The sequence below is a fragment of the Strongylocentrotus purpuratus genome, unplaced genomic scaffold (assembly GCF_000002235.5).
Source record: "Strongylocentrotus purpuratus isolate Spur 01 unplaced genomic scaffold, Spur_5.0 spur5_scaffold_8, whole genome shotgun sequence".
NCBI lineage: Eukaryota > Metazoa > Echinodermata > Echinoidea > Camarodonta > Strongylocentrotidae > Strongylocentrotus > Strongylocentrotus purpuratus.
Genome location: NW_022145614.1, coordinates 10,976,795 through 11,048,883, shown reverse-complemented (window position 1 = coordinate 11,048,883; position 72,089 = coordinate 10,976,795). Strand labels below are relative to the sequence as shown.

General features: G+C 38.7%; 2 protein-coding genes across 7 annotated transcripts; one reads left to right on the top strand and one right to left on the bottom strand.

Annotated features, from left to right (window-relative positions):
- Positions 1-25,577: 25,577 nt before the first annotated feature.
- LOC581357 (cystine/glutamate transporter) lies at positions 25,578-53,333 on the top strand. Its single transcript, XM_030975790.1, has 11 exons — positions 25,578-25,732; positions 41,657-41,804; positions 42,796-43,159; positions 43,769-43,894; positions 44,777-44,876; positions 45,300-45,344; positions 45,977-46,100; positions 46,562-46,668; positions 47,438-47,681; positions 49,354-49,531; positions 53,046-53,333. The coding sequence occupies exons 2-11, from the start codon at positions 41,691-41,693 to the stop codon at positions 53,108-53,110; spliced, it is 1,467 nt and encodes a 488-aa protein (XP_030831650.1). The 5' UTR covers positions 25,578-25,732; positions 41,657-41,690; the 3' UTR covers positions 53,111-53,333.
- A 1,096-nt stretch (positions 53,334-54,429) lies between these two features.
- Positions 54,430-66,770, bottom strand: LOC582728 (proton-coupled folate transporter). Of its 6 annotated transcripts, none has more exons than XM_030975681.1 (8): positions 66,498-66,768; positions 63,637-63,732; positions 62,982-63,080; positions 59,506-60,446; positions 56,856-56,990; positions 56,362-56,445; positions 55,580-55,739; positions 54,430-54,816 (listed from the first exon to the last, which is right to left on the bottom strand). In XM_030975681.1, exons 4-8 carry the CDS (start codon positions 60,443-60,445, stop codon positions 54,696-54,698), a joined length of 1,440 nt encoding a protein of 479 aa, XP_030831541.1. In that variant the 5' UTR covers position 60,446; positions 62,982-63,080; positions 63,637-63,732; positions 66,498-66,768; the 3' UTR covers positions 54,430-54,695. The 6 variants fall into 6 exon arrangements, with proteins under 6 accessions (XP_030831541.1, XP_030831543.1, XP_030831542.1 ...); XM_030975683.1 differs by lacking the exon at positions 66,498-66,768 and adding an exon at positions 64,789-65,012; XM_030975682.1 differs by lacking the exon at positions 66,498-66,768 and adding an exon at positions 64,403-64,767.
- Between the last annotated feature and the right edge of the window lie 5,319 nt (positions 66,771-72,089).

Sequence of the window (72,089 nt, the reverse complement as noted above, 5' to 3'; positions counted from 1 at the left end):
ATTACAGCAGATGAATATAACCATGTTTGTAATACTTGCAGTGTTGCCATTTCCCAGCACAAGTATAACGTGGCAACAACTACCTTTATGACTACTGAGACCCATTACAGAAGATGAGTGTAACCATGTTTGTATTATTTGCAATGTTGCCATGTCCCAGCATAAGTATAACGTGGCAACAACTACCCTCATGACTACTGAGACCCATTACAGCAGATGAATGTAACCATGTTTGTAATACTTGCAGTGTTGCCATGTCCCAGCACAAGTATAACGTGGCAACAACTACCTTTATGACTACTGAGACACATTACAGCAGATGAATGTAACCATGTTTGTAATATATACTTGCAGTGTTGCCATGTCCCAGCACAAGTATAACGTGGCAACAACTACCTTTATGACTACTGAGACACATTACAGCAGATGAATGTAACCATGTTTGTAATACTTGCAGTGTTGCCATGTCCCAGCACAAGTATAACGTGGCAACAACTACCTTTATGACTACTGAGACACATAACAGCAGATGAATGTAACCATGTTTGTAATACTTGCAGTGTTGCCATTTCCCAGCACAAGTATAACGTGGCAACAACTACCTTTATGACTACTGAGACCCATTACAGAAGATGAGTGTAACCATGTTTGTATTATTTGCAATGTTGCCATGTCCCAGCACAAGTATAACGTGGCAACAACTACCTTTATGACTACTGAGACACATTACAGCAGATGAATGTAACCATGTTTGTAATACTTGCAGTGTTGCCATGTCCCAGCACAAGTATAACGTGGCAACAACTACCTTTATGACTACTGAGACACATTACAGCAGATGAATGTAACCATGTTTGTAATACTTGCAGTGTTGCCATGTCCCAGCACAAGTATAACGTGGCAACAACTACCTTTATGACTACTGAGACACATAACAGCAGATGAATGTAACCATGTTTGTAATACTTGCAGTGTTGCCATGTCCCAGCACAAGTATAACGTGGCAACAACTACCTTTATGACTACTGAGACCCATTACAGAAGATGAGTGTAACCATGTTTGTATTATTTGCAATGTTGCCATGTCCCAGCATAAGTATAACGTGGCAACAACTACCCTCATGACTACTGAGACCCATTACAGCAGATGAATGTAACCATGTTTGTAATACTTGCAGTGTTGCCATGTCCCAGCACAAGTATAACGTGGCAACAACTACCTTTATGACTACTGAGACACATTACAGCAGATGAATGTAACCATGTTTGTAATATATACTTGCAGTGTTGCCATGTCCCAGCACAAGTATAACGTGGCAACAACTACCTTAATGACTACTGAGACACATTACAGCAGATGAATGTAACCATGTTTGTAATACTTGCAGTGTTGCCATGTCCCAGCACAAGTATAACGTGGCAACAACTACCTTTATGACTACTGAGACACATAACAGCAGATGAATGTAACCATGTTTGTAATACTTGCAGTGTTGCCATTTCCCAGCACAAGTATAACGTGGCAACAACTACCTTTATGACTACTGAGACCCATTACAGAAGATGAGTGTAACCATGTTTGTATTATTTGCAATGTTGCCATGTCCCAGCATAAGTATAACGTGGCAACAACTACCCTCATGACTACTGAGACCCATTACAGCAGATGAATGTAACCATGTTTGTAATACTTGCAGTGTTGCCATGTCCCAGCACAAGTATAAGGTGGCAACAACTACCTTTATGACTACTGAGACACATTACAGCAGATGAATGTAACCATCAGAATGATATCACAAAACGGCATGTGAGAATTGACCAACATTACCCTAAAATCAACAAGTTTTAATAATGACCGACACTAATGCCTATTGTTGCCTTCCCTTCACCAAAGAGTATTAGCGAAGATTGGTCAGTCCTGAAATAAAACAAGAGAGCATATTGTAGTACAGAAATCATAGCTACAGTTTTCTATATCAAAATTTTATAGATATCAATTCATGTTCCCTCCGTCTAGGAATAAGACTTACCTGTTGAGCTGCCACTATTCCAAAATTGCCAAAGGGCAAGATAAATTACAGTACTAGCACCGATGAGTACAAAGAAAGCAGTTATGATTATGTTTTGTTTCAAGAACTTGCAGCCACATGATCCCGTGGATTTGACTCCTGGAGTCGGCATTTTGATTTAATTTCTTGTTTCTTCTTCTCCGGCTACTTACAAATATATATTTATCTGGCAATCATCGGTGACTGAATGAGCTGAACCAGCGAGTTGAAAATCACTTTACTACAATCGGCCGCACGCCGCACGCACAGCCTATTTGAATATTTTACATGGATCGATACCGGTGTGACAGGAATAATAATTGTCCATGTGTCCGGTGCAAATTATCCCTAGATAAATCAAGGGATATCTGTCCGCAATACTCCGTTGGATAATTATCACTGGTGCGCCTCTAGGGATAAATGTCCAAGCACAGGGATAAGTGTCCATCTTGTGAGTCGATTTCCAATGTGGATTATTTGGTCATAAAAATCATTTGGCGAATGATATAAAATAATCTTTAGTTTGGTGATATAAAGCGTGACGAATATGTTTTTTTTCTTCTTTTCTTTGTTTTAGAGCTAATTTGTCTTATAAGTTATATATATATATATATATATATATATCATGTTTATGGGCCCATCATCGGGGGACACCCTCCAACCTCAAGATTTTGACAAAATAAATCTCATCGAAAAAATATGGAAAGTGGAAATATGGAAAGTAGATACAATCTGAGCATGCGCGGATTGATCTGGGCATGCGCAGATAAAGGTCACTTGAAGAAGATTGTAAAACCCGAGAGTCTGAAACTAATACTGGATACATGCTCACGAAAATTATGTAATAATTATTCATGCATTCACCTATGATGCATTCTATTGAACACAGGTGGAAGTAATCTTTCAAGAGGGCAAACAAAGAATCACCTCCATGACTTTAGATGTGATTATTCTAAAAGGCATAAAGTTGGATTTATCTATGTTCAAACATATGTGGATATTTGAAGTCATATGACCCATGTGCTTACTACGAACTGGTCTATTGCAACCGCACTGTATGTGAGGCGCATCGCGTCAGAATCGCAGGGCACCTACGCATTATATAGTTTGTGTGGACGAGGACGCCGTTCCCGTCCTCTAGCTATGCGAATTTGCTGCATTCAACCCGTGCTGTTCAGTTTATAACCATTTTCATTTTTAGTCGACGCCTGTTCTCTACACGATGACGTAATGGCCCCCGCGCGCTTTTACTCTATTTCTCCTTATTTCACTTATTATGTTATCCTTCGTTTATTATTATATCATTTTTATAATCATTCGTCATTTATTCTTTGGTTTCCTTTTTTTCATTTTCTCTTTCTGTTTTTTTCTTTTTCCATCTTTCATCTTCTCTTCTATTTGTGCATTATCTATTCTTTATCGTTTTTTCTTTCAGTCTTTCCTTATATGCTATGATATTCTTTGTTTCTTCCTTCTAGTCTTATGTCATTTTTTCATTATTATTCTTTGTTTTTTCCTTCTATCACCTTTTCTCATATAATTCTTTGTTTTTATCGTTCTATCAGTTTTGTCCTACAATTCCTTATGTTATTTTTTGTTTTTCCATCTTTCATCTTCTCTTCTATCTTTCCATTATCTATTCTTTATTTTTTTCTTATCCTGTTTTAAGTTATTCTTTGTTTCTTCCTTCTTTTTCCTTCTTTTATGATATTGTTTGTTTTTATCATTTTTGCCTTTTCCTTCTATCACCTTCTTCAATGTAATTCTTTGTTTTTATCATTCTATCACCTTCTCTTTCTGTCTTTCCTTATTTTATTCTTTGTTTCTTCCTTCTATCAGCGCCTTCCCTTATGTTATTCGTTGTTTTAATCATTCTATCACTTTCTCTTTCTGTCTTTCCTTATGTTATTCTTTGTATTAATCATTCTATCACTTTCTCTTTCTGTCTTTCCTTTTGTTATTCTTTGTTTCTTCCTTCTATCACCTTTTCTTATGTTATTCTGTGTTTTTAATCATTCTATCACTTTCTCTATATGTCTTTGTTTATGTTATTCTGAGTTTTTTCCTTTTATCACCTTCTCTTTCTGTCTTTTCTTATGTTATTCATTGTTTCTTCCTTCTATCACCTTCTCTTATGTTATTCTTTGTTTTTAATTATTCTATCACTTTCTCTTTCTGTCTTTCCTTTCTGATTTACGCGGCGATATAGCAAGATGACGTCATTTTGAAGACGGGGTTCGAGTTTTGTGACGAACCTCAAATCGTGGATGAGCGCGTTCCCAAATTTGGCCTGACGACGTGAGACGACCCAACAAATGCGCAAAACGCCGACATGACGTGACATCTGTGACGTCGTCTATGTGGACGTGACAAACTAAAAAAACCTAGTAGTATACACCCGTTGCGAACCAGAGTAGATGCGGGTGGAGAGCCTGAGGTAGATCGACAAATTAGCGCTTTCATGGCCTCTTTGCACCAGCTGTCAATGCCAATACTGTTCGGTTCATCGGAGAACAATTAGTGTTCACCACTTATTGCCGTATTAACAACATTTGCCAGCCATACGATGTAAAGCTGGCAAATACAAGTTCATCCTAACATCAACATCGTTTTATCACCCATAGCAACCATCACATCCAGATGTCACTCTGACAAACTATAACAAAATATACAATATGTTGGGATTTAGCCTGCCGAGCTACTAGCACGTAGATACGGCATTTATTTCACATAAATTATAAAAACTTTCATTTTCCAAAGTATGAAAACAACTTCTAACAAATTCTGTCTGATAATCATACATAAATAATGTTTTATACCTCTCAACATTAATCATGTGAAATCATAAGAAATTAAACTGTTATGCCCTATAATTATGCCCGGGTTTAAAAAAAAAAAAAAAACAGAGATAAAACTGAATTAGTGCTAAACTCTGAAAAGACCCTATGACCACCGCAATTTAAACTTTGATGAGACAACGTCTCCTGCCAATTATCATTTTTTAGTTTACGTTTTAAAAAGAACTTTATATTAAAAAACGTGCTAGTTGGCGGTCATTGGAAATCTAGAATAAGGACTCTTAGATTTGCGAGGACTTATCCGTGTGACGTCCCTTCAAGGCAGTGCATTAAAAGGACGTCGATCGTAGCCATCCCCATTGTCTTCGTGCAAATCTAAAAGTCCCTATTGACTTCCCCTACACACCACACCCTTATCTCGCATCACCTCTTTTCATATTTAAATGAAACACCTTCGACGCAACGGAATTGAATAATTCCGTCACGCATGCCAGAGAACAATTAGTGTTCACCACTTATTGCCGTATAAACAACATTTGCCAGCCATACGATGTAAGGCTGGCAAATACATGTTCATCCCAACATCAACATCGTTTTATCACCCATAGCAACCATCACATCCAGATGTCACTCTGACAAAATAACAAAATATACAATATGTCAAGGGATATAGCCTGCCGAGCTACTAGAATACTACAAAGAAGGGGAAAAGATTTGACTAAACCTCAATCCGAGATAAAATAAAAAATAAAAAAACAATCTCTATCTTCTCGATCTTATTTACACCATTGTAATTATGCTGACTTGTAATGAATCAGAATCATATTCTTTTTGACACATGCAAATATCGCTGGCAATAGTGTGTTCCTGAAATAATCTCGAAACGTTTAATTTATTTAAAACAATATCACGTATCCTTGTACATAATCTGTTCAAACGTATCTTTACGTCAGTCACTAGTTTTATACTGTATACATCGCTAGTAAAAAATATTACAAATATAAAGCTTGAGATACAGTGAGCCTGTCCTGTACACTATCTACCACATAGCCATCCTTCGCCCTTTCCCCTTTCCATCACTATGAACATGACGGACAAAGAAAGCGGACAAACTAGGGTGAGTCAGAAAGAATGTCCCACTTTTTAAAAGTTGTATAGTTTGAAGTATGAATATTTAATTAGGGATTTCATGATATGTCTTGATAGAGTTATCCTTCCAGTACCATTTTCATTTGAATCCCTTCACGCATGACCGAACATCAGATAATCTTTACAAGACTGGCAGATTTCACTTGCGCCAACTTACTGGGTGATGAATAAAACCGTGCATTGAACAAAGACAGGCAGACAGGCACACACACACACACGCGCACACACACAAACACAGACAACACACACGGTTACAAATGTCTCCGAATTTTTTTTTCTTTTTTCTTTTATGATTAAGCATTGATTTTTATCAAGATCCCTGAATGTTTAAGTGGCATTTCCCTGACAATCTTTCCCTTTAGTACACATTCACTACCACCATATCATCATCATTGTCATCATCCTAATCTTAATCATAATCATCATCATCTTCATCATCATCGTCATCATGAAGTGCACATGAATCCAATGTGCTATCTCAATCTTCACCGTGCACAACTGTGCACCAGGAGGAATGGCGGCCATGTCGAGGATTGATTACGGTGGATGGAGAACTTCGGGGAAAGAGATTCATTGTTGTACCATAAAAAAATACCTCAAAAAATACAATTTTTTAAAAATTTGTTGTATTAACCGACGTTTGCGGTATTTGTGTGTGAGTGTGTGCCAATGTGCGTGTGCGTGTGTGTGCAAGTGCCTGTGTTTGTGTATGTGTGCTTGTGTGTGTGTGTGCGTATGTGTGTGTGTGTTTGTGCGTGTGCGTGTGTGTTTTTGTGTCTGTGTGTCTGTCGGCCTGTCTTTGTTCAATGCACTGTTTTATTCATCACCCAGTAAGTTGGCGCAAGTGAAATCTGGCAGTCCTGTAAAGATTGTCTGATGTTCAGTCATGCGTTAAGGGATTCAAATGAAAATGGTACCTAAATATACTGGGAGGATAACTCTATCAAGACATATCATTAAATCCCTAATTAAATATTCATACTTCAAACAATACAACTTTTAAAAAGTGGGACATTCTTTCTGACTCACCCTGTCCAGTTCCTCAGGTAGACAAAGGAACATCCCTTCACTGCTATTATGTAAAAATGTGTAGAACAGGTGTCACACGCATATTCACCTGTTCTACACATTTTTACATAATAGCAGTGAAGGGATGTTCCTGTGTCTACCTGAGGGACTGTATATTTTGTCCACTTTCTTTGTCCGTCATGTTCATGGTTCATCTACTATGCCTCTTTCCTGCCAATCACTCTTTCCTTTCTTTTCCTTAATTTTTTTTTCTTTTCTTTCCCCTTCCCTCTCGTTTTTTCCTCCCCCTTTTCTCATTTTCCCGACGGCAGCACAATTTTACCGGCAGTATCCTGAGCGTGTGACTCGGACTAATCACTTAGCTTGAGAAAGTCCACAGGAGTAGATGGAAGCTTGCATAGCAAATTTAAGGATGGTACAATGTGTAGAAGCTTAAAAACTACATTTTATCATTATCCTCAACCGATGAAAGTTTTCTGTATCATCAAATACATGTATTATTAACAATATCAATATAATCAATGCATATTAATAATCTTCATATAAAATAAGTTTATATATTAACTCATCCATCAATCTGGGAGGTACTTTATAGAATAGATATCGTCCTAATTTGCACGTTTGCTCGTTTCGTTTCGTTTTCTAATATCACCAACCTTCTTTTCCTTGCTTTCTGTTTTCATGAAAAAAGCTAGAATGGGAGGGACTCCGTACGATAGTGTAGGATTGCGGCTCTAGAACACAATTTCTAGCGCTCTTAAGTACGCAGAGGCAGTCCAGCACAGGCGCGGGGTATATATATATATATATATATATATATATATATATATATATATATATATTTAAATAACGGTATAGTTACAGACCTCCACTGAAACAAGACCCTTATATAGTTATAATGAAAAATGCACCATATCATTATATGTACATATAACAAATTTTGTTATCATGGGTTATGAAGCAGCACCTCAACCTTATACTTTTTGTTTATATAAGAAAATCTTTGTTCAGATTGCTTAATTTATATTGAATTAATTAATTTGCATATTATGTTGTAAAAATTGTTCCTTTTTATAATGTTGTTTTCAAGTATTACCGTCACCTTTTCCTTTTTTGAAGGAATTGGAGCACATTCTGTACACTTGTTTGAATGTGTACTATATTAGTTTGGATACTTATGGAAAATATTTTTAAAATATGTCTGTGTTTATAATGTATGAGACAATGTACTACATGTTTATACTGTAAGAATAATTGTGTTCCTATTCATCATTTTGTATTATTATGAAGATCTGAATAAAGGCAAATAAGCTTTTAATTTTTTTTTTACAATTTTATAACTTAAGACTCGATTTCAACCGCGACAACGATCACGGAATATTATAGGATCGCATAGGCTTCCAATATGTTCATTCGAACCATATTCATGACCCCATACCAAAACTTTGTATTACCTTTATAAACCAATCAGGGCCCCATTTTGTCTCAACAATTAAATTCTTCTTCGGAAGGGGGGGGGGGGTACCTAGAACCCCACCTTTTGAACGGCCCTGCTTTTCTTACATTATGTACTTACATATACATATTAAAATCTTACAACGTGGGGGAAGGGGGGCGTACACAAGCACCCTAGTAAAATTATAATGGTAAGTCGTGTATTTGTCATAAATTTAAAGGTCATATCTTTAAAACTCACAATTATGTCGGGATGTAGGAGAACACTCCTAACAACTACGTTATATCGTAACTATATTAGTCACTATATTTTGAGATACTTTATAATCAAGCATTGATATTACTGGTACTTATTCGCTAAATGTTGATTGACATTGCTTCGAGGCAAAAGTAAATGTTCGTCTTCACTAGGTTCAAGAAGTAGAGATTGGTTACAAGATCCATCGGGTTGGTCGTCGTTTTGTGGCGACTCCATTTCCCTCCGTGTCTTCTGAACGTAATACTGCAGTATTCTAAAATTAACAAATAGATATACATTAAAAAATGAAATAGGAGTCGGGAAAATGTGAGTTTTTTTTGTAAATAATGTTGTAGTTGACGATTTCTCAAGTCATAAAGTAAGCAGAAATATAAATATGCATCCAGCCATGCGGTTTATGTTGCTTACATTGCCTTTCGCCGAATTACCAATAGATTTGAGTATTTATATTTTCATTCAGATCAGCAAGAATTATCATCGTTCATACTTCGAACTAAATGAAATTATTAGGATTATTTCTTCAATCAATACTTTAAACCATGTTTCCCACTCTTCACCCAAATCCTTATTGGGTACCCAGTCATTGCCGATAGGATACGAAAGTCATTGTAGTTTGCTCAGCATTGCGAGTGCCTATTAAATTACAAAAATGAGCAAGGAATAACAAAAAGTGATGCTTGCATTTCCATAATTTGATTTAAAAAGTTCGTTTTAATTGGCTGCCTGCCGTAGCAACAAGCAGATTTGAAAAAAGACTTAACTATGTTTCATTGACAATCAGCCATGCATTAAGTCTTTCGTCTATGTCTGATCGTCAACGAAACGAAGTTAAGTCTTTTGTCAAGTCCGTTTGTTGTTACGGCAGGCAGCCAGTAAAAACGAATTAGTTCAATTAAATTAAGGAAATGCAAGCATCACTCTTAACAAACAGAACTTTGTTATTTCTGGCTCATTTTCCCTGATTGAGGTGTCATATGAAAGAGCAGAAAATGAATTTTCTATAAATGTGAATTTTTCTTCGAAATTCAGATACCGCCTGCCAAATTACTTTTTGGTTTCCTTCCTTCAAATTGCTTTTAATCACTCATGCGTGAAATATGATTTGCATCAAATAAAAAAGGATCTAAGCTTTACAAATATGTGTCATTTATTAATTATGTTTCTGATTAAGTTATGATAAAACATCGATAATTCTCAGTTTCGTTTTTTGGGGTCGCACTGTATAGCCGTAAAGCGCGTATAACACGAAAGCAAATACTTAACCTTAGGCCATTTCAATAGCCTCGTGCGTCACTTATATAAATGTGCGATTTTTGACAATGACGTATTACGTAATGTGAACATGATTTCCACGGGACATATACAGTAGTATATCTAAATTGCGTCTTATTTTAATTATCTTCTAAAAAAATAATGTTTTTGAGACATCGTCGATGTATAAAGTTAGTATACAATTGTTGACTTACCCATTCCAGGCGCGGATCCAGGATTTTCCAATAGGGGGGGCCGGAAATTTGAAAATTGCGCAGACCGTTTTTCAACTCAACATACCAAAACTGACAATGTCATATTAGAAGCACCATATGTAATTTTTTTGACATTTTCATCGGGGGGGGGGGGGGGGGCTGAAGCCTCTCGCCCGAAAAGTAATTTTCTAGTTTCACAATTTGGCTAGTGAGCGAAGCGAGCGAGCAACAATTTGAGGATAATATGTATTTTGTGAAAGTGTTATTTATTAGCAAAATATACGAGAAAAGATATAACAAATTCATATTCGGGCAGCTCGCTGTTCCCCTCCCCCTCCCCCCCCCCCCCATTACGCGCGAAGCGCGGAAGTTTTGACCTTTCATTAATTGATATAAATTATTAGAGAAAGAAGACGATTTGTTGTACCATTCTCGACTCCTATTCCTTTTGTCTGAATTCAGTTTTCCCCCTCCCGCGCGAAGCATTGACCTTTCATAATTTAATGAAATTATTAGAGAAAGAAGATAATTCGTTGTTCCATTCTCGACCCTCAATCTTTCTCTGAATTCAGATTTCCCCCCTCCAGCGCAAAGCGCAGAAGCTTAACGTTTCATTAAATTATTAGAGAAAGAAGACGGATTCGTTGTACCGTTCTCGATTCTTAATCATTGTCTGAATTCAGTTTCCATACCCCCCCCCCCCCCCCCCCGCGCGAAGCGCGGAAGCTTTGACGTTTCATTAAATCATTAGAGAAAGAGTACCGTTCTCGACTCTTAATCCTTGTCTGAATTGAGTTTCCCCCCCCCTCCAGCGCGAAGCGCGGAAGCTTTGACGTTTCATTAAATTATTAGAGAAAGAAGACGATTCGTTGTACCGTTCTCGATTCTTAATCATTGTCTGAATTCGGTTTCCGTACCCCCTCCCCCGCGAAGCGCGGAAGCTTTAACGTTTCATTAAATCATTAGAGAAAGAGTACCGTTCTCGACTCTTAATCCTTGTCTGAATTGAGCTCCCCCCCCCCCCCTCTCCCGCGCGAAGCGCGGAAGCTTTTACATTTAATTAAATTATTAGAGAAAGAAGACGATTCGTTGTACCGTTCTCGGTTGTTAATCATTGTCTGAATTCAGTTTCCCCCCTTCCGCGCTTCGAAGCTTTGACGTTTCATTGAATTATTAGCAGCGCTCAAAATGCACGGGGGCGATGGGCGATTCGCCCCCGTGAGCTCCATAATCGCCCCCGTCAGGTTGCCCACGGGGGCGATTGCAAAATAAAAAATCGCCCCCGTGGAATTATAAAAAAAAAGATTATCTTTTCTTATATAACTTTAACACAATATTGAGTATCAATTTTCAAACCTTAAACCAATGAAATGGAACTTAGATGGCGCTTTCTCTCCCATCTCTATGAGTATTACCGATACAAACAACGGAAGCTCGCAGTGCACAGCTAATGCGGCCGTCATACTGCGCCGGTAGTACGTACCGGTGTGCACGCTGACGCCCAATATCTGCTGGAGCTGGAGACGATCGCGCAAGGACTGAAACATGGAGAAGTTTTTCGTCGTGAAAAGTGTGAATCCTCTGAAATCTGGTTGTTCTAAAAGACCAGCAAATAATGTAACTCGACCAATAAATCAATATTGAGAAGAAGATCAGCAAAGATGTTGCAGGGGTGGATCTATGCGGTTTAGGGGGTTTAATCCCCCGATCCCCCTTGGGCTGCCAAGTGAAAATGTGATGTGCATAGAAAAATGCTCTCATGTGTCCAGACCTACACAGTAGTAGTAGATTTCAGTAGATGCCAGGAAAACATCACTAACGGGGGTTCAAAATAGCACCAAAAAATCGCCTCGCCGCTTCGCGGCTCGTGGACGATGCTCCGCATCGTATGTGGTTTACCCCCCCACCCTTAGCAAAAAGCTAGATCCGCCCCTGTGTTTTGGAAGGATATGGTAAAGACTAAAAGTAAAGAAAGAATGTAAATACGGTTGCTCCGAATAATGAAGAGGACATTATGTGCAAAACGGGAAGAAATGGAGAGAATGTCATCACGGGCAGGCGCGGATCCAGGATTTCTTAGGGGGGGGGGGCAAATTTGAAATTATGTGAGCCAAATATTGGTACGTAATGGTGACCGGCATTGACGTAATGGGGGGGGGGGAGTGCAGGGAGGGGCGATTTTCCCACTCCCTCCTCCGCAAAGCGCCGAAGCTTTGACGTTTCATTAAATCATTAGTGAAAGAAGGCGATTCGTTGCCCGTTCTCGAAAATAATCCTCGTCTGAATTGAGTTTACCCCCCCCCCCTGTTGCACGAAGCGCGGAAGCTTTGACGTTTCATTACAGTATTAGATAAAGAAGACGATTCGTTGTACCGTTCTCGAAAATAATCCTCGTCTGAATTCAGTTTACCTCCTGCCGCGCGAAGCGCGGAAGTTTTTACGTTTCATTAAATCATTAGAGAAAGAAGGCGATTCGTTGCCCATTCTCGACTCATAAACTTCGTCTGAATTCAGTTTCCCCCTCGAGGGCGATATGCGGAAGCTTTGACGTTCCATTGAATTATTAGAGAAATAAGACGTTTCGTTGTACCGTTCTCGAAAATAAAACTCGTCTGAATTCATTTTACCCCCCCCCCGTCCGCGCAAAGCGCGGAAGCTTTGACATTTCATTAAATCATTAGAGAAAGAAGACGATTCGTTGTACCGTTCTCGACTCTTAATCCTTGTCTGAAGCCAGCCCCACCCCCCTCCTCTTGCACGAAGCGCGGAAGCTTTGACGTTACATTAAAGTATTAGAGAAAGAAGACGATTCGTTGTACCATTCTCGATTCTTAATTCTTGTCTGAATTCGGTTCCACCCCCCCCCCCTCCCGCTCGAAGCGAAAGCTTTGACGTTTCATTAAAATTATTAAAGAAAGAAGACGATTCGCTGTACCGTTCTCGACTCGGCTCAAGGGTTTTAGGCACTAAATTACGGACAGCTGGGTATCAAGAGGCCCGACTTAGGGCCCTCGGTTGGGTCCAGGTCCAGAGCCCCGGAAGCTCAGGGATTTTAGGCGTTTAGTTACGGTTAATACCTTATTTTGTTGTGACACTGGCAGTTAACTATTTTTTCTTACTTGCTCTCTTTCTTTCCATTTCTCTTTATATACTATTTCAAAAAAAGTGGAGGGGGGGGGGGGGGAGGGACCTCAAGGCTCCCGATCCCCGCCGTTCCGCGGGCCCTGACGTGTAGGCCCCTAGGCATCTCAAGAAGCATATTTCTTGCCTGGCTGTAAATTAAGGAATGTGTCATTTTACAACAAACGCATAAAAAAGTATAATTTACTAAAAAATCTCGGAAAATTATGTCATTTCAGTATTATGTGTAAACCACCGTTATGGAATTAGAAATAAACCACGTTTGAATTTTATTTTCCCCGAGCCCCCTCCCCAATTAGTACGCCAGTGCCCCCCCCCCCCTGATTTACACTTTGTTGGCAAGTGATCTCCCCTACGTTTTTTCTTTCTCTTTTTTTTTTCTTTCCCTTTCTCTCCTCTTTCCCTTTCCTTTCCCTTCCTTCTCTCTCTCTTTTAGGTTTTCTATCTCCCCTTCTTTTCACCCTTTTTTTCTTCTTCCTCTCTTTTGGTTCCTTTTAGCTCTCATTTTTTCATTTTCCTTCCTTCTCTCTTTTTTTTTAGCGGGGGCGGGGGGGAGGCAAAGGCCTTTTGCCCCACCCCCATCCCGATCCGCAACTTGTTGGCGGGAAAATTGCAACTGATATCCCCTTTCTTTTATTTACTTCTTTCTCAATTTTCCTTCCCTTTATTTCCTCTTTAGTGACCGGTCCCTCAGAAACTAGTGCTAAGCCAGTCACAGAGAATTCATGATTTCAACTGATGCCTGTCAGTGCATTGTAAATTTGATTTTTCTTCAAATTTCGTTTAAAAATCTTTTCATATTGAGAAATATGGTGCATTGGCGTATGGGCTATGGTTGGAGCGTTGGATGCGTTGAACAGCGTTGGTGTATTTTGAGGATTTATCATATTCATATTCTGAATATTTTCAGCGAATTGGATAATATTGAAAAGGATGCAATTCATAGTTGTACTCGATAATTCTCACTTAACATATTCTCTCTCTCTCTCTCTCTCTCTCTCTCTTCCTGTCTTGCATAAAGAAAATATGAAAATAATATTTTGCCTTGATTAAGAAAAATTGAAATTTTATCAGTATTAAACAGGGAGAAGGAAAGGGGAGGAAATTAATCAAAACAAACATTGAAGAATGCAATTCAGTGTTCTTTCGTGATTCATAAGAATGAAAGTACATTAAAAGGTGAAATAATAAATTGAAGAGCGATGATAAATCAATTCTTTGACGTTGATTGATTGAATAAAAAATAATGAAACAATATGGTCTGAAGGTCATATATCTTCGAATATTAGAAAGTTTCATCCACCATCGTGTTGTTGAACACTATTTGCAATTTAATTTTAATGCGGGGACTTGTCGGTTACGAGCAGAAGGTCATTTCAGGCTTCTATATTCTATAATACTATCAACAGATATCTGGATAGAGACACCTCGTCACATCAAGCTACGAGAAAGTATATCATCATCTTACAGAATTCTACTCGAACACCGCATCGAAATTCTTTTCACCCTTTTTTTTCTTCTTCCTCTTTTTTGGTCCCTTTTAGCTCTCCTCTTTTTCCTTTTCCTTCCTTCTCTCTCTCTCTTTTTTTTAGCGGGGGCGGGGAGAGGCAAAGGCCTTTTGCCCCACCCCCATCCCGATCCGCAACTTGTTGGCGGGAAAATTGCAACTGATATCCCCTTTCTTTTATTTACTTCTTTCTCAATTTTCCTTCCCTTTATTTCCTCTTTAGTGACCGGTCCCTCAGAAACTAGTGCTAAGCCAGTCACAGAGAATTCATGATTTCAACTGATGCCTGTCAGTGCATTGTAAATTTGATTTTTCTTCAAATTTCGTTTAAAAATCTTTTCATATTGAGAAATATGGTGCATTGGCGTATGGGCTATGGTTGGAGCGTTGGATGCGTTGAATAGCGTTGGTGTATTTTGAGGATTTATCATATTCATATTCTGAATATTTTCAGCGAATTGGATAATATTGAAAAGGATGCAATTCATAGTTGTACTCGATAATTCTCACTTAACATATTCTCTCTCTCTCTCTCTCTCTCTCTCTCTCTCTCTCTCTCTTCCTGTCTTGCATAAAGAAAATATGAAAATAATATTTTGCCTTGATTAAGAAAAATTGAAATTTTATCAGTATTAAACAGGGAGAAGGAAAGGGGAGGAAATTAATCAAAACAAACATTGAAGAATGCAATTCAGTGTTCTTTCGTGATTCATAAGAATGAAAGTACATTAAAAGGTGAAATAATAAATTGAAGAGCGATGATAAATCAATTCTTTGACGTTGATTGATTGAATAAAAAATAATGAAACAATATGGTCTGAAGGTCATATATCTTCGAATATTAGAAAGTTTCATCCACCATCGTGTTGTTGAACACTATTTGCAATTTAATTTTAATGCGGGGACTTGTCGGTTACGAGCAGAAGGTCATTTCAGGCTTCTATATTCTATAATACTATCAACAGATATCTGGATAGAGACACCTCGTCACATCAAGCTACGAGAAAGTATATCATCATCTTACAGAATTCTACTCGAACACCGCATCGAAATTCTTTTCACCCTTTTTTTTCTTCTTCCTCTTTTTTGGTCCCTTTTAGCTCTCCTCTTTTTCCTTTTCCTTCCTTCTCTCTCTCTCTTTTTTTTAGCGGGGGCGGGGAGAGGCAAAGGCCTTTTGCCCCACCCCCATCCCGATCCGCAACTTGTTGGCGGGAAAATTGCAACTGATATCCCCTTTCTTTTATTTACTTCTTTCTCAATTTTCCTTCCCTTTATTTCCTCTTTAGTGACTGGTCCCTCAGAAACTAGTGCTAAGCCAGTCACAGAGAATTCATGATTTCAACTGATGCCTGTCAGTGCATTGTAAATTTGATTTTTCTTCAAATTTCATTTAAAAATCTTTTCATATTGAGAAATATGGTGCATTGGCGTATGGGTTATGGTTGGAGCGTTGGATGCGTTGAACAGCGTTGGTGTATTTTGAGGATTTATCATATTCATATTCTGAATATTTTCAGCGAATTGGATAATATTGAAAAGGATGCAATTCATAGTTGTACTCGATAATTCTCACTTAACATATTCTCTCTCTCTCTCTCTCTCTCTCTCTTCCTGTCTTGCATAAAGAAAATATGAAAATAATATTTTGCCTTGATTAAGAAAAATTGAAATTTTATCAGTATTAAACAGGGAGAAGGAAAGGGCAGGAAATTAATCAAAACAAACATTGAAGAATGCAATTCAGTGTTCTTTCGTGATTCATAAGAATGAAAGTACATTAAGAGGTGAAATAATAAATTGAAGAGCGATGATAAATCAATTCTTTGACGTTGATTGATTGAATAAAAAATAATGAAACAATATGGTCTGAAGGTCATATATCTTCGAATATTAGAAAGTTTCATTCACCATCGTGTTGTTGAACACTATTTGCAATTTAATTTTAATGCGGTGACTTGTCGGTTACGAGCAGAAGGTCATTTCAGGCTTCTATATTCTATAATACTATCAACAGATATCTGGATAGAGACATCTCGTCACATCAAGCTACGAGAAAGTATATCATCATCTTACAGAATTCTACTCGAACACCGCATCGAAATTCTTTTCACCCTTTTTTTTTCTTCTTCCTCTTTTTTGGTCCCTTTTAGCTCTCCTTTTTTCATTTCCCTTCCTTCTCTCTCTTTTTTTTTAGCGGGGGCGGGGGGAGGCAACAGCCTGGGAGGCAAGACCATTTCGTACTCCCCCCCCCCCGATCTCCTTCTTCCCCCTTTTCTTTTCTTCTTCATCTTCTTTCTTTCCCTTTCTCTGCTCTTTCCCTTTCCCTTCTTTTCCTTCTCTCTCTCTCTCTCTCTCTCTCTCTCTCTCTCTCTCTCTCTTTTGCGGAAAGGGGGGGGGGGGGGGGGCAAGGCCCACTAACCCCCGCTGGATCCGCGCCTGTATCTGCATTATATCTACTAACGTTAGACCCTAAAAATGGATCTAAAAGATTGATTGACCTGGTCTCAGTGACGGGTAAACTTTTTTTTTCTCACTTACTAGGTCTATAACCATGAAAACCGTCTAATTTTACTTTAGATTTTCAAACAGTAACAGTTACGACCTAAATTAGGCCTAAGGCCAAGGGCTGTACTCTACATTTTAATAACAAATTTAACGTTAACGTTAGACTTAACTTAAACTGTTGTTTCTCTGTGATACAAGTGGGATGGGAACACTTTTTTTTCAACAGCAACAAAAAAAAAAATCTTTCCCCCCCTTTTTTTTCCTTTCTTTTTTCCCCCTGGATCCGCCACTGATCACGGGGATAAAGTATACAGCTATGTAACAAGTAAATTTCTAAGAGGGAAAATGCCGACTTAAATAAATGATAATGATTAAATACCAAGGAATTCAGGAGTTTCATGGTTACCAATTCAATGTAAATTTGTATTAAAATAAGAGCCCCCGTCAGCACTAAAAGAGCCCACGTGAGAAGGCTCAGGGGGGCTCTTTTTTTTGGGGGGGAAGAGCCCCCGTGGACAAAAAATTAATTTGAGCCCTGATTATTAGAGAAAGAAGATGATTCGTTGTTCCATTCTCGACTCTAAATCCTTGTCTGAATTCAGTTTTCCTCCTCCCGCGCGTAGCGCGTAAGCTTCTGACGCTTCATTAAATTATTAGAGAAAGAAGATGATTCGTTGTCCCATTCTCGATTCTTAATCCTTGTTCGAATTCATTTTCCCCCTTCCGCGCGAGGCGCGGAAGCTTAGACCTTTCATAGTTTAATGAAATTATTAGAGAAAGAAAATAATTCGTTGTTCCATTCCCGACTCTTAATCTTTCTCTGAATTCAGTTTCCCCCTCCAGCGCAAAGCGCAGAAGCTTAATGTTTCATTAAATTATTAGAGAAAGAAGATGATTTGTTGTACCGTTTTAGACTTGTCAAAAATGTTTCTTTGTCTGCCCCTTTTTTTCGTCCTATGTCCTCTTACTGCCCCTACCGCCCCTAGCTACGCATGCTTTAAAGGGAAAATGAAACAAACATGATTGTGATAGCATACAATAAGGTCAGTAGAAATGAAAGGGGAAAAAAAAGATCTATTTATACACCAACCATGAAATAATCGCAACCGGGAGCGTCATATCTTAGTTTTGTGTTATCGGGCGAGGGCCGGGGCGTAGCGACCAAGCGAGATTTTGCAATGTAGAATGCTGAAATTATGCATTCTAGAAAATCCTTTAGTCCAATATGTACGTTCTTTCCGCTACATGTATATTTCTTTCTAGCTAAATATCTAAATTTCCGGGGGGACGTGTCCCTCTATCGGGCCCAGGATCGCCGCCGCTGTCCATTATCACTACCAACATGAGTTCAAATATAAGCACAAGCGAGTTGGTATGAGCTGAATCCAAATGAAGGGCAAAATAAGAGTTGTGAAGCGGCCCTACCGTTAATTTAAAATTTGACTGTTTAGTATATAGCTTCTATTTGAAAGACATCCAAAATATTGTGCCCTTTTTAATTTTTTTCAAAAAGCAGGGGCTGTTTGTAACGTTTAACTTTGAATCCGTGGCTCGAGATTTTATGCGGCCGGCCCGGCCCCCTCTATTCAATAACGTTTTCCAAGCCTTCTGGAATAACCCCAAATCTCCCGATTACAGTTTTTCCCTAATATTCGTCGTTACTGTCACTTAGCGCCATTTCCTTGTCTTTCCCCCTTTCTCACCCGACTTTTTTCTTCCCCTTCCCACCTTCCCCCCCCCCCCCCCCACCCACTCAGTGTTATCTAGGGTACGCGCATGTATGTTCCCTCTCTTAGTTTAAAAGCACCCCTTTATCTTCGGTGTGTAAAGTCAGAGCGGGCCGGATTTGTGTGTATTACGGGCCGGACTTTGTTGCGTGAAAAGTAACCCTTTATCGGAAATTTTGGGAACACAAAATCGGTCCCTCCGACCCCGGAGTGGGAGTGAGGGGGGGGGGGGGGGGTATCTTCTTCTTTTTTCTTTCTCTCTCTCTTCTTTCTTTTCTCTTCTCTTTTCTTTTCTCTTCTCTTTTCTTTTCTCTTCTCCTTTTTTTCTTCTCTTCTCCTTTCTTTTTTTTCTCTTTTTTTTGCGCCGCCAATAGGGGGGGCCGCGGCCGTTTCGGCCCCCCCTGGATCCGCCACTGCATTCAATGTCATAGGGATAAGTAGAATAACCGAAGTCACATAAAATGTGATTTGAGGGAAGCCAATCTTATTCGTGTATGCGAATAGTCCATTGATGAGGAAGGGTGAACAAACTGCCATTAGACTCGTAGCAAGGGATAACAAGGCGAAATACATTCCTGGAAAGATAATACCAAAAATAATTATAGCCATCTGCGACTAATTGTGGAATTAATTAAATGTATATTCTATTTATGTATGGGGAATTAAAACACTGTATATCAAAACCAGTATTTTGTTAAATTCTTTCTTTCCAAAGATTTAGGTTTTCAGTCTGTCATCGTAAATAAATGACGTGATGAGGCGAATTACCGAATAAACTACAAAAGGTCTCTCGGAATTGCTTTACATTAAAAAGATTAATTGATATATATATATATATATATATGTGCAAACAAATACAAGTACCAAAATAAAACAGCAAATAAGCGCTGATCATGTGTCATCGAACTGAGTTCTTACCATGCTCTCTCTTGGAAGCCGTTCTGGAAATGAGATCCCTGCAAACAGGTGTAGCGGTGGTTCTCATGAAGCTGACGACAGTTGCTGAAAGTGGATATCAACAGATTATAGGTAAATTTAAAGTGATACTGAACTGATGAATTTTCTGCCCTAGCGTATATTGTTTATTATACAGCGCCAAATATGGCTTTATGCCCCACCACCTTGATCTCTGTCCTATTAATAGTAGAATATCTATGTTTATATCAGCGCACTGAGCAATGTCCATCAAGTGAAGACGCGTTGAAATCAATTTTCTGGTGAATAGATTTGATGGCGGTTGTCAAATCTTAGATAAAGTCCTGGATCATGTTTCTTGAGTCTTTTGATTTCCTCAAACTTGTTTAAATAATGCTGTTTCCCTTATTGGTCTACTTTGATTCAAAGTAAATTATTCTTGGACCGTACTTGGTAAGATAAAGATGAACTTTAATTGAGAGAGAGAGATAGAGAAAGAGAGAGAGAGGGTGAATAATGCCGAGCTATGTGTTTAAAAATGATTGTATAAATCCGCTCGTCCACTTTGATAATGTTACAACGCCATGAAGCACGACTAAGCTCCAAAGTTCTAACGTCCATGCTTCTGTGTGGAGTGAATTCTTCGTACCCTCAATAAAACGGTAGCACTGTAATTCAGCCTGCAAGTAGACTTATCCCCGTCTTCCTTTGATTTTTAGTTTACCTTCTCCAGACTCTAAGCAACTCGGTTTTATTGTGGACAGGTAATACCCATTCCAAAAAGGAGACCGGATAAGAGCTTCAAGTGAAATCTAACCTTGTTTGCAAACTAATCTTACTAGAGGAAAGCAGAAAAATCAGAGAAGTAGACTGGTGAAAGTTTGAATGATATCGGACCAAAAATTAGAAATTCATGGATTTTAAAAGTTGTAATCACTATAGATATGGGCTCTTCAAATGGGCTTAATTGGCAATGTCTCTGTGATGTAGTGATGGACAACTTTTCCATTTGTTCCAACACACACAATTTCAATTTTTTAAACATGTATGAATCCGGAGGGTCTATTCTCAATTGAACACCTACACTAACATGCTATCCATAATATATTTTGAGTAGTGCCCCAAGGCACTTAGGAGAAAAACATAAATTAGTGATAATTTTGTACACGACAAATCCACTGACCAAACTGCCAATTTGAGATTCACAAAGACCATAAGTGATCTCATATTTCAAACGTTATAACCTTCTTATTATTGGTCGGATTTATTTCAAACTTGCTCCATTTTGTTTTTCTTATTTTCTGTTTTCATACAAAGTAACTAATTACAAGGGTTGAATTGCCCTTTCAGAGCTCATGATAGAGTGTGTTGTAATATAGCAAAGGTTGGGGAGTTTTACATGTCTAGAATTTTTCACTACCAATGATGGCTAGCTCAACTGTATTCTGTGCCACTGCTGACGTCACTATTTGGGCGATAGCAGAAATAAGCGAAAAATGGATGAGCCAGTATTCCGAAAAGCACCCTCACAAGCGGCCTCACAATGAGCGATGCAACTGGAGAGGAGAGAAGAAAAAAAACATAAAACAAACAAACAAACAAATAAATATATAAATACAATGTTGATAATATAGATGGTAATGATGATGAGAATGATAATGATAATAAGGATAAGAATACTAATAATAATAATAAATAATAATAATAACAACATTTATAATGCGCACATATCCACCCCAAAAGATGCTCAAGGCGCCTAACAAGGTAAGTACATTGAACGAAAAAAAAATTAACATAATTAAATATAATTCAACAACGTTAATTACATCATATTTTGAAATACACTACGTCTTAACTAAGGAATTCAGACATTAGATAGGTTTTCAATTGTTTTTGGAACACATTTTGATTGGCTGACATTTTGATTGAATGGGGTAGGGAGTTCCATAACCGGGGTGCAGCAGCTGTAAAAGCTCTGTCTCCCCAACTCCTCTTTGTTCTTAATTGTGTTAAATGTGTTGAATTAGAGGAACGAAGACCTGCACGAGAACTTAAAGAGACATTAAGAAGAGAGGAAATATATTCAGGGACTGATCCATTTTGTGAACGGTAGGTGAGTAGTAGAATTTTATATTTGATACGCTGTTCTATTGGAAGCCAGTGAAGTTTCTTGAGTATTTGAGTAGTATGGGTCGAACGTTTAGATTTACTAGTAGTAATGAAAGTAATGATCATTATAGTAATAATAATAACAGTTATAACAGTGACAATGATGATATTAATACTACCACTACTAATAATAACAAAAAATAATAGCAATCATTATAACCAAAACAACAACAACAACAAAATACATATTTCTAATAAAAAAAATACAAAAAAATCCTAAATGAAAGGCTATGCCGATGTGAAAACTTGATAATGACTTTAAAGAATACATGAGCAGCTATGAATTCTGAATTTAACCCTAATAAGGCGGGGGCTATTATGCCCCCCCCCCCCTCCATGATATTCCTGATTGTTCGGGAACGCATATGGATGTCGCCCTACCGCTCGCTGACTTTTTTCTTTCGTGTTCAGCTCATCTTTTAAAAGATTTTTTTTGAAAATCGGACCTACAGTTAGAAGGTCACGTGACCTTTTGTCTTTGCATGTCAGCTCGAAAATCGCTCATTTTCGTGATTTGTGTACAAAACATATGGAAATGTCATTTTTCCTAAAAATAAATCAAACATTGGTTATTGCGTCTTGTTTAAAGTTTAGGTGGTTGTTTTGGGAGTCGAAATAGTTGAATTGTAGTTAGAAATGATATATATATAAAAAAACAATAACATACATATTAGTTAAAAAAACAATAAAATACATAAGAAATTATCAAAAAAGGAGATAACATTAGGGATACGCTGGCTCTTCCAATTTTTTGTCGTATTATTATTCCAAATTGTCGAATGAATATATGTAGTGAAAAAGAATGCTTAAATATATGATTTATGAGTAAAAATGTGATTTTTATGACATTATTTGCATAAATTACCCTAAATATGCAAATGATTGACTTTTTCAAAGAATTGAAATTATCATAGTATTCTATACACTTCGCTTGACATGCGTGACAATTTTCGCGGAGATCGACTGTTTCACGGCATAATGCCCCCCCCCCCCCCTCCCCTGGCCGTACTCAGACCTCAAATAGCCCGGCCTCTTTAGGGTTAAGACGTGGACTAGACTGTTTGACTTTAGTAGTTTTTACTTGATCTTCATTATACAATGAAATGGTTTTTAAACGTATGGACAAATTTGATTGCTACAAATAAATTATGGAGGGGGGGGGGTGTTTTGAAAAAGTCAAATGAGTATGCCCCATAAACTCCCTGTTTCTTTCGTATACTCCCATTGAGACTAACCAATCTATTATGGCGCCCTACTACGAAAGACCAGTGTCTACGTCTGAATCCTTATCTGTTACAAAAGTTATGAGGACCTACCTCCTGCAGGAAAGAGAGAGACGGCAGCAGAATAGTAGCCTACGATATCAGCTGTCCAACAAAATGGGCTTTCAAGACCATAGATGATGATAATATCGTGAAGACTCTCAATTACGAGATTTTGTAGGCAAACTATGGTGATCAGACACCACACCGTCCATCTTTTCTCCGACATCCTCCTGCTGAATATGGCTCGGAGGTTCTTGAAAGTTTTGCAGAGGACTTCCAACAACAACAACAACATGACTATGTCAAGGAGCAGCTAAAGTAAACAGAGCCAAATGTAATATGCCTTCAGCATTAAGTCTCACTGTGCAGACATTATTAGTGTTGCCTATGTTATTCTTTAGTATGATCGCAAGAGTATTAGCATATATGTATTACACCCAAAATGCTATCCGCAGTAAACAACAAACCACGTCTTGGCTGGTCTACTAATACGTAAACGCAATACCCCATGCAGCGACAAAATTATGTGTTTTTTGCGCTTCGACTCGATCGAGTGCTCACTAAAATTAAAATGGCTATTATCCTAAATGGTCATTAGACTAAATGATAAGTAGGCGAAATGACTATTAGATCATGAGGATAGTAGACGGGCTGGGTGTCTAGACCATAATAGGAATAAACGGGCTGGGTGTCTAGACCATAATGGGAATAGACTAACTGGCTAGCAGACGAACTGGTTTTTAGACCAAACGGCATTTCCTGTTGATCAACTCTAACACAAAATTAACAATATTTCATACATGTCAGCAAATTAAAAAAACAAATACAAGTTACCGTAGATGTGTTGTGGTCCTTTGGATCAGAAGATCTGTGGTTCAAATCTCAGATTTGTCTTAACATTAATGTCTTTGGGCAAGAGATCACCCTATAACCCATCTAAAGCCCCCACTACACCAAACCTATTCCCACTACGTTCTGGAAAATGTTGCAACGGGCTCAAACTATGTGCGAAAGGACTGAACGTAGTCGCAACTGTTAACGATCTGCTTAAGAAATTCATGGACGGGTAGGGTGCTCTAGAACTTTGAGCCAGTTCAAAATTTTCCACGTCCTGCGATTAGACGGAGTGACAACGTACTTAAAACGAGATGGACGTACTACGAACGGAATTTTCGTACTTCGATCCTTCTGGGAACGTGTCACAACGTGACGTGGTCGAGCATCAATTAGCAGTACGACCCGGTCAGTTTGCTTGTTAATCCGGTTGGCAAACAGACCCAACTTGAATGTCTTGAAGCTTGAAGCGTTGAACGGGAATGAGGAATGGCAAGAACGCGCTGGGTTTGTATCCCGGCTCGAGCCAGAACGGGATTACACACGCACTATATGAGCGCGTTCGAACGCATTAAGAACGAAAAGAATACGAGTTGAAATGTCTCTGAACGGGGGGGGGGGGGGGGGGGGGGGTCGGGAATAGTTACATAAATTTGAACTTTTAATTGATTTCAAGCTTTCTTGGAGGAGGAAGAGCGAAATCGAAGTGACGTCAGACCAGTTATCCAATGGTCTACACTTTGATGCCGATTAGGCTTTTATTCCGAATGAAATGCTTAAAATGCATTAAAGATCCGGTTGTTAGTAATCTTATCATTATAGAACCTTAATCACGATATATACATTTTTTTTTCGAAAATCGGATCTCAGAAGGATCTTAATGTTATCTGGGCATCACCCGCTAACTCAATAAAATGAGTCAATAGTTATTTGTCTGTTTGTATTGAATGAAATATTATATATTATTCATAATGCTGCCACACAATAGAAGCCTACCTCTTTTTCTCATTTGAAACAAAAATATGCATTTTGAAAAAAATAGTCAACATATCTATTTATATTGTGTCGCTTACCCTTAACCTCACAACAGAAATCATTTTAATGTGTAAAATTGACACACAATTAACATAAATACATGTAATGTAAACAATCTTGGTCCACACAATTTCAACATTTTAGACCTGCATAAGTCAGCGAAAGAACACGTAGTAGCGTATATTATGTCTACACATTATCTGCAGTATTCAGAACTGACCCCTCTAGGCCTCTACAGTTGTACTTCCACAGATATAGTCACCTATAAATGTGAGTTCAAGCGAGAGCGGCCGCCCAGGCACGAAGTTCGCACGGTTCGAGTATCAGAGCGAGGAAAGCGATAAGCTAGGTCAGTTCGTTATTTGTTGTTACAATATCATTTGTATTTCAGGAGTCAAGAGATCGTAATAACCGAAGAAAGATCCGTTGGGTAAGTCAGTTAAAGAAAACCAAATTGGAATAAGGTTCACCGCAGGGGTATACAAATATCTGTCTGTTTTGAGATAATTTAAATTGGTGATTTCAATCTGTCTTTTCGCGCAATTATTCTTTGGATTAGGAGTGTATGAGGTATTCGATGTTTGACGAACAATTATTCTGTGATACATGGGCGAATCTTTATTGGGGGAAACCATTAAAATACATCATTTTGTGATGAATTCTCCGAATAGACCATTTTCGTAATGTAATCAAATTTAGGGCATAAATCTTTGTTAAGTGCCATGTTACAAATTATTTAAATTCACCTGTTATGAATAATTGTATTTTGATATAGGTTTTGGCGGCCAATTTCACACTTTTTTCATTCGAGTTCATATTTCGAGCATTGGAATTAGCGCAATTTGCACTCGCAGCGTCAAATCAGCTTTCAAATTCAGAATCCGTCATTCAAATTCACTATCCGTGCAATCAATTGTTAAATCGGGTCATTCAAATGTTAATTAAAGCCCCTTTCACACCGGGCCATGCGTAGTGTTGCGTACCGACTACGCCCTACGCTGACCTACGTAACTATGCGCTGAGGGACGCAAAGGGGTACGCGAGATAGACCGTACTTTTGGCGTAGAGACTAGACGCAGAAAGTACGCATTTTGTACGCGACAACACTACGCACCCCAACCCTACGCAACACTACGCTACTGTACGCAACACTACGCTACCCTACGCCAGTCCGATGAAGCAGTAAAACCTTGCGCAAATAGTAAGCAACCTTACGCAACCGTAAGCTAACCTGTACGCCAGGCCTACGTAAACGTACGTATTCCTACGCTTCTTATATGCAGTCGTACGCGTAGGTACGCCAATTGCATATGCCGTAGGTACGCGGTGCATATGCACAGGGTACATAACCATACGCCATCATACACCAGCCTACGCATAACCTACGCAGGGACTACGCCGATGCAACATTTTTTTCATGAATACGCTGCCCTTTTTCGGCGTAGTCGGTACGCCACACTACGCAACTCTACGCAGATCCGGTGTAAAAGAGCATTCAGATTCTTTTAATGCCGACTATGGTACCTCGGTGGACATTCAAATTCGTGAATGAGCAAGCATGTTTGAAATAAGTGCATTCAATTTATAAAAAACATTGCGATTTGTTTCTTTGGGGTCTTTGAGAGAATTATTTTTCTGCTTAGTTTATGGATAATAAAGGCTTCATTATCATGACGTTCGCATTATCTTTGTTTATTCCCATTCTCAGTCAGAAATGTTGTTTATTTGTATAAGGTTACACCAAAATATCCTTTAACTGTAAGCATTGTGGGATATATACCGGAATGTTTGATTTTCTCAATGTTAAGACTTACAACAAAAAGTTAAACACATGAATATATATCTTGCAATACTACTCATGGCACACACTTAACAAAACAAAAATGTATGTAGTGTACATGAAAAATGCAGTAACTACCTATATAATAAATAATTATAATGTTCAATTCTTATATACCGCATATTACACAATTGTCTCTATGCGCTTAGATACGAGAGAGAGAGAGAGAGAGAGAGAGAAGAGAGAAAAGACATGAAGAATATTGAGCTTTCACCGTTTAGCAATTACAATTATCAAATCAATTACAAAATGCACATGTTTACTATATAAATTTAAGACTGGCATGATCGAAACAGATATGTTTTTAAGTCGGATTTAAACTGATGTAGTGAAGGACAACGTTTTAGAGACTCTGGAAGATTGTTCCATAGTTCTGGTATGGCATACTGGAAAGCACGGTGCCCATATATTTTGGTGGATGTGACTTAAGGTGTGAATGTATGTTTTGAAGATGAACGGAGATTGCTAGTTGGTAGATAACTTGAAATAATATTTTGCAAATACATGGGAGTATCATTGTGTTTACATTTATATGCAATTGTTAAGAGTTTAAAGATGATTCTATCTCTTACAGGTAACCAATGTAAATCATACAACATGGGAGTAATGTGATCTCGTTTACGTTTACGTGAGACAATTCTAGCTGCACAATTTTGAACTCTTTGGACCTTGTCTATGAGAGAATCTGGCAAACCAAACAACAAACTGTTACAATTGTCAATACGACTCATAACAAATGCATGAACTAGTTTTTCTGTTGTGGCTTGATCAAGGTAACGTCTCAATTTGCCAATAAGACGAATTCTTTTGTGAAGTGTCACATTACTGGATCCAAAATGACACTCGGCTACGTTTTCCCTTTCAACTCATCACAGCTTGTTTAACATATATATTTAGTATAATATTTTTTCCGAGGGATCCGCCACTGGGTCCAGGGCGCGGAGCCCTCAGAAGCTCAGGGGTTTTGGGCAATAAATAACGATCACATGAGCATATTTTAAACCTTATTTGTGATACTGGCAGGACACAAGTTGGTGTTGGGTCCAGGGGGCGGAGCCCTCAGAAGCTCAGGGTTTTTTGTACATTAAATTATCGGCAGATGAGCATATTTTTTACCTTATTGTGTCCCTGACAGGTCACGAATTTGCGTGGGGTCCAGGGGGCAGAGCCCTCGGAAGCTCAAGGGTTTGGGGCAATAAGTAACGGTCAGATGAGCACATTTTTATACCTTATTTGTGACACTAGCAGGACACAAATTGGTGTTGGGTCCTGGGGTCGGAGCCCTCAGAAGCTCAGGGGTTTATACATCAATTTATCGTCAGATGATCATAATTTTATACCTTATTTGTGTCATTGGCAGGTCAGGAATTGGCGTGGGGTCCATGGAGCGGAGCCCTCGGAGGCTCAGGGGTGTTAGGTAATAGATTTCGGTCAGATTAACATCCAGCCGTCCACCTTAGGGCCCTAGGTGGAGTCCAGGGGGCAGAGCCACCGGAAGCTCAGGGGTTTTGGGCAATAAATTACGGTCAGATGAGCATACTTTGATACCTTATTTGTGACACTGGCAGGACACTAATTGGCGTTAGGTCTTAGGGGCCGAGACCCCCAGAAGCTCAGGGGTTTTAAGCATTAAAGTACCGTCAGATTAGCATTCAGACGTCCGCTTTAGGGCCCTAGGTAGGGTCCAGGGGGCAGAGCCACTGAAAGTCAAGGGGTTTTAGGCATTTAATTACGGTCAGATGAGCATATTTTAATACCTTTGATATCTTTCCCCTTTTATTTCCTTCTTTTTTGTTCCTCCTTTTTTTTTCTCCTTTTTTCTTTCCTTCTTTTTTCCCTTCTTTTGTTTCCCTTCTTTTTTTCCCTTCTTTTTTTTTCTTCCTTTTTTTTGCCAGGGGGGGATGGGGGGCCGGCCCCCCTGGATCCGCCACTGGGCCCAATGGCCCGTTATCGTAGCATTGACCCAGATTAAAAATACAAGGTACAGCTAATAAACAATGTGAAATGCTCAGGTTGGATTTTCTTTTACGAATTCCGGCAATCACCGTGCTAGACAAATCTTCTGCTGCAGAGGGGCCCACCGACACACTAAAAAGAAACGAACGAGGTACCACTTAAAACTTATTATAACTAAATACATGAATACCACAAAGCACTGAATGGCCTATGCCAGGCAAATTTTTGCTTGTTATAGGGCCCGACTGGCATCCCAAAACTGCGGCCCAGATGCCCGTTGTTGTAGCATTAACCACAGTTAAAACGGCCTACTTAATAGGTATGACCAAATGGTTCAATACTCAGATTCAAATTTGATTTCGATTGGAGAATTCTGTAGTCGGAATGGGGCAAAATTGTGTCCTGCAAAGACAGCAATGCGTCGTGACAAGACGTGTCATTTCGGTGCCGTGTTTGCGGCCTGTTCGCGCGCCATTATACACGCATACGGTACGCACTGTCTACGCAATACGCGGGCAAAAATGGGCAACATTGGCACACATTAGGCGGTGTTACACAGAGGCCAAAAATCCGGATTTTAGCTATCCGGATTTTAGTTATCCTCTTAATTGGCTGTCTGTCACCAATTATCCCTTCAAAAATCCCTTAAAAAATCCTCATATGAAGCAAGATAATTCTCTCTTGAAAGGATTTTTCAAGGGTTTTTTAAAAGCATTTTTCTGTCTGACACCAATGTTGAAAGAATCCCTTTAAAGATCAGTGTAAGTTTAACGTTATTGGCTAGCATAGGGTTTTTAACGCGCTATTATAACATGCGCACAATTATATTAGCGCGCATTTAATGATTGAACGTGTGATGTCACAATGCTTATCTACCTAAACGGCACATGCGCAATGGCCCATCAAAAATCCGGATTTTTCGTAGCCTGTCTGTCACCAGTCTGTCACTGACGTAAATGAAAAAACTAGATTTCTAAAATCTGGTTTATTCAAGATGGGTCGGAATTTTTCTGTGTGACACCGCCTATTGACACGCAATGGCAATACGCAAAAATTTGATGCGTGCAGAATTTTTTAAAAATTAAAAATTCTCTCTATAATACGACAAGGCACGCATCCCCATACCCTTCCAACACTCCTCACGCTCGTTCACGAAGACTTTAATCTTTGGCACGACGCATTGCGTGGCATTGCGTGAGGTAAAAATCGTGCTAGTGTCAGGGTGGCTTCACGCTGCAGCTCCTGATTTTGTGTATAAACTAAGCATTTCTCATGGGTTTTGAGTACATCTTTATAATGTAAAAAAAGTTTATTTTCAACCAAACTACGAATATGTTTACTTGAAGGTAATACAAAGTTTTAGTATGGGGTAATGAATTTGGTTCAAATGAAAATATTGGAAGTATATGCGATCCTACACTATTCAGTGATCGTTGTTGCGGTTGAAATCAAGTCTAAAGTTATGAAATTGTAAATAATGCACTCTTTATGTTGTATAGCTCCCTCTCCAGGTCAAGATATTAATTAAGCTGTAAAACAATGTTTCTTGACTAAAATCGACCGACTAGCTATTCCCGTTTAGAAGTTATATATCACAACTACGTATTCTGAGATTTTAATGGTCGCACCTACCATTGTACAGCCGTAGGTGCTATTTGAAATTTATCAAAATTTACCGGAAGCACCGGTAAATTTTTATATTCAATTTTTCTCGAAAGCAGAAGCGTTTTAGGGGCTAATTTTTTAGCGGTTATAATACATGCACAGGGGCATCCAAATATATCCAAATTGTAAAGAATCACTATCCACCGAATCTTCAAAATTTCCCAAAACTTTGTATTACCTTTAATTTCCCTTTCCCATACACTTTCCCCTTTACTGGATATCAATATCTGCCAAGGTTTGTTCCTATGTATTTGTTTTGGATCAAAGGTTCATGTCGAGTGATAATCATCAGCCCGTTAACACACAAATATTAGGAAATCAATGTTACCTATGGCTATATCGTCAAACATAGTAGGTATAGGCCTAATAGCTAGAGGATCCGCTAAGGTTAAAGGTTGCAAAATGACTTGGGAATGAACCTTACTGGGAGCCGTTACTCGATACCGTCAAAAGTCTAAGTTCTTGGACATCCCATAGAAACTCATGTTAATTCTATAACACACGTTTCAATGTCTTCTCTATGGATGGAATTCACGTAGCATACATAAGGTATATATTTCCCGATGGAGGGGAAGCCTGAGGCACGCTTTTGGGGGGTTTTCAAGAGAAACTTGTGTTCAATAGGTATGCATAAAACTATTGTAAAAGTAAGGGGAGGCTATGTGTGTCTTATAAATGCAGCTTGTGATCCGATTTGGAAGCTGATCAGACTCTTTGATGAAATGGCATGGCGGTTACAAAAGAAGAAATTTACATATTGCCCTATTGTATATTCATAATCATTGATTTTTTTACAAATAGTTAATCAAAATCACATTTGTCATGGTTTAACTTACCAAATAATTACTCTATATTAGTGCATCCACACAAAATATTTTACTGTCATTATAACTTGGATGCTGGTGTGAGGAAATCAGATTTTTACGGGGAAAATTGGAAAGTTTTATTATCAATTTAAAGAAAAGAATCTGTGGAAATGTACATATTGCCCTAAAGGTATATGGTGTTGTGTCACCGGAATATGTTATCTTAAGATGTATCATTGAGCTTTTGTTAAATGCCGATGTTTAAGCCAAGAAAGGGGTAAATATGAAGTTCAGAACTGTGATAAAAACTGCTCTAAAATGCACCTTTCAAAACTACAAAACAAAATTAGCTCGGTTTTCTTGCGACCTCTAACGTTTCCTTGAGAATGCGGAAAAATGAAGAGAAATACAAACAAACAACATAAATCGTTCTTTTATCCAGAGTCCCCATGTGAAAGACATAATTCAACAATTTCCATGTACTATTCATGTGTGTCTCTTAACATGTATTTGTATCTTTTAATAATTATTGCTATATCTACCAATTCGGATCGCGGTCGAAACAAATGCTATGCGGTCGGCTTTTGAAGGTCATTTCGAATATTTTGACGTGGTCGAAATAAAGTCATTGTGTAAATGTCAGGGGGGGGGGGGTACTGGCTCTGGAATATGTGTCGGCAATGTTATGCTCTCTTTCATAACTTACGAGCCAGAGTAATATAACACTGACTTCCTATAGGAAATCCATTTAATCAGATGGTCGAATCTCAGCCAGTATCTAACATATTCAATTGGTTTTTCGACATTTGGACATTATTTTTGATGCTCTTTCAGAAAATGAAGAAAAAAAATTGAGAAATTCCCAAAATAGATTTTTATGATGTCACAGCTTCGGTACTCTATAAGCTTTTATGTATATAAATACATTTCATTTAGAACAGTCTCTGTATTTATGTCCCGTGTGTTATAAACACTTTGCGTTTAAGGCCTGCAATAGATTACGATTATGTTACCATTTAAACCTTCACTTATGGTTTCAAACAGCACTTTTATTTCAGTACTATGATAACTATATACGCAGTGGCGGATCCAGGGGTGGGCCGAAACGGCCGCGGCCCCCCCTATTGGCGGCGCAAAAAAATTGAGATGGAAAAAAAGAGGAAGAAAAAAAGAAAGAAAAAAAGAAAGAAAAAAAAGGGGGAAAAAAGGAGAAGATAAAAGAAAAGAGAAGAAAAAAGAAAAGAAAAGAGAGAGAGTTCAAAAAAGAGGAAAGAAAAAGAAGAGAGGAGCCGGGGAGAAAGAAAGACAACGAAATGGCACTAAAAATTAGTGACAGTAACGACGAATAAGGGAAAGACAAGGGGAAGGGGGGGGTGCGTGAAGGCGGATGCATTGAGGGGAGGGGGGGAGGGGTGACTGGCCGTATTCTTATTTTTAGGTTATGCGAAACTGAGTCGGAATTATGCTTCTTTTAAAAAAAATCTTACCATGCTTGTTTATGTTAAGCCGTAGTGCATGAAAAGGTTAGAGTAGAAACACTTCTGAAAAGGCCGCGCCCGCCGGCCGGCCCCTCCAAAGAACCGCAGAATGGTAATCTATAAATTATGGGGTCATTCTTGATGGCTTGGGAGTCGTTATTAAGGAGGGGGCCAGCCCTACTCAAATGGTAGTGACGGTAACGATGGATAAGGGAATAAGGAGGAAAGGGATGCACATGCAGGCGCGTACGCAAGGGGGGGGGGGGGGGGTCGAACCCCCCCTCAAATTTGTGTCAAGTTGTCAAGTTGGTCCTGATGTGTATAATGCGTAGACCAGGGGTTCTCAAACTTTTTCTTTGACGGTCCAGAAGCGAATTCTATGAAAGCTGTAAGGTCCGAAATGACACTTGTATACTGAAGATAATGAGGCTTGTTTTTGGTCTTAATCTGATCCAAGGAGAATTGTTACAGTTTAAAAAAAAACAGAACCGCCAGTGCTTCCACTCGTTTAAATAAAGTTTCCTGAAAAATAACACCCAATATCCTGGAATTTGAAGGAATTTTCTTAAAACTTTCAAAATGCCTCTTACGTGGATTTATTTTTTGGATGAATCGCTATGACGTTTTAATATATATTATTTATTGAGTGGGCTTATTTTGCTTTCGAATGGATCCATACAACATGGAAGAGCTTGAGGGGCCTGGCAGAGCCTTTTCAAGAGAGAAATTGTCTTTAGAAATTGTCTTTTAAATTCACACTAGCGTATAGCACTAGCGAGCTCTCCGATCCAGGCTAGACTCTTCTACAATCTTAATCAGGGGCGGCGATTTCTTTTCATGACCAGGGGGGGGGGGGACGGACGAAATGCGAGGGACAAGGGAACATAGTGAGCAAGAGGGGCCAGTGGCGTAATGAGCAGAAACGTTGGGGTGTGTGTGTGTGGGTGTAGGGGGGGGGGCTCAAGTGTTTACGATCAGGTAGAGCAAAGCGAGCGAAGCAAAAAGCTTAAATTGGCGTGGGGTCCAGGGGCAAAGCCCCGGCGGGAGTCAAGGGCGGAGCCCCATGAAGCTCAGGAGTTCTTTAGGCATTTAATTACGGTCAGATGAGCATTTTGATAAGGTTTATTTGTGATACTGGCAGGTCACTAATTTGGAGTGAGGCCTAGGGGCGGCGCCCCCAGAATCTCAGGGTTTTAAGGCATCAAATTATGATCAGACGGTTGAGCATCTAGGGGCCGCCTTAGGGCCCTCGGAAGGGTCCAGGGGGTAGAGCCCCGGGATTCCAGGGGAATATAATGCCATTTTAGCAACATTTGTAAATTGTTGGTATCAAATTAGAAATAAACCATGTTTGATTTTATTGGGGGGGGGGGTACTGGTCCCCCCCCCCCCATCAGTACGCCAGTGAACGGGGAGGAGGTGACGGAAGTGACTACCCCCATAGAGCCATATGATAAGTCTTATTATATAGCTCTATGCTACCCCCTCACAGGTTTGTTGTATTACAAAATTACATTCTTTAGCAAAACTATAGTATAAAAATTACAAGCAATATACTTTTTTCACACTTCAATTTTACTTTGCCGGTATCTAGTGTGCATTCCGAAGGGTTGTAAATATATATTAGGTAAATGTTAGTAAGTAGGCAGGAAGGGACTTTTTAAAAGAGCAAGCTGAATATTCATTTTTGTACCACAGATCTTATTCTATAACTCTTAATCCTGTACACATACAATGTAAACTGTGTTTACGTGATACCAACAGAATACATATTTCTACAATATTTACTCGTACATTTTGAAGGATATTAGTAAACCTCCATTTTAGGCCACAGTCCATGGGCTAGTAGTACTACCCAATTTTTCACATATCGGTCCCTTTCTGAATTGCCCACGCCCTCACCCCCCCCCCCCCCCCAAGAAAAAATATTTTCAAATTGTTACATGTATACACAATATAATTGATGTGTCAACCTTCATAATGATTATTGACCTCCTTTAAATTTATATATGGAAGACTTTAGAAGACAACTGTTACAGTTCAACTATAGGGCATGCTTTAAAGCATCTTCTAATCTGTCCTGACTAAAATGTAAAACGTTGTTCACATTTTGTATTCTTTGTTGAAAAACTTGCTTGCTGGCAAAAGTGTATGCATGTTTAAATTTTTGTTTACATGTCTAGTCCGGTTAATAATAGCACGCAATGATGTTATTATTCGACACGTTATTCACATTATCCTATCGATAAGCGTAACGATTTGCTTTAGTATCATATAACAAATATAACAAGTGACAAGTATATACAACAATGGGCAAATATTATTGTTTCCAGACCGATTTTTAAGTGAGAAGAACTTCATTTAATATTGAAGCTGTTGCCGTTTGTATATACATAAACTGAAGTTTAATGGTGTAGATTTGTTTGAGACTATATAGCCTTTACTGAGATATATCTCCAATCAAATCAAATTTAGTGATGTTATCGAACAACTTAAACAATATCAATCTTCTATTCTCCTAAATAAATCTAAGAAACTTGAAAATTGCATTACAATGTAAATTCATCGTTAGTGAAAATGTTATACAATATACAACAATGGGCAAATAATTGTTTCCAGACCGACGATTTAAGTGAGAAGAACTTCATTTAATATTGGAGCTGTTGCCGTTTGTATATACATAAACTTGAAATAATAAGTAGCCTTGAAAGTGTCGCAATATATCATGTGTGAGTGAGCTTGAAGTTTAATAGTGTAGATTTGTTTGAGAGTATAATAGCCTTTACTGAGATATATCTCCAATCAAATCGAATTGAGTGATGTTATCGAACAACTTAACAATATCAATCTTCTATTCTCCTAAATAGACCTGGGAAACGTGAAAATTGCATTACAATGTAAATTCATCGTTAGTGAAAATGTAATACAATATGCAACAATGGGCAAATAATTGTTTCCAGACCAATGATTTAAATGGCCCATGACATCGAAATACAAGTGTATTCCTGTTGGTGTGCAGTCCTGCATACATCTCTTATTTTGATATGTAAACTTCTGAATTTGTTTCATAGATTTTTAAATATTTGTTGAAATATTTGTTTTTCAAACTTGCTAAGCTCCACCCCAAAAACCTCCAGATCTCATTCCCCTTGTGACATCATCTGTCAGTCATCAATGTGCTAACTTGAGAAAGTGGCATGTAACTTTGCCAAAGTTGACCACCTGTTACAATACCACAAACCATAGCAACATATAAGTTGCTATGTCAGACATGTCAGATTAAACTAATATTTTAGAATAGACAATGGTATGTAATTTCCCCCAGCTTTGCACACGTTCATAATAGAATTGCATGCTTCTATACATAATGTACAATACATCATCATTGCCTTTGTCTTCCTGGTGATGCTACAGCATGTCTGACATAGCAACTTATATGTTGCTATTGTATTACGTATTGTAACAGGTGGTCGACTTCGGCAAAGATACATACCATTTTCTCAAGTTAGCTCATTGATGACTGACAGATGATGTCACAAGGGGAATGAGATCTGGAGGTTTTTGGGGTGGAGCTTAGCAAGTTTGAAAAACAAATATTTCAACAAATATTTAAAAATCTATGAACCAAATTCAGAAGTTTACATATCAAAATATGTGATGTTTGCAGGACTGCACACCAACAGGAACACACTTGTAATTCGATGTCATGGGTCCTTTAAGTGAGAAGAACTTACATTTTATATTGAAACTGTTGCCGTTTGTATATACATGAACTTGAAATAATAAGTAGCTTTGAAAGCAATATATCATGTGTGAGTGAGCTTGAATGTGTAGATTTGTTTGAGACTATATTGCCTTTACTGCTTGGGGTCCAGGCGAAAAGCCCCAAAGGGGGTCAAGGGGTGGACCCCCTGAAGCTCAGGGGTTTTAGGCGTTTAATTACGGTAAGATAAGCATATTTTGATACCTTATTTGTGACACTGTCAGGTCGCTAATTGACGTGGGGTCAAGGGGCCCCCTAAAGCTCAGGGGTTTTACGCATTAAATTACGGTCAAATAAGCATATAGGGGCCCTCCTTATGGCCCTTAGTGGGGTCAAAGGGCAGAGCCCCTGGAAGCTCGGGGGTTTTAGGCATTTAATTACGGTCAGATAAGCATCCAGGAGCCCGCCTTAGGGTCCATTGTAGGACCCAAGGGGTGGATCCCCGCAAGCTCAGACATTTTAGGTATTTAATTACGGTCAGACGAGCATATATTGCGACACTTTTTCAAAAAAGTGAGGGGGCGGGGGCTCGAGCCCCCCGATCCGCGGGCCTTGACACGTAGGCTTCTAAATAAGCATAGTTTTGGCTGACTGTAAATTTGGGAATTTTCCATAAACGAATACAACAGTATAATTTACAAAAAAGTGAGAAATACGTTTGAATCTTCTTTTTTTTGGGGGGGGGGGGGGCAACTGCCCCAAGCCCCCATCAGTACGCCAGTGCGAGGGACGAGGGAGCATTGTGAACGAGAGGGGCGAAGGTGACGGCACTGACTATCCCCTCACAGGGTTTTTGAAGTTTTGTTGTATTAAAAAATTACTTTCCTTAGCAAAACTATATTATAAAACCAAGCAATATACCTCTTTTACTTTGCTGGTAACTAGTGGGCAGTCCGAAGGGTTGTAAATATCAGTTTAGGAGGTAAATTTTAGTATCAGTAGGAAGCTTGGGCATGGATGGGATTTCTATTTCCCACTCTAGACCTCTGTCATATACATGTATATTGATATCGCTATGGGAGTTGAAATGGCAAATATCAGCCTGGTGGCGGTTATTTTACCTGACTGCTAAGAAAGCATAAATGCTTGTTTTGTTAGTAAGCAACCAGACGGCCGACGGCTTTAGGTCCTCTCCGAGGGGCCTGGTAATGAGGATTAATGCCTTCCAAAAGGGCACTAGCGCCTTGACTTGGTTTCGAACCCGGGTCACCGGATGACAAGACCACTGCTCTACCGATGTTAAATTATCAGCCTGGCAAATATATACACTTAATATGTTGTATTACTCCTTACTGAAAAGAGCAAGCGGAATATTCATTTTTGTAGCACACTAGCACTGATCTATTTCTATAACTCTTAATCTTGTAAATATACAGTGTAAACTGTGCTTACGTGATACCAATGGAATATATAGATTTTCTACAATATTTACTTGTATGTTTTGAAGGATATTATGCAAGGGATGCTATAGCGAACGAGCGAGAATATTTGTTTGCATTTTTATTAGTCTAAACGCTGTACTCTTGGGCCCTCCAGAGCTTATAAGTGTGTTGCAGTCTGTAGTCAGTATTTGCTATTCATTTTTTGCACTTTTTCGGATTTCCGGGGGGACGTGTCCCCCGTCCCCCTGGGATCGCCGCCCCTGCCTACAATTAATGTGGCTAATCACAGCCGCTGCTAGCTACACGCCCGAGTATGTACAGCTCCAGCAATCCAAAAATAGACTCTGTCTCCAGTCATTCGCACAGTATACTTGACTGAACAATAAAAAAAAATATGCGCGGCCTGGACGTACGTACGTACGTACATTTCCGCGCGCCCAGTCTAAGAATTCAGACTCGTATTCCGAATATACATGCATGTAGACATGTTACACGATTTAAATTAATGGCTGTGCAGTGAATAATTGTCCCGAGGATGATTAGAAATATATTGACATTTAAGTTATACTGACATTAAACTTAATTATTGAAAATATATCGCCATTTTGTTTTAATGTAGATATTTCGTTTGATATAGTTGCAAAATATAAGTTATTTGCAATCGATTGCAACTCAACATTTTTTGCAAGCCCCATTTATAAAAACATAACACTTCAAACATAAAAACAACTAAATAATACGCCAAACTTTTTGTTTTAAGGTTTTTCTGAAAATAAACGTTAACAAATAGAGTGGACACTTTTCGCCAATCGCAGACTCATATCGCCCATCTAGGAGACGCATATCGCCGGTGGAATGCGGCGAGACGCGTCTCTAAGACGCGTATCGCCTGGCGATATGCGTCTGTACAGACGTGAATTCGCTAAGACACATAACGCCACGACACCGGCCGGCCATACGTAAATGGCAGTGACGGTAACGATGGATTAGGAGGAAGGGGTGCATACGTGAACTGCAAGCGTATTGGGGATGATCAAACTTTCATTTTAGAGTGTGCAATCTGGGTCGGAATCCAGCATAATGTATTTTTTTAAAAGAGGTTCACATAAAAACACTCATGATAAAGCCGCGCCCGGCCCCTACAACATCATTTTGGATTTTCAGATGATGGGGCGGGTGGCAGGGGTAGGGGGCAAAGTTCGCCCCACTCTTCAAGTACCCCCCAAAGGGCCACTTTTACTTTGTTAAGAAGTGCCCCTTCCCCTTTTTAACTCGGATAAGCGCACATTTCATCAACACATGTGCCCCCTTTCCTATCTGATAAGGGCTATTTAGAAAAATGAGGCCCTTCATAAATAAAAAGTGTCCCTTTTCATCTCTGGTAAATGACCATTTTCATATATGAGAAGTTAATTCTTTTCACTTCAGTGCTCTCTTCACCTCCGATAATTGCCCCTATTCAAATCTGAGAGATGCTCGTTTTACTTTGAAAAGTACCCCTTCCCCTCCTGATAAGTACTCTTTTCATCTATGATGGGTGCCCATTTTCACCTTTGCTAACTGCCCTTTTATTTTGAATCGTTCCCCTTTTCCTTTCTAATAAGGGACCTATCCCCTTTTCATAAATGCCCCTTTTCACCTCTGATAAATCAATTTCCGATGGATGCCCCTTTTCCGTCGACAAATGCCCATTTCCCATACTCATAAGTGCCCTATCTCATTTCTGGTGAGTGCCTCCTTTCAGGTGTAAGAAGTGCCCCGTTTGAATCTTTGATAATTACTCTTTGTACCTTGACACATGCTCCTTTTCTTTCCTAATAAGTGTCTTTATCCCTTTCGATAAGTGTCCCCTTAACCTCTCATCATCAGGCACGTAGCCATGGGGGGCACGGGGGGGGGGCACGTGCCCCCCTAACTTGCTCATCATTAGTCTTGCACCTAATTTAAAGCGACTAAGAGTAATTTCCCCTAAAGCTCGCTCGTTCCTTCGCATTTATAGATGATACAATTATATGTCACTTTAAAACAAAGTTTTTTCAGTCTTCCGTGATGCTTATAACCCCATCATGATTTGTTTTTTTCCTCTTTATAAGATGTAATTTTTCACTCTGCGACCTCACAGATTTTACATTTTGTTCTCGCTCGCTTTGCTCGCTCGCAAATAAATATTCAGACAATCACACCCAGCCGAAAGTGTGATGCTTAAGCAATATCTTTTTATAAAGAAAAACAAATATTGAAATCGTCCCTGATAATGGAATCACAATGAAAGGATATATACCAATGTCTAAAAAAATGTATATTTTCGCTTTGAGATTTCGCTTTGTAGGTGCCCTTTTTTGTTGGTGCTTTCCACTTTGGAAATAGCTCCGCCGCCCCTGCTTACGCATTAGCGCCAGCGTTAATTTCGCGCTTGCGCGCACAGGGGGTGTCTGTATGTGTGTGTGTGAGTGGCATGGGTGTCGATCTGTCACTGATACCTATTCATCAGGGGGGGATGATCTATTCATTCACCCCCCCCCCCCTGATGAACAAGTATTACGTGAGGATCGACACCCATGGTGTGTGGGGAGGGGGGGGGTTCCTCTCTAGCTCTGAAGCTGAATTTTTTTTACCTGGATTCGTGCGATTTGGTTAATACTTTTAGAGGGAGTCTGAGGGGTGATGTGCCCCCCTCTGAAGCTGACATTTTTTGGATTTTTGAAACTGGATTCGTGCGTTTTGGTTTATACTTTTTTGGGGAGTCTGATTTGATTTCAAAACACCTGCAGTTTAATGCGGGATGGGGTTGCAGCCTCTCTTTCCCCGAAAATTTAAAAAATACCAATATGCATTTGTTATATCTTATCTCGTATATTTTGGTGACGATTAACACTTTCACAACATATATACATAAGCTCAAATTTCCGCTCACTCGCTTCGCTCGCTCGCCAAATTATTAAACCAGGAAACAGATATTGGAGCAAGAGGCTTCAGCCCCCACTGATGGAAATGTCAAAAAAATTGCGCGCGAGCATAACTTGAAAACGGGGAATGTTGATATCGGACAAGAAATGTGACGTGAGCATGTCCCCTTTCCAAAATAATGGTGCCCGTTTGTAGGTACCAGTACACTATTAAAGTACAGTGCTTCTAATATGACCTTGTCAGTATTGGTAAGTTTAAATAACGGTCTGCGCGAATTTCGAATTTCCGGCCCCCCCCCCCCCCCTATTGGAAAATCCTGGATCCGCGCCTGATATACGCAAACAACTCACAAATGTACATGCATAAACTCATGTAGTCCCACATACGCATGAACACACATAGCTTGCTCTTTGTGGCCTTTCTTTTGTCAAAGATATTCCAAAATTCGGTATGATTTTTCCTGACGCAAATTTTGACCAATGTTTGAGAAATGTTGAAAGTAAGTATTACACGGTAGAAGAATTTAATTCTAGATTATATGTCGTTGCTATTTACAGCTTTTGTAAACCTGATCACGTCAATAAAGGCAAAATGAGGACGACGGAAAACCGACACACGCCTTTGGATGAAAACGATGGCTCTGACTCAAAATCCAAAGTTGCCATTCCTCGACATCTTGGACTTTTTGACTGCATTTGGCACTTGGTGAGTATATTCCTTAAAAGCCTTAAGCTGTCACAGTTACCCGATCAACAACGTCGGAATTCGGGTATCAATCATTTTTTTAAATTGAGTCAAAACCATGCCCTTGATGGAATTAAGTAACAAAGATAATCAACTAAATATTACAATTATTATTGCTCATATTTTCACTAAGACATTCAAAATCCTTGTCCGAAACCTTTCAAAAAATGTGCGAACATTACAGCAACAAAAATTACATAATCCGAAAATAATGTACATAGGTGATCCAGTGGGGTGTATTAACATTGTCCTTGAATAGATCTTTTGCACAAAAGACATTTGTTTTTACAGGTCCAAAACTGTGGAATTCTCTTTCAAATGATATTATACAGTGAATTCGATACAAATTTTCAAAAGGAGACTTAAAAGCTTTCTTCTGAATAATTACTAGGCTATTGCATTCCTCAATCAAATATAATTTGTAGTGTGACTTTGTGCAACTTTGATTGTTTCTTTTTATTGACATGTATGTATTTATCAATGTTTTGCGTTTAAAAAGTGATTTTTTTTGTTTGTATTACTGAATCAGTTATTGTTATTATTGTGTTGTTTTTTTCTCATAAAAAAAATGATTAATGATACTTAATTCTACAGGGGGGCTTACACCCTACAAGCTCTGCTTTTTAGTCGGACCTCCTTCCCTTTCAATTTTATGTTTATTTTTTAATGTATTGTTTTGTGCAAATTGATCTATATGATAAATATAAATATAAATATGTGAATATGTTAAAATGTACCATCATTGTAAATATGAACGATTGAAAGAGGAAAAATAAATGAATTGAATTGATTTGAATTGAATTGAATAGCAGGCCAAAGGAAAGGCTGTCAGGAGAGTGGAATGGAGGACATTTTTCGTCATGTTCTTGCCTTTACATTTTGCAGAGCTGGGTGATATCTACAGAATTAAAGACCTACTAAGGATATATCAAACGTTTGCTTTTATACGCAGATAGGGTCGATTATTGGCACAGGCATTTTTATCTCTCCGACTGGTGTCCTTCGAGGTGCAGGAGGTTCCGTGGGTGTCTCCTTCATCCTGTGGATAGTATGCGCCATGATCAACGCGTGTGGCGCCCTCACGCTAGCTGAACTGTCCGTCATCATGAAGAAGTCAGGAGGGGACTTCACCTTCATTTTGCAGGCATGGGGACCCCTGATGGCCTTTATCCGACTGTGGGTGATTCAGTTTATCATTGCCCCGAGTGGTGGAGCTATCGGTGTAATGACAATCTCAAGATACTTGCTGACTCCCTTTTTTCAGTGCGCGGAAGCACCTGTCGCATCGCTACGCCTCGTAAGCGTCATCTGCCTATGTGAGTTTTGAAGATAATAACAGTTGGGTAAAGGGGGTTAGGAGATAATAAAAAATCATTAAATTTGCACTTCTATGACACGCGAGTCCTAATAGAATTCCTAAAGTCAGGGGTACTTTCCTCGTTTATTAGAAGATTTCGCCCTCGGTTTATCGAATTTTGGATATGCAACGGATATCCATCTCTCTCTCTCTCTCTCTCTCTCTCTCTTTCTCTCCTCACTAGTCGTTCTCTACTTTTTCTGTTTCACTCCATCTTCTCTGTTTCCACTGTCTAGTCTTTTATCTTCGACTTTCACAATCAGTTTTTACTTTTCTGGGGGACGGGGTGGTTGCCTTCACATTTTTTTTTTATATCAATTGTATATATAAACTATGTTTGTATACTTTTTATTATTCCATGACCGATCTACAGATACACCTAAACTAAAAATAGATAAATCAATTCATAGGAGCTCTGCTTTATAGCATGTCCCATTGTTGTCAACCACGTTATTACTTATTTGCTATTTTAGCATAATATTGGAAAGTAAATTCTTTATGTTTCTGAAACACATATCAATATGTTCTACGTGTTTTGTATGATTATCAAGTAATTTTTGTCCCGCAGTGTTTGTCCAGGCCGTAAACTGTTTCAGTGTTCGTTTAGCATCCAAGTTGGCTGGTGTGCTGAGTATCACGAAGGTTGCCGGTCTGGTCATCATCGTCATAACTGGGCTACATAACCTGACACTAGGTATATACATTCACTATTCATGTTATTCATTATGGTCAGTGATATATATTAGCCAGGGGGCGTCCCTTCAATGACAAGAAAGGAAGAGAGAAAGAGAAAGGGAGAGAAAGAAAGAGGGGGTAGGTAGAGAGAAAGGGAGAGAAAGAAAGAGGGGGTACGTAGAGAGAAAGGGAAAAAGAAGGAGAGGTGGTGGAGGTACGTGAACATTAACCTTAGAAAAAGAATATGTAACAAACCCTCCCACATGCTCTTCACCCTCTCGCTCCTTTACCTATCAAGACTAGTGCCCCCCCCTCCCCCTCCCCCCTCCCCCTCCCCCTCCCCCTCCCCCTCCCCCCTCCCCCCCCCCCCCCCCCCCCCCCCCCCCCCCCCCTCTGAGTAGACTCATGTTATTTACGCCTTTCATCACTGTTATTGATATTGATATTTAGAACTCAGCATACGTATTCACCATGTTGATAAATGAACGACAAATACAGAGGGGCAGTCTTCCACTTTTAGGCTTGGGACACTATAAGGTTCCACTATCAAGGGTTTAAAAAAAAATGTAGGCCTATACTTCTTTACTTTTGAAGGGGTAAAATGATTTTTACGTATGTTTATACGGGATGTGTGCGATATCATTCCTCCAATCAAGCAGGAGCAGCTCTAGAATAATTGGGAGGCCGGTCTTGAGGGGCTGTGTGGTTTGGCTTGGGGGCTCTAGCATCAATTTTTCTACATGCGCCTCGCATGTTCTTTTCGGGGTGGAGGCTAGCAGATTTTGTTTGGGGGTGTTATGTCAGCTCCCCGACCTTCACTAGAACCGCTACTGAATGCATTCAACGATGAAGTGTACATTGAATATGAAAATAAACCTTACATGCTCTTCATTCATTTTAGGACACACTGAACATTTCCAGCACGCGTTCAACACTGGCTCCTATGACGTCACTCTTCTCCCAACCGGTCTACTCTCCGGTATCTGGGCGTACAGCGGATGGTTTGTTCACAATGTGACAACAGGAGAAAATTAAAGCCCTGTTTCGTTTCACTTCATCACTAATCACGTGCATATAATTTCCTACATCATCATCATCTGTACTGAAATATCGAATTCGTGTGAAAGAATATATGCGAAAGAGACTTACCATCCTCGTGCAAATACATTAAAACTCCTCTCAGTGCTTTGAAACAATAATTTAAATGAATTATTGATAACATATTCGACAGATGTTCATAATGTGACAACAGAAGAAAATTATTGGTACAGAAAGACAATTTGACGTTCCACATTTGTATTCTAGCTGAATTATTATTTTGCCCCAAAGAAGAAAATAACGATAATAGTTAATAAATAAATCGACGTTACAGTATAATATATATGACTCTAAAATGATTTTTGTTTTGTTTCTTTGTTTTACAGGAGTGTTATCACCAGCATAACCGAAGAAGTAAAAAACCCTCAAAGGTAAAATTGAAGGGAAAAAAAATACACAGTGTATTTTGCATTTGATATAAAAGATTAGATAATACATAGCCTCCATGAAATATTAAATGAGGGGGGAGGTGAATCTATGCTTCTAAAAATAAACCATCATATGACTATTTCGAGTTATTCAGCTACTAAGGTGGATTTACGCTTCGGTACACGATAACAATAATATTAATAATCCGTTCTTGTAAAAGAGTTAATACATGTAAATATAACATCCCTATGCGATTCCAAAGAGCTTTGGAAATTATTACCCTAGCTGTCGCTCCCGCAGCCGTTATCAGCTTACAGTGCATTTTAAGGAAATTCTACCAAGCACCCATTTACCTCACCTGGGTGGATTGTGGCAAATGTAGCCTGTCTTGCCAAATGACGTTAGTGATGCGGCAGGGATTCGAACCCCGTACCTTGCGGTTTTTAGTCCGGAGACTTATTCCACTGGACCACAACACCATTACATATACGCTGTCGGATATATCGCATCTAAAATCGAATGGACGTATTAGTAGGATTCTTAGAGAAATGTACGCCTAGGGATGGCGATCGAAGGCCTTCAAAATTCCACGAACAGGAGCACATGAGATGAAAACTTTTGTCTTTCTTTCCAGAAACATCCCCCTTAGTATCGTGATCTCGATGTCATTGATCACGGTGGTATACCTCATGACTAACGTCGCCTACCTTACCCTCCTCTCACCAAATCGAATAATCGCCTCCGAGGCTGTTGCAGCGGTAAGAACTATTCTATTGTTTTGACGTCGCATCTGTTCTAGTAATAGTAGTAGTAGTAGTAGTAGAAGTTGTGGTGGTAGTAGTTTGATTATAGTAGTAAGTCACGGGAATGTAATCAAATAGAAGTAACACTTGCAACAGTTAAAATATCAGTAATCAGTAGTAGTAGTAGTAGTAGTAGTAGTAGTAGTAGTAGTAGTAGTAAATATTAGTACAGTAGTAGTATTAGTACTAGTATTTGTTGTAGTAGTATAAGTAATAGTAGAAGTAGAAGTAGTAGTAGTAGGAGTAGTAGTAGTGTGAGGAGGAGGAGGAGGAGGAAGAAGAGGAGTACAAGTAGAAGTACAAGTGGTATAAGAAGTGAGAGTAGAAGTGGCACTTGAAGTGGATGTTGAAGTGAAACATGAAAGTGGTAGTACAAGACCAGTAGTATTGGTAATACTTCACTTCATTGTATATAGGACTACAGCGTGTTAGCTCTTGGAATCAAGTGGTCATGGATCATCTGGCTGTTTGTCGCCCTCTCCGCTTTGGGAAGTCAAAACAGCGGTCTTTTCAAATCGGCAAGGTATAGTCTTTTGTAGTTGGTACTTGAACAAAATCGCATCAAAACTTTTACTGTAATACTAACTTAAATCTCCAATAATTTAACCGATGGTTAAGGGGATGGATATCTTAAAGTCTGAGAATCAGTTCCTTGAAAGTCAGTTATAGTGATAAAGAATAACAGACACTGCACTTTTGGTAGAGACATTTATAGCGAAAATTAGTAAAATAACGAACTTTTTTAATTATTCAATTGGTTCCATCAAGACAGTCTAACAATAATTTGTTCAATTGTAGTATCTATAGTCATGCAAAACAGATTGTTTTCAAGACTTAAAGTTCGTATATATACAAAATTAAAAAATAGAATTATATGATGACAGGAGAACGTCTTTAATAAGATCTAAATGGCTTAATTTCCTTGGTGTCTGCCTTCGAGTGTCACATAAGCCAACCGGCCACCTATTATGCTTTTAATAAGCTTCGCTTGGGTTTAAAGGTAAAATGCTAATTTTGACGTTGTCGTAATAGTCATTGTGTAACTGTGAATGAGGAGGGGGAGGGGGGACGTAGATTTGAGTAAAACATATCTGTCGGCAAATTGTAATGTCTCCCCAAAGATCTTTCTGCGAATTTGAGTTACACCCCCCCCCCCCTCCCCCGCCGGCGTATTATAATGCAAAGTGTTATAATTTTCTCATATGATTCTCCAATGAAAATTGTACCATTGCAAACTACTTGGAGTAGTATTCATTCTACCTTGTTTACAACTATATTTCCCATCAATTCAGGATAAGTTTTGCCGCTGCGAGAGAGGGACACTTCCCCGAGATCTTCTCTATGGTTTCCATCACTCGGCGGACCCCACTCCCCGCCATCTTGTTTTCCGTTATCAGTCTCATCTACTTGATCGAAAACGACATCATCGCTTTGGTAGAGTATCTGGGTTTCGCCGATGTCGTATTCGAAACGATCACCGTGGCCATTGTACCCTATTACCGATGGAAATACCCGAATCTTCCCCGTCCTTACAAGGTAAACATCGCGCCGCTTGCAAGATATCGTTGGCGCGTGGCGCTGGCATGTCGCAAAGTAAATTCGTCGGATAACTGGCAACCTAAGGTTTTGACTGGTCTATACATAATCATGCCATTTCAAAAAACATTACGGTGATGTCTCTATTTATCAACTTATAGAAGAAAGAAAATGATCTGCATTTTCCATGAGAACAGTCCCATATCAAAAATACGCTCAGGAATTTTAAGTTACGACCTTACGACCTTATGCTTAACGCAACAGTAAAAGAAAGATCTGTAAGATAACAATGATACTGAAACCTAAATCTGTTTCTCGTGTATAATGGTCTTTGATGATGAATAATTTCCTTAGTTAATAAATGAATAAATAGTTTATAATTTTCTTATCATATGCATGTATTTCTTTTCAGCCAAATGTCAATTATGTATCTCATTGTAATCAATTAATGTATATTTCATTTCAGTATGTTGTAAGCTACACTGTAAAAAAGAATTTGTTCATTGGTAATTTTTACGTATTTTTTCCATGTAGAATTTACTTGAAAACATTAGTTTTGCCACTTACGCATTAAATTTAAGTCTTGCTAACTCAAACTTTCAATTTAGTAGAACATACGTGGAATATTTAAGTAAAATCAAATACATAAGAACTTTAAGTAATTTCAGCTTGTATTAATTTAGTAATTTTAACTCAAAATCAGAAATTATACATATTACTCAAACAATTTATGTTGATTATTCTTATCTTTTTAAAGTAAGGATATTTACATAATTTATGAATATTCATTAAGACCAAATTAAACTCTTTTTTAAATAAAACAATTCTTTTTTGTGGTTGAATGAAAATTTAAGGACTTTAAAACATTTACTAATTCATTTAACATGGCTAAGCAAAGACAAGACAATTTTTAATTGTTACCCAGTTCAAAACAAATCAAAACTTGATATTTCAGGAAATTGTCAACCAATTTTCCTTTTAAGATGCTACGATCAAGTATATATAAAATTTGGAGCCTTTCAATACGTGTCAAATTGAAGCGTATGTAATAGTTTGTGATGGTGGTAGCGGTTAAATCTTAAATAGAAGTAGTGAATGATTAGTGGATGTTACTTGTTAGATTAGATGGGTACCAAATCGTGCAATATGTAATCCTATCATAGCTTTGTTTTAATTATCTAAAATGATTACAATAATTAAATTATTTACGTTAATGTAACTCGATTTAACTGAGTAAAAATTTATTCAGCAAAATAAGTAAATTCTACTTAAGATGCCGTAGGTAATATTTACTTAATAAAAATAAGGCAATTCTTTTCCTCAATTTTATTGAGTTATTTCGACTATTATTTTTTTACAGTGTATTGTCATCTGTATTGTTTAATGCTATTGTATGTGTTAAACTGTTGAATATTTAACTTGCTTTCTATTTATGTGCAATGGACCTTGTGGCAGATTAGCCCTGTGCTAAATAAGTTATCCAATAAAGTCTACTACTACTACTACTAATACTACTACTAACGTGCACACTGTCTTTATTTGAGACACTTGTTAAATCTATGGGGTCTCGCTGACTTGAATACCAATACTTTCTTTTAACAGACTATTGTATTGATCTAAGTTCCAGATATTTTTATAGTCAATTTTGATTAATATTATCTTGTGCACATAGGTTCCACTTGTTCTGGCCTTCCTGTACCTAGCTACGTTGATTTTCATCGCTAGCATGTCTCTCTACGCTGATCCGATCAAGAAAGGTGCCGGTTTATTTATTGGATTGATTGGAATTCCAATCTACTACGCCCTGGTACACCCCAAATACAGGATCAAGTGTCTCAGACCGGTTTCGGGTAGGTTTTCATCATGAAAGATAAAGATGAGGTCTAGTCAAGCGATCATATTGTTTAAGAATTCATTGTCTGGAAGCGACTGGGAACTATTTTGATTGATAAGTATTGGTTTATACAGTGAGGATGTGGAATCATGAAACCATGTGACATGACAATTATGCTCCACCGTTTTATCATTACGAATATGAGGGTGTTTGGAGAGTTATCTTTTTTCTGTGGTTAGTTCTTTGTGACATTTACTGAAAGTATCATTATTAGTGTGTTCTCACATGGTTTAACATTAACCAGGGTCCCGTCTTATAAAGAGTTTCGATTGATCTGAATCAATCGCAGGTCCTCCAACCTTTATATCGCAAGTTTACAGTCTCCTAATGTTATGAATATAGTTGAGATTGAAATAAATCGCAAATACGTTGCGACTAATCGTTAACTATACATTAGGCCTGCGGGTGCACCATGTGAGAGAGAGAGGGGAGGATTGAGGAGTCCTAAAAAGGACTCTCGGTAATCTTTCTTGAGGGTGTGTAGTCCTGAAAAGGACTGCTGGTATAGTCTTGAAAAAGACTGTTGGTTATTTTTCTTAGCTTATAGTTCTAAGGAGAACTATAGCGCTACAAGCAGCATCTAATCGTTAAAGTTGATACTCTAAGACAATCCCAAATACTGAGATAATTACATAAATAGAAAGCTTTTAACCCCCATAATAACACCAAATGGTGTCCACCCGACAAAACAAGTTTAGAATAATGAATTTATTAGAGTAAACTCTACCAAAATATCTAAGTCTGAAACCCGGAAGTGCACGTAGAGTCGGGCCTCTATCCGTGACGTCACGAACGGGACTCATGGGCTCAGTGAGAGTGAATGGCAGTGATATTCTTACGTAAATGCTATCCTGTCAGAGCTTAGATTTGTTGTTGTTAAGGCCAGTATATTTGATGGATTTTCTGTTTTCATTTGAATGAAGAATAACGAAGCAACATTTTCCAGTCGCTGATTTCTTTTTATATCCTCATATTCACCTATTTGGTAGAGATTTAAGACGAGTTTACTGCTTAGGAATTAAAGTTAAATCGTACACGTATGAATATAGGCGGATGCATATTGTCATCAGATAAGGTACAGGAGCAGTTTTGTAAAACGAATAGGTCTAGAACTATGATAGTACTTATCATAGATGTGTGTGACTGCCTCAAAAAAGGATACAGTACCAGTTAAACATTTTATGTTGTAAAATATCAAACTTGAACGAGATCATGCAAGCGCGCTTCCTCTATAATATTTTGGCGAGTGATGCGGCTCTTGCATGAACGTTCGTGAAGCGAGCAGAATCGGGAGGTATACCAAGCCGCTGCTCTAGGCGCTGCTTGCTTGTGATGGAACGTACGTGCGCTAGTTATATGTTTATCGGCAATTGCAAGAGAATGAAAGCGACGTTGCCAGCTAAGAAAAACAACTAACAAAGACTTGCTCCTGACTACCGTTATTGGTAGATGAAGGATCTTCAGGGCCAAGGAAGGCGAAAGACATGGGAAAAAGGAAGAAGAAACCATCGGGAGATCGCTGTAGTGTATGGTAATGAACCGTGCATGGGTAGACAGCTACTGTTTACTCCGTGCCTGGGCCGATTTCAACACCAAAACAAAAATTACATGGTGAAAATATCGACTAATAGCACATCGTTGGCATGTAAATGTCATAATTTTTAAAAAGGGGAATTGATATTGATACTATGAAGTACTAGGGGAAGGTAAAGAATTGTACATAGAATTATGATTTATTAGATTTTTCAGCCTTTGAAACAAAAATATGCAGAAAATCGTATCACTCTGCACATGTTTGCTATGGAACATCCGGGTACGTGAATATACTCTTTCCCGGACGTGAGGTCATAAATAGTAGACCAGCGCCGTGACTGATTTTCTATGCAAAGAGAGGCGGATATTTTCGACATTTCAATTGAGGATTTCGAGTAGACAGAAATTTTTGGTGATATACTAAGAAATTGAAAAACTTAAAAATAACATATACTTGCCGTAGGTAACAAATTAAGGGACATTTATTTGCTTAGAGTATCAACTTTAACTGTTTATAAGACAGGGCCCAGAACTCAATTCTTCTCTTCAAAGCTCAGTTTCTAAAAATGATGGTCCCCAGACATATATAATCCTATCTTATTGATACACGTCTGTAAAATCCCAATTAAAAATACACAATCACAACACGCACGCGCACTCCCACCAAAGCCGCCCACACACTCATCATGCACGTCCCTAATCTCCTATCCGGAAACCTACCCCTGGACATCCACCCCCGGATTACCACCCCAAGTCAACTACCCCCTAGGACGACTACCCCTAGGACAAATACCCCCAGGACAACTACCCCCGGACAACTACCCCCGACAACAAAATCCTGGGACAACTACCCCCGGACAACTACCACCTAGGACAACTACCACCAGGACAACTACGCCCCAGATAACTACCCCCTTGGATAGTTGTCCGGGGGCTAGTCGTCCTAGAGGATGGTTGTCGTAGGGGGTAGTTGTCTGGGGGAGTTGTCCGGGGGACTAGTTGTCCGGGGGTAGTTCTCCTAGGGGGTAGTTGTCCGGAGGTAGTTGTCTTAGGGGGTAGTTGTCCTAGGGATAGTTGTCCGGAGGGTAGTTGTCTCGGGGGGTAGCCGTCCTAGGGGTGGTTGCCCTAGGGATTAGTTGACTGGGTGTGGTTATCCGGGGGTGGATGTCCAGGGGGTAGGAGCTAGGCCTAGAACCCCCTAATCTATCTCTCTAGCTTTTCGTTTCTTCACCCATCAATTTCTCGCATCCTCGCCTTTCCAGCCGTTTACTTTGTGGAAAACAGAAAACAATAACATTAAAACATCAGAAGTGACGAAAAATACAAGTTGTCTGTATTGTTAAGATGTTTTAATCATGTTAGAATAAGATTTTAACCTAAACGGCCACATTAAAAAAAATCTGCCTCAAGAGAGATGTGTGTTTTGACCATTATTGGTTTAAACCAAATCGCATCTTCAGAGAATTTCGAGGGCCAGTAACACATGTATAAATGTGTATTTAATTCCCGAGCCGGTAAATTTATATAATCATTTGGTTTGTACATCATTTACAAATAATTTTAACTTTAGAACTTCATCATCACCTTTATTACCATCCGTATCATCACAACCTTTAAGTTATGATCTCACGATTATACACTATGAAAATGAACATGACTGACAATGAAAGCGAACAAAATATACAGTTCCTCAGGTACACAAAGAAACATCCCTTCACTGCTATTATTTAAAAATGTGTAGAACAGGTGTCACATGCATATTCACCTTTTTACATAATAGCAGTGAAGGGATGTTCCTTTGTCTACCTGAGGAATGTATATTTTGTCCGCTTTCTTTGTTCGTCATATTCATAGTGATATTTGTTGTTGCATAGCGTTGTTCCTCAGTTGTCGAAAAGCTAACATTCTTATTTTCTTTATTTGTCTCTTGTTTTCAGCAAAAATAACGCGATTACTTCAGAAGGTGTTCTATTGCGTGCGACAGGAGAAGAAGACGTTCTAAAACGGAATCCGTTGATTGAAGGGTGCCTAGATCTCATCGATTACTTCTTGCATTTCCGTCAAATTTCTCAGTAAACTTGCTTTTATTTGGACAATAAAACCATTGACGAGAACCAACTATCATGACAATAAGACCATTCAATGGTACTATTGGACACAAACTGTGATGATTGATGAAGCATGCATATCATTTAAGATGAATTCGTCGAAGCATGGAATACCCCAACAGTATGGTAAATAATTATATGGAAACGTTTCCACCACTTCTTACTGTACACACAATGACCTTATTTAAAATAATCATTACCTCAAAGTCGGTAGTTGTAGAGTATAGAACTAGTACAGTATATGACTAGGAAGGTACAGCTGGGATATTTATGGCATATTATTGATAATAAAATTGTCGATATTATGGAAAAGCGTAATGATAATTATAGGTTATTAATTAACCTGAAATGCACATTTTTCTGGCACATCATTTTGAAACATTGTTGCCAATGAACTTATAATTTTATTTTGATTTCGTTTGATATGCTTTGAAATTTTTTCATATAAGGATACGCTGTTTCTGTACATACCAATACAATGTAAATAAAAGGAATGTCCACTGCCTGCCTCGCTATGAACAGGATAATAAACATTTTGACCGGTGACTGCCGGATGAGTGTCACATTTGAGCGTAGTCTCCTTACATTACTTCACCTAGTCATACCAGGTTCTATACCTATTCCGCACCCGATCAAACCTTTCTTGCGGGGTCCCTGGTTTTCGGTTGCCACATCCACCGATGAGGCTGAGATTTTTTTGTATATAGGGTGCCCTCCTTTTCACATCAAGACTGAACAATACCTTCAGCTTCATTTTGCCTCAATTCTGTTCGATCATATTCTCCTTTGGAGGAGAGGGAGTCCCTAGAACCCCAGTTTTTGAACGGCTCTGCTTTTCTAACGTTATGAACTTAAGCTATATGGTCACAAATCAGAGCAGCGACCGACCGATCAGTAGCCTGCTCGGTCGCTGCTGGAATTTAGGCATCGCCCAGCAATTAGGTCGGTGCCCGGGCGGCGACCGCCCAGGCACCGAGCGTATTTAGGGCAGCGAGTGAAAAGTGAGCAGGCGCCGCCCAAATTTTAACTCCGTGCTAAAACTTCAGCGGCGACCGAGCGATGCCCTGAAAACGAGCGGTGCCTGGGCGGCCGCCGCTCGGTGTTCGGGCAGCCGCTGGGCAGAATTGGTTAAAAACTCGCCGCTTGGCCGCCGAGCAGGCTACTTTTGGGTTATGTGACCATAGCATAACATAATACATATTAACATCTTACATCGTGGGAGAGGGGGGCGTACTGGAGCACCCCAGTAAATACATATATTTATTATGGTATGTCGTGTCATAGTCATCAATTGTAAAGGTCATACCTTTAGCACTCACAATTATGTCGAGGTATATGAGAGCACTCCTAACAACTACGTTATATCGTAACTATATTAGTCACATTATTTAAGATACTTATACTTATAATCAAGCATTGATATTACTGGTACTTATTCGCTTAATGTTGATTGGCATTGCTTCAAGTTCGAGGCAAAATTTAAATTTCATCGTCGCTGGGTTCAAGACGTAGAGATTGGTTACGAGATCCGTCGGTTTGGTCGTCGAGTTTTGACGACTCCTTTTCCCTCTGTGTCTTTTGAACGTAGTTCTGCAGTATTCTAAAATTAAAAAATAGATGTAAAATACAAAATAATATAAGAGTCGGATACATGTGAATTGTTTTTATAATTATTTGTTGACGACTTCTTAAGTCATAAAGAAGGCAGAAATATAACTATGCATCCAGCCATGCAGGATATGTTGCTTACATCATCTACCGCCAAATTACCAATAGATTTGAGAATTTATATCTTCGTTCAGATTTTCTTGCTGCAGAAATTACAATATAAGACTATCAGCAAAGATAATAATCCTTCATACTTTGAACTAAATTAAGTTATTATGATACATGAATTAAAATATTTCCATAGTATTTCATTAATCAATACCTTAATCTATATTTTCCACTCTTAACCTCATGCAGTGCTAATTGGGTACCCGGTCATTACCGGTAGGATGCGAAAGTAATTGTAGTTTGCCCAGCATAGTGGCTGGAATGCTCCCAAAGGAGTACAAACTATGAAAACAGTATGCGCGAAAGCTTTAATAATGTGACCTGGGTAATAATATAGCTGTAAGGCACGTAGAACACGAAAGCAAATACTTTCGAAAATCAACTTTAGGCAATTTCAATAGCCTTGTGCGTCACCAAGTGAAATGTGCGAACTTGATAATAACGTATTACGTAATATTAACATGATTTCCATGGAACATATACAATAGAATAGTATATCTAAATTGCGTGTTAGTTTATTTTGTCTCAAAAATAGTGTTTTAGAGACATCGTCGATGTATAAAGTAAGTATACAATTGTTGACTTACCCATTCAATGTCATAGGGAAAAGTAGAATAACTGAAGTCACATAAAATGTGATTTGAGGGAAGCCAATCTTATTCGTGTATGCGAATAGTCCATTGATGAGGAAGGGTGAACAAACAGCCACTATACTCGTGGCAAGGGATAACAAGGCGAAATACATTCCTGGAAAGATAAAACAAAAAATGATTCCAGCCATCTGCGACTGATTGTGGCCTGAAACTTCCTTACTGACTACCGCATGATGATACATACATTTTCGAACATGATAATTTTTTTCCTGTAATATGTATAGAAATCAAATATAATGTATATTCTATGTATGGGGGAATTAAAACACTGTATATCAAATCCAGAATTTTATTTGTTTCTTGCTTTCCAATGAACTATGTTTTCAGTCTGTCGTCGTGTAAATCGACGTGATAAAGCGCATAACCGAATAAACTACGCTAAGTTTCTTGAAATGTCCTAACATTACAAAAAAAAAACACACAAAACTTACCATCAATGGTAACTACCATGGAAACCTTGATTTTGATTGGCTGTTGAGCCCTGGTAATACCATGTAAGTTGCCATTGATAGCTTAGTTACCATCAATGGTAAGTTTTATGCAACGTGATGAAGCGAATTACCAACAAAAACTACATATTATCTCTCGGAATTTCATTGCATTGAAGAACAAAAATGTATATTATGCAACGACCCCCTCCCCCCTCCCCCCTCCCCCCCCCCAAAAAAAAGGAAGTAAATAAACACTGATCATGTGTCAACGAACTGAGTTCTTACCATGCTCTCTCTTTGTTACCGCTCTGGAAATGAGATCTTTGCAAACAGGTGAAGCGGTGGTTCTCATGAAGCTGACGACAGTTGCTAAAATTGGATAGCAAAAGGTGAGTTAAGGTAAATGTTAAGACCTATACTAGTATGCTATTCATAACTTGTATTCTGAGCAGTGCTCCAAGGGAGAAGGCACTTAGGAGAAAAACATAAATTAATGATAATTGTGTACACGACAAACGGGAGAGTTATCCGCGACTACGTCACAATCCACTGACCAAACTGCCAATTTGAGATTCCCATAGACTTAATGATCTCATATTTCAAACATTCCTAACTTTCTTATTATTGGTCGGATTTATTTCGAATTTCTCCATTTTTATTGTCTTATTTTCTGTTTTGATACAAATACAAGGGTTGGATTGCCGTTTCAGAGCTCTTGATGGAGTGTGTTGTAATATGGCAAAAGTAGTGGGTTGTACATGTTTAGAAGTTTACACTACCAATGATGGCTAGCTGAACAGTATTCTGTGCCAATGCTGACGTCACTATTTGGGCGAGGAAAGAAATGATCGAAAAATGGATGAGCCAGTATTCCGAAAAGCATCTCAGTAGCGGCTTCACAATGAGCGCTGCAACTGTGAAAGAGAGAAGAAACAACAAACATAAAACATACAAACAAGCAAATGAATATATACATACAATGTTGATGATGATAATAATGATGATAATAAACAAATACACCATGCACTGAGAGGCTTTAATTGAAATTATGGATCGGATCGGCAGGAATCGCGCTTTTCCCGAAGAAAATAGTATTGCTGTTGCCGAAGAATCCATAATTTCACTAGTGGCTTGAAATAGTGCATGATATATTTGTTTTATATTTTTTCAAATATAATAATAATAATTTCTGTCACCGAGGAATCCATAATTTCACTAGTGGTTTTTTTTTGTGTGTGTGTGTGGTCTTGACCGATCGATTGATCGATCGCATATCTATGACGTCATCTATGGTATAGTGCACTATACCATGGATGACGTCACGTTTCTCTTATCGGGAAAATCATAGCAATGTTGCTTTTGGTCACATGATGGTATGTTGACCAATCACTGAACAGAATTTAATTAATCAAAAATATAATAATAATAGGCATAACAATACTATTAGTAATGAAAATAATGATGATTATGGTTGTAGTATTTGATAGTAAACAAATATATCATGCACTGAGAAGCTCTATTTAATATTATGGATCGAGGTGACAGAAATAGCACACTTTTGAGAGATGTAGCCCCGAAGAAAATAGTGCTATTTCTGTCGCCGAGGAGTCCATAATTTCACTGAAATATATAGTACATGATATATTTGTTTTATATTTTTCAAACCAACCTTCATAAAAATAATCATAATTATAACAATAACGTATACTGTCACTGAATTACTGTAGAGCAGCGCAGACGAGCGTACCGCGACCGGGCCGACACCGATATCACATTGATCTTGATACTGAAGACAATATTACACTTCAAAGAATACATGAGAAGCTATAAATTCTGAATTTAAGATGCAACTTAGATTGTATGGTGTTAGTATTGTTTACTTGATCCTCATCATCAGGGGCGGCGATCCCGGGGGGGGGGGGGGGGGACGGGGGGGGGGGACACGTCCCCCCCCCCCCCCTCGATTTTTGTAAGGAATGCTAAGGAATATAATTCTGTAATACAACAAAACTTCAAAACCTATGAGGGGGTAATCACTTTCGTCACCTTCACACCTCTCATTAATTATGCTCACTCACTCGGGCTTGGGGTAGCCCCCCCCCCCCCCCTCCCGATAAAACTCATTTTCTAATTCGATACCAGTGACTAATTTACAAATGTTGCTGCCCCTATACCCCACCAAGGGCCCTAAGGCGGGCCCCTGGTTGCTCAGCTGACCACAATTAAATGCCTAAAACACCTGAGCTTCCGGGGGCTCCGCCCCCTGGACCCCACCAGGGCCCTCGGCAGGCCACTGGATGCTCATCTGACCATATTCAAAAGTCTAAAACCCTGAGCTTCCGGGGGCTCCGCCCTTAGACCCCACCAAGGGCCCTAAGGCGGCCCCTGGATGCTCATCTGATCGCAATTTAATGCCTACAGCCGCTGAGCTTCTGGGGGCTTCGCCCCCTGGACCCCACTCCGATTAGTGACCTGCATGCAAGTGTCACAAATAAGGTATCAAAATATGCTCATCTGACCCTTATTAAATGCATAAAAACTCTGAGCTTCATGGGGCTCCGCCCCTGGACCCCACGCCAATTTACGCCCCACTTGCTTTGCTCTATCTGATCGCAAATACTTTAGCCCCCCCCCCCCACTCCCACCTTGAAAAACGTTTCGCGGGGCCTGCATGTAACATGTAAGAGCGGTGATGATGCGGATTTTTTTCTCCCCCCCCCCCCCCCCCAAAAAAAAAAAACCGTTTTTGCTCATTACGTCACTCTTCCCTCGTTCCTCGCATTTCGTCCCCCCCCCCCCGGTCATGAAAAGAAATCGCCGCCCCTGCTCATCATACATTGTAATTGTTTAAACGTATAAACAAGTTTGATTGCTACATATAAATTCAATCATAGAGGGGGGGGGGGGGTTATGAAAAATTCGAAAATGTAATTTAAACCTAAAATCTATATAGTCAGGATCACTCTTTTTTAAAGAAGATTTTTTTTTTTTTTTTTTTTTTTTTTTGTTTTTTGTAACGGATGTAGAAAGGGAAAAAAAAGGATAAATACACAAAAAAGCACTCTTAGACCCCGACAAAAAGTCACCTAAAAATATAATAAAATATAGCAAAACTTGCATTTCAGCTCAGATAGCAGTCCGAGATCTCTAATGGCATTCCATTTTTGTCAAATAGGCTGATAGTTTGTAGCAAACTTGAGTCATTATAGTCAACAGATTGGCCCCATTAGTTCCAACACTTATTGCTCCAACATTTTTAATTTGCCGTATAGATTTTCAAATAGGAATGCCCTATAACGTCCCTTTTTCTTTCAAATACTCCCATTAGGCTAACTAAAACCATAATCTCTTAAAGTGCCCTACAGTAACTACGAAAGACTGGTGTCAACGTCTGGATCCTTATTTGTTACAAAAATTATGAGGACCTACCTCCTGCAGGAAAGAGAGAGACGGCAGCAGAATAGTAGCCTACGACATCAGCTGTCCAACAGAATGGGCTTCCAAGACCATAGATGACGATGACATCGTAAATGCTCTCATTTACGAGACTTATTGGGCAAACAATGGTGATCAGACACCACAACCTCCATCTTCCACCCGACATCCTCCTGCGGAAAATGCCTCGGAGGTTCTTGAAACTTTTGCGGAGGACTTTCTTGGCATTGAAATGCTCTCGAGGGGATATCGTCTCAAGGAGTACCCCCGGACATATTGTGTACGCTAAATTGATGACGGATAGTGCTACTGGCACTGCGAAACACACGGGGAAGTTACCGAGGTACCGTAGAAGCACACCAACAACAGCCTGGCCGCTACCCCATCCTGCATATAGGACGAGTGATTGTAAAACTAGTCTCTGTGTGCGGGTATTACCACTTGTAGAGTCCGCAATATAAGCAGTACAGACAGTAAATGCTGCCGATGTGTCACCACAGATTCCTAACGTTATGGCTGCGAGGAAGGTCACAGCAAGGGGCAGCCTCGCCACAGCAACAAGGAGATATATAAGAGACGCAATGAGGTGACCGGTCGCTGAGAATATCAGAATGGGTTTCCGACCGATGAAATCCGAAGAAGCAACCAGAACAGATGCAGTGAGGATGGGTAAGAAGGTCGAGATGCTTGCTAACCACATAACCCACAGTGCTGTCTCAGAGTTGATCTGGACTTCAAGGGGGTTGGACACGTTCGGAAGTGAGCAATTGCCATCTTGTTGAGGAAGCAAGTTGTACTCATAGTCACTGGCGAGAGTCTCTTGGATGTAGAGTGTGCGGAGGGTAGTCAGCATCCCTTGAATTCCAAAAAGAAGAAAATTGATGGGTTCAGTCGCTATGTATCTGGCCTTACTGATTTCCTCTACGTTGTCCATTCTGAAATTAAGAAGCAAACACGAACAACAAGTGACGATATAAACAGTTCGGCATTGTCGCGGTAGATGGACAGAAGACAATAATAATAAGAAGAACAAATGATCAAATTGTCTTAATCTTTGGTTATAATCAGTTGAATCGCAATTCAAGAGAAAAGGAACTGTTCTATGCTGCTTGAGCTGCGAGTTAATGTATTGTAATATATGAGTGAGTGGTTTTTCTACTGGCAGGCAGGCGCGTACGCAGGGGCGGGGGTGTTTTGGGGGTTAAACCCACCCCTCAATTTTTTTAATTTTTTTTGCTTACTGAGCGACATATCGGTCGGCGCGATTTTAAAATTGGGGGGGGGGGGAGCAAAAAGGCAAAACGAATATTGCTCACTACCCACTGAGATAAATATCGGTCGGCGCGATTTTCAAACACCCCCTCGAAAAAAATCCTTCGTACGCCACTGCTGACAGGTATATGTTTTATTTATTTACATTCATAGTGTAACCACATTGATAACAGATGTTCTTTTTTTCCAAACAGTAAATAACTAAAGGCATGTTACCAGAATGTCACAATAAACTGCAGGTATATATCGCTGTATTTTGTAAGCGTCCTGCGCTTCACGTTTTGAATCTCATAAAACACAGATAAGTAAGTACGTACTCCGTAGAGCCTTTATAATGCACAGCTACTTCTTTTCTGTTCCCACATTTCATTCATTTAGTGCACAAATAAATTGTGGCAAATGTGAACGAGCCTTAAGTCCAAGAATTTAAACCTTTAGTCAACGGTTTAAATGACTTAACTTATTATGCATCGACATTAAAGTGTCCTAGTAGCATTGTTCAGATGAGGGAAAACGGTGCTATTAAATGTAGTGATTTCAATGCCAGATATACAATTAAAGATGGTCTTAAAGTTTGAGTGAAGCAGGCCTTTATTCTCCAAACTATATTATTACAATTCAATTACATTTTAGGTGAATGAAAACTCGTCACAAAGCAATGAATTAGCTGTATAAACCATTCCCGACAATTTAAGTGTTGACAGTTTTTGTAAAAGCCTGTTCTATGTCTCTTTTTCATGGCAAACGGTTGGGGAAATTCAAAAATGGTTGGGAAAATTTACTGAGGGCGTCGCACAGTGACGCCTTCAAGGAAAACCATAAATATCGTTGTGGTTTGAGAATTGTTTCAGTAGTTTGTGCATGTTAGAGGGTTAGTACAGTACAAGGAATATAATAAGTAACATTTCATACAAAATCTATGCAGTATTTTCATCAACCTTCAACAATACTATCGAGTCACTTTTTAATGGAGTATCGTCTATCACCCTTTGTTTCGTAGCCTGGGCGTCTAATAAGCTCAGATCGTGAAATCTAGATTATTTTAAGGCAAGATAAATCGGTGGACTTGAATCTTGTTACGTCGTCACTTGACCCACATTGATAAGTAGTTGATGACACTGAGCAGGGGGGGGGGGGACCACGTCCTACTAAAGCACAAATCATGCCTTCAAGAAAAGTACAGCTTTACTTATTTTCAATAGAATGAGAAATGTACATGATAAACTTGAGCCATTACCAATTTCCACACCTTTAAAAACAACATTGTTGTAGTCTAGCTTATGGACGCAGATCGAACACAATGGAAGCCAAACAATATAGAGTTATTGACTGGCAGGAGTGTAATATAACATTATTTGGACTGCTGAAGGGAGTTATATTTCCCAAGTGGTTATATTTTCCCAAAGCGCGCAGCGCTGAGGGAAAATATGGTCACGAGGGAAAAAATAACTCCCTTCAGGTCCAAAGAATGTTATATACCCCCTGCCAGTCAATAACTGTTATAGATAGCCTTGGCTTGATTTTTTTTCGGGTCAATCAAAATTTAAGAAAAAGGAGAGCAAAAAAAATTGACTGAAAAATAATATTTCAGGATTATTAAAGAAAAAAAAAAAAACCTTAAAAAAAAAATCTTATGAAAAAAAAAAATTGAAGGGAGAAAAAAAAAATCTTGCCCAAAAAGCATTTTGGGGGGAGAATATTTTATATTGTTTTTTATTAATGAATAAAAAAATATGTATTTTGTTCGTTTAAATGGGATATAAATGCATAAAATCAAATTATTCCAAAATTCTCACTCGTGCAAACCATGGATAATTATGAAGTGGAAACACATGTATTAAAGCGTTAAAATCTGAAAATATCGGCCCAAAGAGGGCGACAAAAAAAAACTCCGATCGACCGACCATTGTTTTGGCACCCAAAGGGCAATACAACAAGTTTTTATTTTAGGCCTTAGGTAGAATAAGAATAGAACAGAAAACCTCTGCAAATACAAAACAAAAAAGACAATGCATCAATATTGTATCACTGATTATAATATACATGAACAACATCATCTGTTATCTTATTACAGAAACACATATGATGAAGATATGACCCTTCTATCATTATTTGTTAACATCAATACAATTAAATGAATCTAACTGTTCAATCCTTTAAAAATAATTGTTATAACTAGGCCATTCTGACTGACTCACCCAACTAAGGTTAACCTGAACAACAACCACTGCTCAGTGTTAGACGTAGCCTCACACCTTGCCGTTCTATCCAGTCACTCTCCTGGAACTATGCGAGCTCTATGAAACAAAACACAATTACCCTACAATTGTAAGTACGAATTTCTGCAAATATAACTGTAGACTACAGTGAACAACAATATCTGAAATGTATTGTGTGTATCCACACAAACACAAGTCTTTGGAGTCGTTTCAGATTAAATGCTTAATAATCACATTGTATCCTGAACTTGAATAACTGATAAGGTGATGACAATGAAGGACCGTCATACAGTGTATTTTGTATAGTGACATAATCGATATTCCGGGTATACTTCGATAACTACGACTACTATTAGTACATGATTTTCTGTAATCTAATCACAGAACGACAATTTGCATCTACAACAAAGATAAATGCTGAAACAACAATGGAAAGAATAATAATGTGACTACTAACAATGACTCATACTCCTAGTAGTGAGCAATCATGCAAAATCATTAAAGACTACATGTGTATATCTACATTCATATAAAGATGATAATTAGCTACTTAAACTTTAGCTTACATAAAACAAAACTACCAATATAACCTTTGTCTTTTACTAACATATTCACATAAAAGACTAAATCATACCTGGAGAATCCTCAGCTGTGATCTAGCTCGACAACTTAGTAACGTACTGCTACTGCTGGGAATCACTGAACACAGGTCTCTAATACTGCAGACCCCCTAAAGATTAAATACATACATATAATTAATTTAGTATGGTCATTTAGCCAATACTACCTGCAATAATCCATCCTCTTCTAAACCAACACCAAAATATCTCTATTGATGATATAATTGTATTTTATAGTTGTAAATATAAAAAGCATATACTTTGCAATACTCATAACCTGGTTCTGACCAAATAAGGTCTGACACCTAACCTAGTCATCATCCACTAAACAACAAAACGAAGCCATGCCGAGTAACTTTCAACAATGTGCTTGACTTTGCACCCTGTAACTAAAAACGTGTTATAAAATCCCACAATTGATTACATGTACTATAATCCCTTAATATTATGACGAATACCTCTTATATATTTACAGAATTCCTTTAATTAATCTCCTGCCATATCACATATCTTGACTTTAAACATAACTCAATTGTCTATTCAAAGAGTAAAACTTTCTACGTGTCACGTGAGCAAACTCACACTCAAGGAGCAAAATCCATTGTCTGTGTGCAGCAAGTGTGCGCTGCACGAACACTACATTATCACTTTTAGCCACTCACAGTGCAGAAAACTTTCAATCTTCATATACATCTACATGTATGTAATACACTTATGGCTATAGGAACTTCACAATTTCAAAGTTGATGCTTAATCACATGTGACTTTAAATGTACATACCTCGAAAATACAGTATATTCACTACAATTCTCTCCTAAACTCGGAACCTCCTGACCTTACTCGTACTGACACCTTCAGCATGATCATCTCTAATTTCAACCCTCCTTCTTGACCAAGGTGTTACATATTCATCCACTTGTTATCTTACAAACTATAATGTATAGATTTTACCCGAAAATACAAAGTATTTTCCAACATATAATTAAAACACATTCGGCTTCTGATTCATCCTTTTAAAGGTAAACAAGTATTAAGATTGTGGGAACTACATGAACTCAGCGAATGTATACTAGCTGCAACAAGACCTATTCAGCTTCTCTCACAGCTTTCTTCACCGCATCTAAAAAATCCTCATGTTGTATGATATCTTTGAAAGAAACATTTACCTTAGGGGTTTCAGCTGTTTGCCTCGTAGAAACATAGGGATGTTGCGGCTTGGACATAGTGTATGATCATGCATGCAAACAAAACTCTGTAGAATTTTACGGCATACGATCGATTCTGAACAATATAGCACGTTGTTAAATCCGGAACGCAATCAAGACGGAACGCAATCAAGTGTGAACGCACTCAGAGAGAACAATAGTACCTGCTTGCTGTATGCCGATAATATAGGAAGGTACAACGTATAGGCCTACATACGTATGCTTACATGAACCCCAAGATCGCCGGAGCCGGCCCGTTGGGGAAAAGAGCTACGTTCCGTATGACAAAACTAAGACAGATTTCCAAACACAATGGTCGCTAAAGTGATGATTTGAGTCACATTTTCGGCATCCCGAGAGTCTAAAGTTGGTTAACTTGATGAATATCACATGCTTCAAACAAAGTGAGATTTATAAGGTGTAAAAATATATTAATTCTTCATGCAAAACTGTTTTGAAGTCTAGCCAGTGGGGGAGCACCCCTGGGGAAAAAACGTGTAAATGTTACCATTTTTTGGAGATGGGCCCCCTCCCCCGGCGCTCAAGGGGGGGGGGGGTATTTTTCAAATTTTCGAGGGCATAAAGAAGAAAAAATAGTGCTCACTATACCCCCCCCCCCCCCCCACATATGCGAATCTGGAATGCAACACGCGTCACATTGTTTTGACTTTGAATATAACAAAATATCCTATCTTTTTCCGACTATCGACCAGGTCACGACAATTCATGGAAATATCGTGATATCATCTTGCATCATATGCGAGAGTTTGTTAAGGAAAAAGGATAAGGAACTAACTGTGGAAGTATTCATTTTATACACACGAATAACAACAACAAAGACACCAACAACATCACACCAACAAGAAAATGGACTCGCGCTGTGAGCCCATGGAACGACACACAACGGAAATTCGAATGACTGTCCTCCATAGGGGATCCTACAAATCCATTTCATATATTAAATCCTATAAAATTCCTGAACCTTGTCCATCTTACAAGGGGAAACATTAATGTCGCAAACATAGCGATTTTATGCTCTCATATACAAATCGCTATGTTTGCGAGAGAGTAAAGTCCCTTTTACAAGACAGCGTATATATACTCCTTCACTCCCTCTCTCCATTAAAACGAATTACCGACATTTGATGAGCACAAAACCTGTAAATCATCACCAGTAACCATTATCTTTACATAAACAATGCAACAGCAATCATTGCTATCTATGAATGCAGAGAGAAGTAGTAAAATGGAAATATCAGCAAACTAGATGCTGTATTATACAAAATATTCCATTTTAATGGAAATGTTGTCCTTTTCCGACTGCGACTTAGCAGGGAAAAGATATATATTATCTAAAATCAATTCAGAAGAGTGCTTCTAAAGAATTCAAGCATGCAGCTGCACTTCCATTCATTCCTCATTCCATATTCATTTATTAGAATACATATGTGACAATTAACTTGGGAGATCTAAATCTCCAACAAACACAGTTTTGTTCATCTACCACATCCCTATACCTCTGCGAAATCTTTCTCGTATTTGAAAATGGTAGACTTTAATAAAGTTTTCATCGAAAAATAAACTTTGTCATATGGTTCTAAAAGTATAGAATTAAGGTCTTTATCGAAAATGTAAGACTCACGACATGCATATTAAAAATGTGAACTTACTTGTTTTTGGATTCATATAACACCGGCATCATCAACGGGGGAGAAAAACACGACTGTGACACACAAGGCTCACTCGCACAATAGTGAGAGATGGATCGCGATCAGGTTCCCACATTTAAGTGACATGTTCAGGTTCACACACAGAAAGAAAAAAATTCTGATCGCGAAACAAAAAATTATTTTGTATCTCACTAATTTCTCTGTGTTAATCTTACTATAGAGTAGTGGTCAAGAGTCATAATTAGCCGGCTAGTCAAGCTTGACGGTCCTCTTGATCCTTCAACTTTACGTTTAGGCTCGTAATCTTTTTTTTAAACTGATTAAAGCCCCCTTCCCCCTCCCCCTCTCTCTCTCTCTCTCTCTCTCTCCTCTCTCTCTCTCTCTCTCTCTATCTCTCTCTCTCTCTCTCTGTTTCTCTTTCTCTCTATCATCAGGAACTATAAAAAAATCCACTAAAAGACACTTAAGGCATTGCAAATTGCTTGGTTTAGAATGTAGGTCTATTTCGATGGCACACAGGGACCGTTGTTTCCGACAAGATTACAATTTAATGTTGGCAATGACCTAAAATATACTTGGAAAGTAATCAAAACTGGAAAAGCAAGACTTCCACAAATATTCCACAAAGATTAAAGTTAAAATAATGAAATTATTGATAATACACATCTAATTCCGGAATATTTTAATGATTATTTTTCAAATATTGGTCTAAACCTTGCCCATAAAATACCGGCCTCAAATAAGCCTTTCACTGACTGTCTTGGAGCCCCAAATTTATTTTCTATACATTTAACACCAATCCTTGAAAGTGAAATTATAGACATAATTAACTGATTGAAGAATAAGCGGAGTTCTGGACATAATTATGGAAACGTTTGCTTGGATTTGTCTCATAAAAGGAGTTGACCGCAACTAATTCCCACATAGTTTTGATTACATGGGTCACGGGCCACTGTCTTCATCAGACCAAAGATATACCAGCAATCTCTTTGATCAGACAGGTAGTTCCATTATGTGAATGGGTAAATTTCTACAACAATTTACAACCAATTAAAACAAGTTTCAAACCAGAAGAAAGCTAACGGCCGAAGTGCGATTGTCCAACGCAAAAAGAGACGACATTGTGTTGGATTACTATACGTTTTCTCAAAACAGTTCAGAGAAACTGCACATCATTTTTTATATTAAACTTTTTGAAAAGTTATCCAAGTGACTCCCAGTCACCCCAATGCTGGAAAGAAACCACTTTTTTGAAAACTTCTCTTTTTTTTATGCAAAATGTTTGTTTGTTCTATGCATGCAAGTCAGATTGAGCGGATGATACAACGTTTCCATATGCATGATGAAATAAGCAATAATCTCTTGAAAAAAATTAACCCTTCATATTGTCCAACCTTTAGTCCATATTTTCAATCTATCACTTACAATTGGGTTGGTACCACAATTGATTAAATTGGCAAAAGTTGTTCCAGTCTTCAAAAAAGGAGATCCGTTAGAGTCAGGAAACTACAGACCTATTTCCTTGCTGGCATCTTTATCTAAAGTTGTTGAAAAATATGTTCGTACAGTGAAGTCCTTATGTACTAGTAATATTTTCTACCAGGCACAGTTTGGCCTCCGTGAAAAGCATAGTACAACACATGCCCTTTTGACTAAAATAAGGTGGCTCGCTTTATTGACAGTTTCGAACCTACGATGGTTGCTTTCTTTAAGGCGTCCAAACTATAGAGTTAAGAGTGCTTTAATGACTCCACTAAGGAGTTTGACACGATAAATCACGAAATACTTCTCAGTGGCGGATCCAGGGGTGGGCCGAAACGGCCGCGCCCCCCCCCCTATTGGCGGCGCAAAAAAATTAAGAAGGAAAAAAGAGGAAGACAAAAAGAAAGAAAAAAAGGGGGGAAAAGGAGAAGATAAAAGAAAAGAGAACAAAAAAGTACGAAAAGAGAGAGAGTTCAAAAAAGAGGAAAGAAAAAGAAGAGAGGAGCCGGGGAGAAAGAAAGACAACGAAATGGCACTAAAAATTAGTGACAGTAACGACGAATAAGGGAAAGACAAGGGGAAGGGGGGGTGCGTGAAGGCGGATGTATTGAGGGGAGGGGGGAGGGTGACTGGCCGTATTCCTTTTTTTAGGTTATGCGAAACTGAGTCGAAATTATGCTTCTTTTGAAAAAAATCTTAGCATGCGTGTTTATGTTAAGCCGTAGTGCATGAAAAGGTTAGTGTAGAAACACTTCTGAAAAGGCCGCGCCCGGCCCCTCCAAAGAACGGCAGAATGGTAATCTATAAATTATGGGGTCATTCTTGATGGCTTGAGAGTCGTTATTAAGGAGGGGGCGGCCCTACTCAAATGGTAGTGACGGTAACTATGGATAAGGGAATAAGGAGGAAGGGATGCACATGCAGGCGCGTACGCAGGGGGGGGGGGTCGAACCCCCCTCAAATTTGTGTCAAGTTGTCAAGTTGGTCCTGATGTGTATAATGCGTAGACCAGAGGTTCTCAAACTTTTTCTTTGACGGTCCAGAAGCGATTTCTATGAAAGCTGTAAGGTCCGAAATGACACTTGTATACTGAAGATAATGAGGCTTGTTTTTGGTCTATATCTGATCCAAGGAGAATTGTTACAGTTTAAAAAAAAAACAGAACCGCCAGTGCTTCCACTCGTTTAAATAGAGTTTCCTGAAAAATAACATCCAATATCCTGGAATTTGAAGGAATTTTCTTAAAACTTTCAAAATGCCTCTTACGTCGATTTCTTATTTGGATGAATCGCTATGACGTTTTAATATATATTAATTTTTGAGTGGGCTTATTTTGCTTTCTAATGGATCCATACAACATGGCAGAGCTTGAGGGGCCTGGCAGAGCCTTTTCAAGAGAGAAATTGTCTTTAGGAGAAAAAAAGAGGTTATTTCTAAAATGAAATGAAAGGGCTCTTGTCAAATAGCCCTTCCATTTCATTTTTTCTCTCGAAATAAACTCTCTTTCTCTCTTATAGACAATTTTATGAGATGGAATCTTCAATCTGAAGCCTTTTTGTGCTCTTTGAAAATGGCACACTGAATGGGGGCAGTGCAATTTAAATTCCAAGAGATGGATTAGAGTTTTTGTCGCTCTTGAAATTCAAATATCCCTTTCATTTCATTTTAGAAATAAACTCTAATACATTCCTTGATATTTAAATTGCGCTGCCCCTATTGTGTCCTCTTTTGAAAGAGCACAACAGAGCCCTCAGATTAGGCAGCAAGTAGCAAAACAAACCCGTAACACTTGACACAACATTCAATGGGATGATGCCCATATCATTGAGTTTGAAACGCACTTCTGGTCAAGAATGGTAGAAGAAGCATCTGCATAAAAAGGATGAATCCTTCACTGAATAGGGATTCTTGCTATACACTTTTACCTTTGTGTAAATAATAAAAGGTAGAAGCTTAAACTACATAAAACTCTCTCCAATTTTGAAGGGGGAGAGCCTTTGTCGGGAGTCTTTAATAATAAAAGGGATAAATCCTTCACTAAATAGGGATTCTTGCTATATGTTACCTTTCTTCGCTCCAGTGATCTCGAGGCAGCAGACAGCAAGAAATTGTGTAAATAATTTGCTGTTGCCGGGAGTTTTGCATGGGGCGGAGCCCCAGGAAGTTCTTGAACTTTAACAAAAATTAGGAAATTCCAAATAGTCGTCATGAGCGATAGAAATTGTAATTTCCTCCTTGAGAGTCACATAACCCCTTTTATTTCATTTTAGAATTTAACCTCTCTTTCTTTCTTAAAGACAATTTCATTTAACTTCTGTTTTCGTATTGTTGTACTTTCGTCCGCAGACTACTTAAGCACATGTCGAGCCAACTCAGTCGGAAATGTAATATGTAGGCCTAAGTGTAAAGTTAAGTTTCATGTTCTTCCTTTTTTCTTTCTTTCTTTCTTTCTCTCCCTCTCTCTGTCTCTCTCTCCTTTTCCTCTATCTTTAAAAAAAAAACATTATTCTTTCTTTTCTTCTCATTTTTCTGTGTGTGACATGCGTTATCAATGTCTTAATATGGTAGATTTACATTTTGATGTTTCCCTTTGTAGGTGCACCTTATATTCCAGAAAGTGCCCTATTTTGATGGTGCCCCCCCCCCCATGTATTGATCTTGAAAAAATAACTTTCTCATTAATTCTATTTCCAATATATCTTATACTTGCACTAATCTCCAATTTTAAAAAAAATCGTCTACTTTCTCTCAAGACAACATTATATAAAGGATTCATTAATGCAAGGCTATCTCGCGAGTAATCTCTCAACTTCTAACTTCCTGCATTCCTCATCTCCCAGTCTCTCTTGCTTTAATATTCCTCGTTACTTCCTTCCAATTGAACTCCAACTTAATTGATGTTATACACTGTATCTATTCTTCAACTACAGGTAGATGCAAATGTTACTAAAAATCCATTATATAAATCACACTTAGGATACAGCCAACTGACGAGAATTGCTTCAATCTATATTTTACATGTATCATTAATATATGGTTTTACAATGGCTATGGTGATGAGTTGTCTAGGTAACATGTTGATGTGTTTGTTAAAATGTATTACCATGGTGCACCTTCTTGGTTACAAAAAAAATATGTGTATGTATTAACGTAAGTTCGTGCCTTTACATATCACAGTAGAAATCAATGTTTTATATTTGATGCAGAATAATATTAATATTTGGAGATTAGAAACACAAACAGTTTCCATAACTGTTCAAGTGTTTCAAGAAAAAGTTAAGCAAACTTTCTCCTGGATGTAAATTCACACTAGCGTATAGCACTAGCGAGCTCTCCGATCCAGGGTAGACTCTTCGCGAGCGGTTTCATTGGAATTTTAAGCGGTTTCATTGGAATTAATCGAGAAATTCCCCTCGCTAGCGTGTAAATAAAAAATACGCCGGCCGGTCATACGTAAATGGCAGTGACGGTAACGACGGATTAGGAGGAAGGGGTGCATACGTGAACTACCTTTGCTAACTGCCCTTTTATTTTGAATCGTGCCCCTTTTCCTTTCTAATAATGGACTTATCCCCTTTTCATAAATGCCCTTTTTCACCTCTGATAAATCAATTTCTGATGGATGCCCCTTTTCCGTCAACAAATGCCCATTTCCCATACTCATAAGTGCCCTATCTCATTTCTGGTGAGTGCCTCCTTTCAGGTGTAAGAAGTGCCCCGTTTGAACTTTTGATAATTACTCTTTGTACCTTGACACATGCTCCTTTTCTTTTCTAATAAGTGTTTTTATCCCTTTCGATATGTGTCCCCTTAACCTCTCATCATCAGGCACGTAGACATGGGGGGGGGGGGCACGTGCCCCCTAACCTGCTCATCATTAGTCTTGCACCTAATTTAAAGCGACTAAGAGTAATTTCTCCTAAAGCTCGCTCGCTCGCATTTATAGATGATACAATTATATGTCACTTTAAAACAAATGTTTTTTCAGTCTTCCGTGATGCTTTTAACCCCATCATGATTTGTTTTTTTCCTCTTTATAAGATGTAATTTTTTCACTCTGCGACCTCACAGATCTTACATTTTTTCTCGCTCGCTTTGCTCGCTCGCAAA

What these genes read in the sequence shown, in the direction of transcription:
- LOC582728 (XM_030975680.1), bottom strand. Translation starts at nt 66,529, where the DNA reads ATGATGCCGGTGTTATATGAATCCAAAAACAA. An exon ending in CTCTCTCTTTCCTGCAGGAG is followed by an intron (nt 56,991 to 59,505) that starts GTAGGTCCTCAT and finishes TCTCTTTCACAG; the next exon opens with TTGCAGCGCTCATTGTGAAG. An exon ending in TTCCCTATGACATTGAATGG is followed by an intron (nt 54,817 to 55,579) that starts GTAAGTCAACAA and finishes TTTTAATTTTAG; the next exon opens with AATACTGCAGAACTACGTTC.
- LOC581357 (XM_030975790.1), top strand. Translation starts at nt 41,691, where the DNA reads ATGAGGACGACGGAAAACCGACACACGCCTTTGGATGAAAACGATGGC. An exon ending in ATCTGGGCGTACAGCGGATG is followed by an intron (nt 44,877 to 45,299) that starts GTTTGTTCACAA and finishes TTTGTTTTACAG; the next exon opens with GAGTGTTATCACCAGCATAA. An exon ending in GAAGTAAAAAACCCTCAAAG is followed by an intron (nt 45,345 to 45,976) that starts GTAAAATTGAAG and finishes CTTTCTTTCCAG; the next exon opens with AAACATCCCCCTTAGTATCG.